Source organism: Manduca sexta, chromosome 21 (assembly GCF_014839805.1).
Source record: "Manduca sexta isolate Smith_Timp_Sample1 chromosome 21, JHU_Msex_v1.0, whole genome shotgun sequence".
Lineage (NCBI taxonomy): Eukaryota > Metazoa > Arthropoda > Insecta > Lepidoptera > Sphingidae > Manduca > Manduca sexta.
In genome coordinates, this window is record NC_051135.1 from 12,883,529 (window position 1) to 12,955,617 (window position 72,089).

Below are 72,089 nucleotides of genomic sequence, written 5' to 3' on the forward strand. Positions count from 1 at the left end.
TGCTTATCTACATTTGTAATTCAAAATAATAATTACAAATTAACATAGTTTTATTAGTTGAAAGTTAAAACATAGAAACAGGCAAAATTTCCATACATTATCTATACTATTATATAAAGCTGAAGAGTATGTTCGTTTGAACGCGCTGGTCTCAGGAACTTCCGGTTCGAATTGAAAAATTCTTGTAATGTTGGATAGCCCATTTATTGAGGATTGCTATTATATGTATATATAATAGCAATCCCACTATCATCACACTATGACCAATGGGACCAAAAACGGCTAAAATTGATTAATTTTGAGAGCTTCCGTTGCGTGCGCTGCATAAACGGTTAAAGTTATGCAACAATTATGTATAACGGAATTGTAATTTGTTCCATAACACTGGATAATGTGTACAGACTCCAATTATTATTATATGGCACCGAGTTCACTGCGTACTTCATACTAAAAACTAAATTCTTTAAAGATTTATTAATATATCATGAACAATGTTATTAAACTTCAGTGTCAAAATATGTTAGCAACCACATTACTCACGTTCCATTTTGAAACTAATTAAAAAGTTTGTATCTTAAATATGACATGTACTAATTATTAATTATTTCTTTTGAGGGCTAAAATACATAAAATATTTTTTATTACTCCAAGTCTTATTTTTCGCAATTAGGCAAATATTGAAACGAATAGTTTGTATGGAAAATATTTTTTAGAAAAAGTAATTACAAAAAGTATTTTTTTTACGAATGGAATATTCTGCATAAAGTGGAATGGTCAGGAGGGAACGCATCTGGAAAGGATTGCCAGCGATCTATCGTTGAAGGCAAGCAAGTATAGGCGAGTTAAGATATTGGCATGCCGATATGCGAGCAATCGAAAGATAGTCGGCAATCTAAGATAGGTTTCAGTCTTGGATAGTAGATACATTATTAATTTCGGGCATTAGTCCACCGCGCAGGCCTAGTGAGGATTGGTAGACTTTACATACCCGTAAAATTCCTATCGAGAACTTCTCAGGTATGCAGGTTTCCTCACCATGTTTCCTTTCACGAAAAAGTCAGAGATGAGTGCGTTTGGGGATTTGAACTTGCGGACATTTGTCTCGGCAGTCCGTTCCACACAAAACTGGGCTATCGTCGATGATTATGCAAGATAGATTTTATTTTTACTTTGATATAATGCTTACAAGGAATACCATGTACTTCTTTAGGATTTTTCATTTGTATACGTATGTTTTCATTTGTATATTATATTTTAATTCGTATGCACTATTCAGTCCGTTAGACAACCATGTTTTATTAAATAATTATGCTGAAAGGGAAAATAATACACAAAGTTCATACATATTGTTTCTAACTGTTTATTTCGTACATAACTTATTTCACAGTCATTACTACATACATTACTTGCTATATTGATGGTAAACTTATGTTATATTGTTCGGGAATGCATATCGATTAAACATCAAGAAAACTATTTTAAAGATTATTCAAAGAAATCGTCAGATTACCGAATTAACTATACAATATGCAATATAAATTAACATGCCAGCCTTTCATAATGAAACCTACATAACAATAACTACTAAATTCCGTAATTGACGAGATATTTATGTACCTACATAAAATATATTCGAAAATGTCTACTTAATTTTGCAGGTAATATAACAATAGAGATGTTACAGTAAGGAAATAGGTTTGAAATGTGAAGTTTTTGATAGGAATGAAGGAAAAAATTCGATTTTGTAAATATAACGAAACATTTTGATTGTGAATTAATCGAAAATTTGTCAATTATAAGTAAAACAACTCAAAAGCGTTTGAATTTAATGTCGAAAATTATTCAAAGTAACATCTCTAAATTATACAGAAATTAGAAATAATACTGTACAATTTAATTCTATTACATATCAACTTCAGAAATTTGCTACATATGTATAAATAAAACGTGTTTTAATCTAGACCGCCATGTTGGCTGTGATGCTTTCGTAGGTACTTCATAGAATGCGAATTATCTGTTATTTTACATCGTCTCAATGTAGTAGCCGTCGTCGCTGGCTTGCTGTGATCGCCTGTAGTTATCCATCTGTGGAAATAATATAATTAAATTAGCCAAATAAAAAATTACAGAACACATTTCGCCTTTATCGTCTAAGAGTTGCAATCAGGGCACAGTTTTCGCAAAGTTTTTTCCGCCCCATGATGTGATAGGAGGCGAACTTATCACCGTCTGAGACATAAACAAATTCCGGGCTGATAGTGGCTGATAGTGAGCGGAAAGGCAGTTTAACTACAGGATCATAGCCCGGAATCTCGAAATGTACCCAATAAGCTCATCGTCTATTATAATGAACCTAATATATCTGATGAAAAGTGTATGCGATAACTTTGCCTACCCCTGAAAAGGATAAACGTGATGCTTTTTTGTTCTTTATATCTGCTTCAACGTTAAAACAATACCGCAGCCTGTCTGACACAATACTCGCTTGAAGCTATAATCTCGATATAAGTTGCAATTTAACTGTCAATTCGCTGTCAACCCGATATAAATGCTTACAGTGAATTTCGGTATATATCACTAGAAATTTACGTACGTTAACATAATATATCGAAAGTAGCCAACTTCTATAAAGTTACACTGCCCATCCGCTCCTCCAAAATATGTTCGCAAAATGAAGTGTTTGAAAAACGCGGTACATGGGATGGAAAAAATTAAACTGAATTAATTCTGAAAAGTTTTGCAGACAATTAAAAAAACGTATTTTTAATTTTTTAAATGAAAATGTAAAGATATTTTTGCAACTAAAGACAAGCAAATCGTTCAGTACTGGTTACGACGAACATAATTTTATATCTATATTTAATACATATGTTGTAAATTCAATACATTGCTTTGCAGTGGCTAATCTCCCAACGAGTTTATAATTAATGATTATACAACAAGAGACAAGTAAATAATTCTCACCCAATGTTTGAAGATGTTCCGAAGTTTGAACTTCATTACCTCCCGAGCGGCGGTGTCATCACGCTCAAAAGCGCCTGGCCAACAAAAAGTAGAATTGAAACAATTAACTCGGTTGTAGCTTTACCACACTTTAATCTTGATTTATAGACTAATCGTCTGTTTTGCTTCTTCAGAGTTGACAGATAGCGTCAAATTTAATATTATAATAGCAAATATAAAAGTCACTCTTTCAGCTCATTTGCTATGCAAATAAATTAATGGTACTGAAATAGTTTCTGTCTTTACATTTAACCAATATTTTAGTTGGCAAATAACTTCTACTTCAACATTACGATTCATACCTATAAAAAACTCTTTTGGCATTTTGACGTATAAATATATTGTGTCTCATTTAAATTGCAGTCAATCAAAATTGTATCAATATAAAAACTAAATAAATTATGAAAAAAATTTCATTTATCATTTTCGTCTTTATTTACGGATCTTTGTTGAATTTAAACGCTAATGTCTCTCCATAGGTTTACATTGATCATGTACCCACTTATTTCCCTTCATACCCTTAAAATATTGTTACCAAAATTCTAGCTTCTGACGCAAAAGCCGATAAAACACAATTCAACTCTCCCTCAAACACAGCGCACGAGGTCCACTCTGCACACATTCCGACAAACTACGTTGTACGTCTTCTGGAAGCGTATAGACTAAAGAAAACATTGACTACCCTCACCTCCGTCCCTGATGGGTATGATATCGTCTCCGGGCTGCAGCACGTTGTACCCTGGGTGCGAATATTCTGGGTGGGGCGGGGTCTCCTCCTGTCCCATCTGGTGCCGCGCCACCAACTCCTGGTTTGACAGCTGCATTGTGAAAATATTAATTCAAAGGTAACCTGCTTAATATTATTCCACGTGTTTATTCCGAAAGGTAGAAGTAAAACATTTATATATAAGTAGTTAACAGTTAACTATATCATAGTCATGTGAGAAATAGCTAAATTAAAAAAAAATACGTATCCCTGAATATTGGCTTTCCCGCCTTACGCCCACCACTACACCTCCTGTAAGCCAGGATCAGCAGCAGCATTTTATGACACCGAGCGGTGAAGCTCGGTGAGTCTCAGGGAACACTAATTTGTCCTGATTCCGCAATAGAAAGATAGGGAGTTGGAAATATTAAATGATAGATCTTAGCATAAGTTCTAAATATAAAATAAAACATTTAATCCAAAAATATTTTTTAAGATTGGGCTCCCAATATATGTTGACACGGCTCCCCGTCGTGTAAAATAAACTAAATTATCCAAAACATGTTTGAATATTGACTTAAAGTCTATTTAACATTGTCTAAGTAAACGCTAAACATTTCATATATTATAGGACGACCAAATACAAACGTTAAACTCCCAATAAATAACAAACAAAAGAGTATTATATGCATTAAATATCTTACATATTATTTATCAGAATCAAGCTCCCAAATCAATAGGAAACAATGATACTTTATGCATTAATATCTTATATATTAACTGTTAGATAACATTGAATTATAATTTATATTTAATTTTTAATTTTATAAAATTTATTTTAATAAATTATATTTAATTTAAAGTCGAGGAACTACCGTAGATCTATAATAAATTTAATGATCGCACAATTTTTGGAACTGTTGATTTAAGTCGTTCTTTCACACCAAGCTGGAGTAGGTACAATTAAACATTCTCTGAGCTCATATCTTATATGGGCAAAGTAAAAATCCTTCGGGAACACCAAAACTTTCGAAACTCTCAGACAAAGTTACTTTTAATAACAACTTATGGAACGAGTTTGTGCAACGGTAAGCCGGGAGTAACTTCGAAGATGTGCATATAAATAGTAGACTAAGATACCTGTTACCAATAAGGCGCCGCGCAGATGTTATTTACTTGTTACATAAAGCACACGACGGCAAATGGGGACAAGCTATCAATATTTAATATAATAATAATATTAGCCAGGTATTACATACTGTCCCATTGCTGGATACGGGCCTTTTTTACTAATGAGAAGATTTAGGCCTCAGTCTATCACGCTGGGCTAGTGCGGATTAGTAGCCTTCACATACCCTCAAAATTGTCATAGAGAACTTTACATATATGCAGGTTTCCTCGCAATGTTTTTATTCACCGTTAAAACAAGCGATAACTCACAAAGAATACACATATAATTTTAGAAAAGTAAGAAATATGTGCCCTTAGATTTTAAAACTAGGAACATTCTTCTCGCCTAGGCTATCGCCGCTCCACCAATCTTTAGTTTTCAGGCAATAACTATGAAATAGTTAGTTGTTTCAACTAAATGCGTACACTAATCTACAGCTAACAATTGTTCAATCAGAATTAATTTATCAATCATTAGATAATAGTTGTTGGCAGGATGAAAATACTATAGCTTGTTCAAGAAAATAAAAATCTACATAAGGAGCAATACTTTTGCTTTATCGTTTAAAAGTTAAGGTTGACAGTACAAAAAATTTGTTCCATATGTTAGAGATATTTCATATTCCTGGTCATGCCGTAATGGGCACTATTATCTTGTAAAATATTATAATTTATTGACTTGTTTGCTACGCATAACATCTTCACTCTGCGCCACTCAATAACACAATGTTCTATCTACCCGCGGTTTTGCGTTGTGTATTCGAGACGACAGATGGAAATAATTATAAATATATCAATACACTAAAAATGGTATACCAATTAAATATTAAGCTAGTTGTAATGCCATAATTGTCAATCAATTGTGGCAGTATTTTATTCAGATATTATAATTTGATAAATACTTTAATTAGACTACCCTGAAATTAATCGCCGTTGGCTCGTTTACGCCTTTAACTACAACCCTACAACTATACTTATATAGAAAAAAACATTTATGTGTACAAAATAATCTTTAGAACTATCGAAATTCCTCTTATACATACACGACCTGTGTAATATAGATAGCTAATTATATTATAAACAAAATCGGTTCGACCCATCAACTCTACATCCCAAGAAGACTTAAGCATGCCCCGGAACGCGGATCTGTAATTGATAAGATATTTACACGACCTCTCAATATATTTGTATAGTTCGGGGTATCAAATATATACATCATTTTATTTCTTCTTCCCTGCCAGCCCGAGCTGGCCTCTTTGTTTACTAAGTATATTTTTCATTTATTTTATTTTCAATATAGATTGTCTTTATTTATATAAGTTAATCTAATTAAGTAATAATTAAATGTTCTCATGTACCTTGACTTATCATAAGTGCAACTATGTTCGCCTACGTGATGAATAAAGCATTTTTATTTATTTTTTTATTTTAAAAGCCACCATGGTGTTTCCTTAAAGATGAATTTAGATTTCACTAAAGGTATATAGGTACTTGTATTGTCCGATAGCATATTTTTTAGGTGCGTAGGTTTGGAATCGAATACACTTTAAGGCGCGGGCCATACGGAAGAGACGTGGGACGCAGACAAAGCACGGACGGGGCGCCGTTGTATTTTATTAAAACATAGAAAAGACGAAGCACGGACGTGACGCTCGACGCTGCGAGTGATGACGCTTTTCAGCTGTCCTATTTAGACATGTCTTCTTCCCAAAATGAAAATGTTTTAGCACTGGTTTATCTCACTAATATACAGAAGATGCTATAATCTGGTGTATTATAATTATAGGGAACTGGATGATTTTCAATTAAACTACAAAATTGAACGTCGAATTCACTACCTCACAATCCGCAGCAATAGATCCCATGGGACATGTCAACAGGAAACTGGAAACGACTATCACGAGCCGCAATCAAAAGTCTGAATTAAATAACATAGTAACCATAAACTAAAACTGGGCGAGAGCTTCTGAGGGCACTTCCGGTATCCAATTAAAGATAGGCAACATTAACCGAAATACGATGCTACAGATAATTTTTAAAAAGTGTAATATTTAATTTTAATTTTATTTAACGTTATTCTATAATACTCAAAAGATTTTAAAAATACGATAGTTTATGAAAATTATGAGATACGAGTATGTACTTGTGGTCATGAGATATGAATGGCCTAATTAAGGCTAATTAAACTAAATATTTTGGATTCAATCATGAATGACTCAACCCGAAATTAGGTACTATATTACAGTAGATATACTACAAGCCTGTATTTTTGTTTTACTGTAAACTTAACTATTACTTTTCCGAACGTTGGTGAAATTGATTGTAACATAAATCTCTTTTTACAATCCCATTTTTTTAGGGTAATGACTTATCTGAAGACATGGTAGAGCCTATAATTTAAAACGGGCCAGCATAACTTTATCAACTGATAATTAACGAGCGATAATTGTGTCTTGCCTGCACATTCTATCTAGTTACTATCAGCTTACCATCAGGTGCAGCGAAGAATCTTGATCTCTTTCGTCGTATTGTCGATATTACTAGCACTCGAATTCCAAATATATGGACAAGCAATTATAATCTTAAACCCAACATACATATAATCTATATCTTACATACACACATACAATCTTCTTCAGTAAGTTAAATAGCCCAACACGGCCATCTCCATCATAAGCAAATTTATTTACTACTGAAATACTGTCTTCAAAACTTTTAATGTCTTTATAACACCTACTTGTTTACGTAAATGGAATTTCGTACGTGACACGTGTGCCTAATGTCTCGTGCGTTTCTTGCATTGCGCCCTCAGGGATCTTTGGCTAATTTAATAAAATTCTTTATTAATATTGCAGTTGCTTGAAAAAGCGGCGATAGCCTAGTTGGTTGTGGATCGGTCCGCAGGTTCAAATCCCAAAGGCACAACACTTCTAAAAAATTATGTGTGTATTCTTTGTGAATTATCGCTTGCTTTAACGCTGAAGGAAAACATCGTGAGGAAACCTGCATACTTGAGAAGTTCTAGAAATATCGAGGGTGTGTGAAGACTACCAATCCGCACTAGGCCAGCGTGGTGGACTAAGGCCCAATCCCTCTCAGTGGTAGAGGAGGCCCGTGCCCAACAGGGGGACAGTATATGATACAGGGCTGATATTATATATTGCAGTTGCTAACGAAATGTAAGGTTAAAATGGTTGAAACCTGATAGGCGTTCATATGATGCTGGGGTTATACTAATAAATAATGGAATTAAATATTGCGCTAACAACAGCTCTGGAACTAGGGGGCAAGCCGGAGCCCATGTCCCAGGCGGCAAATTCAAACTTGGTAGACGAGTACCCAATTCATCATTAACGCAACTTCGACTACTAAGACGTCCTGTACATTAAACACATACGTTATCACGCGGAGTGCGAAAATGATGATGATGACAATGGTAATAGATAATAATATAGGTGATGATAATATAGGTAGGCGGAGGCGGCATTTCCCTGATATGCAATGACTCGAAAAATCAAAATCCAGAGCTGGCTAACAGGATTGATTATTCAAAAAGTATAAACAAATATGACAATACCCTCACAAATCAGACGACAAAATTGTTTAATTTTGATGTATGTGATTGATCGGAAAAAGAATACGTCAGTCCCTCAGTCACGTGTTAATCTCTTAATCAATAAAACAATACGGAGTCACGTTGTTTTTACTATATTCTAAGCAGACTTTTTACTGTCAAACTGTTATCAACATTGTTTTAATTGAAATAATATTCAAAATCCATTAACACAAGAATAATTAAAACAATTGCATTACATTGTTGGGCTAATTGATTTTAAATATTATTTCCATGAAGATAATATTAATAATAGCTTGAGAGAAAAAATCTCTGCACTGTGCTCCGCCTAATATGCGCCGGCCCTAAAAGCAGTAGACATGACATTAGAGCGTGCAATCAGAAACTCAATTTAAACAAATCCGATTAAAACAAGTATTTGTTATTCAAGCATAGTATGTCACGGTGGAATGTGGGTGCACCAGTTGTGCCTCTGCCTACCCTTTACGGATAAAGGCGTGATTGTGTATATGCGTTGTGCAATCGGTCTATTTACGACGATTTCTAGTTTTACGATTGCAAGCTCTAATGCCATATCTACTACTACCCCTTTAATAATAATATCATTGACTAACAGGAAACGAAACACGAATTTAATCATGACAATCGAAAATCGCCATAACTTGACGGCGTCATTTGTTTGGCATATGACATTTAATATTCGTAGTGACATTCTAAATTTGATTTTGATTTATCGTAGTATACCTACTACTCTTTAACCGCAAGTTTCAATAAATGATCCCAATCGCTTTTTTTGATCTATCTAAGAAATGGACCAATCAGAACAAAGTTTTTTGACATGCTTACAAATGAGTTGGTTTGATTGGTTCATTCTCGGAATCGGATTAAAGATTGAGATTGGGATCGTTTATTTAAGACGACTGTTTATGGTCGTTGGTATCTGTAGTTGAAAATAAATTTGTTACAACCCAACATAATAATTCCGACAAGAAAAATACTGAATAGTCAATGCAAGTTCACCTGCTACAGTATTTCAGTTGTTTTTGAATTAAAGGATGTTTATTGTACACAGCTTTTGAAATTATTCACAACTGACAAAAGGCTTTCATCCGCAATATAGCAAATGGAAAAACAAACAATACATCGGATAATTTATAGAATATCTGGTTATTACTTGAATGTTATTGCAACAGATACAGATTAAAATATGGCAACGCATAATATATGAAACCGCATTCCACTGCTAATTTTGTTTGTTGTCATATAAATGATTATTTGTACGGTAAAAATATCAATGCATATCGGGTTTTTCATTGTTTCAATTCAGTTTAAATATTTAATAACTACTCGTCCAGGCCTCCTTTATGAAATTTCCCTTAGGCAATGAATTTCCAAAAATCTTTTGGGATTTAGCTACCCTAAATACTTAATGACTTCCCAAAAAATCTTTAACGTGAGCTACAGCTGTCTGCTAACGAAAATAACCTATTCCAAAAAAAATGTTTTTATTTTTTTAATACTTACGTCCAAAGGCGCAGTGTCACCCGATCTCTTGCCGTGGCCGCCGAAGCAAGAATGACCGAAAGCAGAGCATCCGCCTGTCAAAACAATAACTAATGTCATAATCAAATTAAAAAATAGAATTAATTTGTTTTTCATTAATTCAAAAATAGAATGATATGTTTTTTTGCATTTCGGCCAGTATCAGCAACTTCAGACCGAACAATTCTTTACCTACGAGCATCATATTAGGTAGTAGAAACAAATTTTTGCTCGCAGCTCCAAACCTCATTTCTGAGAAGTCCCACATAATATTTTCCGAAACAAAAGAAGCGTACGTATTGATATATAATAACCTGTGAACTGTTTCAGTGAACCAAATTTCATCCACACAGATACTTATACTTCTAGAAATTAATACAAGGTAAATCTATAGTAGTAGAATTAAAATGTTTGATAAACCATTGCCACAAATACACAAAGCAAGTCGCTAATGGAAACAATAGATTTCAGTGTTGTGCACAATTGTGTCTAATGCTCATACAACCGCCGAATTTCACAAACGGTAGTTCTCAACAGAGCCTTGTTTTCAAAACGCATCCACTTGTATTGACTTTGGTCTACATTCGATAATTCGGCTTATTGGGTGTTTTCAATTGTATAATAGTATCAGCGTATGTATATAGGTTACCCCTTAGTGCATACACTTTTTCAAATATTTTTTTTGTAACATATTTTTGTATAAAGAAGTCATGTGTTTAATTAGTTATATTTCATTTTTTTAATGTAGAGGTATTGGTTTAGGCTATGTATTATCTATGCTAAAACTCCCTAAGAATGTAAACATAATAATAATTATAATTTAACTTTGTCTCGTTACTCTATTTAGGAAAATGTTTCATCTACAAAGTTTATGGGTTATATTCTCAGATCGAACAACGAATAACTATTTTCATAATTTTTAACTGTCATTAAAAATGAAGGGATTCTATGTCTGACTGTATGTATTTTTATATATTTCTCCATAAACTGTGTACCGTTTTTTAACTTTTTTTTGCATTGGACATTCATTAATAAATTTGTAAGCCGATAACTTATTTAAATTGCTACCTAAGCTCAATAAGTACTATCAAATATACAATAAGATTTGTTAAAAATATAAAACGACCTTCAAAAATCTTTAGAAACTATACTATATACTAGTAAAAAATAGTAACTCGTATATTATGTAAAAATATTTTTCCTTTTTTTAGGGTTTTCGAAGACGGTTTATTTGTCGTTAAAAAAACACATTTCAGTTGCGATAAGAATATGTATTTGATATTGCAATATGCTCACCCTTCGTCATATAAGACATAATATTATAAGCTCGGTTAAATTGTGCACGAGTCGCGCTTCTAGGCAGAAGGTAGGAAAGGTACATTTCTAGAAAAAAAAGGGGGCCTCGTCCTCCTCGAAAGTCAACACATTTATGCCGGCCTGTTGAAACCGTATATACACAGGCTGATACCGGAACGCGGCACTTACGTGGGCCACTATGGCGGATTTTAACACATTATCTACGGTGGTCGCTTTCCTGGCAGATATAAAATATGTCCTACCATCAGCAAATATAACACATAGGAACACATTTTCTATACAGTCAAACCGTTACTTCAATTCTGGCCCGTCTGCGTATTGGAAAATTTCTGCACAATAACGTCCAATTTAACTTTGTAAACTAATGACTTTGTAATAATGAACCAAAATTTGCAATTTCGAAAACAATAACATACTCTCACACGTTTCCTTTTAAAATCGTCCATGTAGTGAATAATGTATTATCTGAAACCCTCGGGAATACGGCGAAATCCAAATTATAATTTGTTGACAAATTGAGTTTAAATTTTCTGAAGTTTACGCGAACAACATGCATGGTTATTTTCGTTTATGGGTACTCGGGAATGGACGGCGTGCTTGCTTCTTGTCCTGGATAGAAATGCTTTGTCTATTTCTAGCGTTGAGCGACATTTAAGCACTATTGTCTTTTGCACTCCTTAATTTATTAGTCCGTTATCAGATCTAGTAGTGCTTATTTAATTTTCATGTAATTTATTAGTATTAGCAATTATGCGATGACATTCATATTAAATTTAGTTTATATAAAATTGATAAACGTTATTGTCCTAAACTCAATCACTTTTTATTCTTTTCTTTCTTAGCTCAAAAAATTTGAAGTCGGAAGCGACAAAACATTAATTTTACTGAATAAAACAATATTGTAAAAACACTGAAACCAGGTGAGAAATAAATTAAAAATGTAATGTCATATGCAGCTTTATTGCGTAAGCTAATAAAGTTTAATATTGCACAAGCCCATCACCCACAGCTTCAGTTGATAACATAAAGCCTTCGGGAACTTTTCGTGTTCTCTGAATCACAGTACAAGTCACATGGGATAAAAATTAAAGGGTAAAAAAGGATCTGAATTCAAATTCGCATTTTAAACAATATTTTTGGGAATTTATCTATGCATATTATAAAACAAAGTCAAAAGCTGTCTGTATCATTTAAACAATTTTCTCAAAATCTACTGAACGGATTTCGGTACAGTTTTTACTAAAAGATAGTGGAATTCTTGGGGAAGGTTTATGTTAATAGTACACTACGGTTTTATGTAAATTGACTGAAATACAACGATTACTATTGAATAAGGCGCATGGTTGTAAAAAATCTCATGGTCGGGATTTACAGCTAGTAAGAATTTATTTGAATTAATTATTAAGTTAAAATTATTTTCACTGTTTTCATTAATGAATATAGAATTGTAATTATCCGTATTGACACTCCATAATTAATGATTATCTGCGTCGACTAGGAAGGGGTTATTATTTCTGACAAGTCAACACTATCTGAACCCTACTTCACTTACCATAAGGGCCACTTTGCCATTAAACATCGACTATTATAATAGCTATACTTTACCTGCCACATGATTTAATTTAGTTTTAATGCCAATAATGTTGATAAATAAAATCCTTGCCATGAATTGTGAATTGAAAATTGATTCTTATTCTTTAAGTATTATGAGTCATGAATAAATTTACGCATGAAATTGTCTATGACGCAGCATAGTTTCAGAGAATTGTCATTCAAAAGAATAGTATTGTTGGTACACAAACGAATTCTTCGAAGGTTCGTGCTTATTCAATTGGTTATAAAGGTTATTAGATTCGCGCTTTATTCAACTTTGTTAAAAAAACTGTTTTGACCTATATTTTTGTATTGTTCTAATATCGATTTGTCTTTAAAATTTCCATAGCAACAATATTAATTATTAATAGACTTGTGGCGGAAAAGTTTTCCACGTGGATGAAGATGCTAGCGACATCTAGTTAATTAAAAGCTATGTAGGTATAGTTTCTGTAATGCTTTGTAAGGTGTAATATTCTGTAAGACTTTTCAATATAATATTAAAATTTATAGGATCAGTAAATCTACTGAAACTTTCTCTACTTCTCTGCCAAAGGGCCTCTGCTGAATATTCAGTTATCAAGAAAAATACTTACTGAAAATTACGGTTTAGAATCCTAATAATTCCAAGCATTTTAAAAAGTCTAAAAATTTTCCAATTAATTACTGAAAACGTATAATCAAACTAGTTCTTTAGATCTTAGCTATTAAAAAGCTTAAACAGCTCCCAATAGTCTTAAATTGTGTTTAAAACCTCAATTGCATACATATTAAACAGCGAATTAGTATTCCAGAGCTTAGTTTTACATTTGAGCAAATGAATATCGGTTGACGAAACGGCTAAATGACTCCCAAAGAGATCGTCCATGTAATGAATTCTCTTTTCAGTAACTAAATGTTAGTACAGTGAAGTTAGAAGTGCTTTTCGAAATCATCCTTATATTTTTAATGCAAATATTTATGAAGATTTTTCGATGTTAGATAATGACTGGTTCAGTGGTGTAGTTATTAATGATAAGTATGTTGTAACAAGTAAATAGATTTCAAATGAAAATTCAATTACTCTATGTACCAGTGTATTAACTACATTTTAAAATATTAGAGCGTCTGCGCCACGACTTAGTCACTTTTAATAACGTGAACGTCCGCCCCGTGACCACGAAGGCTGCAGTCTTCGAAACGTCAAGATAAAATTAATATAGTAAAATCTGAAAAATAGTTTTATTTGAACTTTTAATCGTGTCAACTTTGCATATCTTTACTGCACTTTTGTACCTTAAAATAAAATGTTCGGCGTGCTAACCAAAGGCTGGTCTTTTCTAAACAGTGCTTCGGGACGTTTCAAATGGCAATTTGTTTTGTTTGCACTCGTGGCTTCCAGGCCACTAAACTGGAGTCTAACGGGGAAGCGGAGATTTGTATAATTCACTGAGAAAATCAAACGGAGGAGCGTAGACTCATGTAATCCACTGATAAATATATGTATTTATATATATCAAAAACTACACTCTACCGTTTACTTAATGGATTATTGGATTTATTAAAATTGTATTAAACTAAATACCGTTATATTTCAACAAACTACATAATAAAAAGTAATGCAATAATTACTAACAGCTTTGATGTGAAAATACGCTTCTAAAATAAAAATATCGATCTGTGATATTCGTGTTTACTTCTAACAAACATCTATATTCCTTCACAAACTTTCATTTATAGCAACAGTAACATTGTAAATTTGCTAAGCCGCAAAGAGTAATTCATAATATAACAATATTATGAGCTCTGAATTACAATACTGACTCACGGACCTCCTCTGCGCCTGAGTGATTAGGCCTTAGTCCACCACACAAGCCTAATGCGGATTGGCAGACTTCACATACCTTCAAAATTCCTATAGAGAACTTCTCAGGTAAGCAGGTTTGCTCACAATGTTTTCCTTCGCCGTTAAAGCAAGCGATAATTCACAAAGAATACGTATCGTTAGTATTCTCCATATTACAATATAAATACAACACTTATTCAATTTTATTACCGTTACTCGCGTGCCTAATGGCCGCACACTTGCATGGTATTTCTGTACTTTTTGTATGATTGCTTGGTCTCGTTATACATGGATGTTTCTCAAAGCACTTTTGCAAATATTGATGCGCTTTGGATTCTGTTTGCCGAGTAATAAGATAAATTGGTTAATGTCTTTTTCTTCCTAGAATTGTGGTATTTAATTTCTTTATTTATAAGCTTACCAACTACATTGTAACAATAAAAACAATTTATACATTACAAGGCACAATGTCTTTTACACGTAAACGAAAAAGATTTTATTAAGTTATAGGAAAAAAAACTAATCTTATATCATTAAAAACAAAGGTCATAAAATCAAGCTGAAATTTCACATGTCTTTTAAATAATGTCAAATATGTTTCCTATTAATTATAATCGACTCCAACGTGTCGCTGCTAAACATTTTCATGTTTCCGAAATCATTTTCCTTACTTTATACTACCAGGCTGTCTGTAAACCTTCCCATGACCAGAGCAAGGTATTAAAGACCTATAAAAGTATTGCCCGAATATGGATCTGAACCCAGCCATATACTAATAATTATATGGCTTGATTCTGATCGACAAGAAATTACCTCTCATAATCATTAATATCTATTTAAAAAAAAACAGTTTCCACATGTATGTAAAAGCATCACTTGACAACGAGATATGAGTTTAATATGATATTTAGTAAGATTTTTACATGCTGATCGGAACGCGACACACTTACGTGAGCCACTAGGGCGGGTTTTAACACCTAGAGTACGGTGGTCGCTTTCAAGACAGATATAAAATATATCCTACCAGCAACGTTTGCTGACTATTCATTAATAAATTAGTTAATTAGTATGACGTAATAATCCCATTCATAATCTAGACAGGATTAGTGTTAGCTAACAGTGTTGTGTTGATAACTGACCGCAGGCGGATGCGGCGCTTGCCTAACGAACTACTCTTCTATCGAACTGTCTTACGCAACTATAGCATCTGGTGTTACATGTTAAATCATGGAATTATGTAATGGTCTTCATACTAGCGTGAGCGATTTGAGCCTTTGGGTGGATGCAATAAGAATCATGTGAAATAAGTATTCAGTGGATCTGTAGAAGTGGCATTAAGGAAAAGGTTGAGAATCTATGTTAATATTGTATCCGAAATATCTTTGCGTGTTGTGCTTTTACGGCAAAACTAGTGCATTGATTGTGATGGTATGGAATGCATTGGCTCCTTCTTCAATATTTATCTCAAACTGATTTCCGCCTTTTTTGTCGTGTTAAGACTTTGAAATTGATCCAAAGTTTTTGGAAGTTTTAAAACAATTATTTCTTCTTATTAATGTAATAGTTAACAATATTTTGTATTTTAAACAAGCTTTATACTTACAAGTACAGGAATGTCTTGAATTTTCGTACTGTGTACAAATAAATAATTAACTTTCGTATCTCCTTTGACTTCAATCAGAATACTTGACTCAGCAATTATTATACCCCAAGGAAATCTATAAAACGTGGATGTGGCACTAACCCCAGGTGACATAAGGTTACTAGCTTGCAACGCTTCATAATTATTGCATCAACTAATGTCAGAGACTTTATAGAATGCGTTGTCTATTTCTATCGCAAATCTATATTGTGCCGGTTTTTTATTTAAAAAAACATTTGCCTCCTTTTTAATTTTAATATGTCATAATTTATTACACCCATATTGTCCACATTGTTTTATCTCTGCATCACCCAAAAGGTTGACTGGTAAATAATGCCTTCGGCAATGAGTCTACTTTTATACATTGATGTATAAAAAGTATAAAATAAATAAATTGGAAAACAATTGTCCTCAAAGACAAACAGTTTTATATAAAAAATGATGCAATATTTATTTATTTTACTAATAAATTCGAAGGTACTTGAAGATGTTGCTAACACAGAAACCACCATCCACCATATCCATCTTCTGAATAACTAATAACTATGCTTTATTCTAGAAAGATATTCCGCGGAAGCGACGCCACGTAACACCTCGTTCACAATAAATAAAACGATAAATACGTGTGTAATCTTCATCATTATACTAGAGTTTTATGAACAATGCTTTGCCATTCATCCAAAGTTTGCAACTACTCGAATCAACAAAGACTCAACTGTTCCTTTGTGACAACTTTACACACTGGCATTATCTCCCATCTATGTTTACTGGTGGTAGGTCATTTAAATGTGGGAGTCCGCCTGAGTAGGTACCACCGCAATGTCTATTTCTGCCGCCGAGCAGCAGTGTGTAGTCACTGTTGTACTCCGGTTTGAAGAATATTTTGGTCAGTGTAACTACTAGACATAATAAAACGTGGGCGACTTGAGTTTTATGGGCGGTCGTATTGCTTACAATTAGGCGAACGACAAGCTCGTGTCGTCATTCAAAGCAATGCAATAAATATAACTAAAATTAGTTAATATGCTACCAACGATCCTGGTATTTTGGCAACATCGCTCGAACATAGCCAGATAACTTCGAGGAACTGCTAGTTGTAGGGAAAGTATACGGAAGAAGACCACATGGGCGATTGCCTGCCTGTAGGTCTGATCAAATAAAAACTATAACAGGACTTCATGTTACCACTGCCTCAAATAAAATCCAATATCGATTTAGTAGTTCAAACTCTTCAGCGTCTATATGAGTATAGATAAACGAAAATTTCTTTAGGTTTCAGTCTAAAAAGTGATAACTAGAAGACTCCAAATCATTACCTTCATAAAAGTTTCCCATTATTTTTACGTAAGAATTCCGTTCCTACGTACCTGATTCATTTTCTGTTTTACAAGCATGGCGTCGTATAAATTTAACGATCACATACCATAATGTAATGTACTATTACTTTTTATCTATATTTAATAAGCAATTGTATTTGCCGCTTTATAGCTGACGATATATACCTACCCCCATATTCATAGACGTTATTTGTCTAAGGTGAGAAACAGACTTGTTATAACAGCAATGCTCCGTCCTTAGATAAATAACATCTATGAATAAGGGGGATACTTATTAATTTATTCTTATATGGCCAGCATCCAATAGCCTTTATCAAAATGACGCTATTGTAGGCCACATTAAATATGCTATGGCTCGCCGCGTTAATTATTCGTTCGCGTTATTTATTATTTACGCACTTCCTAAATAAGAAGTAACTCAGGTTTCTATATGCCCAGCCGTGGGATAGTTTCGATATTATTATATGATATAAGCAATCATATGAACGCCTGTAATAAACCATGCGTCAAACTAAAATCTTCATGGCACAACCGAGGCGACATTTTACATTGAATCTTCCGTTTTTTTCATTGAATCACATTTTTATTGAATTTAAATATGACATGATAGGACAAAATATTATTAAAAATCTTTACTTAATCGTGTCACAGCGATTTTATTACAATTCTTAGTTTAAGTTGTAGTTGGAGATATTAGAAATGGCGGCCATTGGAACGAAATATACAAAAGATTCTCTTATACCCTTCCTTTTTCAGAAACACGTGTTATCGCCATTATAAATAGACTGTATACTGCGCATACAAGGAAGGGAGTTGCTCAAAAGGGAAAACAACGCTTAACTTTTATCAAGTTCTCGCAATATTTGGAAGAAGATTTACTAACTCATAACTTTCTAACATTAAAAACACCATAAATTGTGACTCTCTAAATGGACTTTAATTTGTTGAAAATTGAATCATAAAGGCTTAATAGAGATTCCCAAGTTTCCCCATGTGTATTACTTAAGGTAACAATTGTTCCGGAAAGTTCTTAGTTAAATATCTCGGTAAAAGTAAACGCAAACATTTAACTTACCACCGGTAATGCTGTGTATTTAATGTACTTGACGCATTTTGTATAACCTGAGATCAGTATGCCAATATAAACTCTAGGAACTTTACTCACTCTTGACAGAAGAAAACTAATATTGTTGGTGGCATATGAAAAATTGCTTTATAATAACCCAAATTTTATATTATTATCTTATATTTCATTATTCTGTCTATCACTGCATTAGTTGTTAAAAAAAACAATTGCTGACACTGCTGTCAAAACTCCCGCCAAAACAATGCGTGTAAAAAGGATTATTTTCTTAACACCAATACAAACTTTTTTGATCATTTTTCGTGTGGCCAGTCATTTTATAATTAAAACATTTTATTTGCGTGACGGAATAGTTGGTATACTACCTTTTTGTTTCAACTTCATTACAACTCTAGACTTTATACAAGTAATGTTTGTTGTGACGCGATCGAACATTAAATCGTAGTAATAAGTTTTCTGACTACATAAAGTTGCAAAAGAGTCTAATCTTACTACTGTTATAAATACGAGAATTTGAATGAAAGTTTGTTACCGAATCATTCCAGAACGACTGAACGCATCTGGTAGAAATTTGATACGAGAAAGATTATAGTCCGGAATAGCACATAGGTTACTTTTATCCCGGAAAAATACACTTTAAGACTTTTATTTTGGAAAAACTATTTCGCGCGCGCGGACATCATTATACTAATCATTGCTATATCTTTATACTCGTATTATACCAGTTTTCTTAAACATCATGAATTATATGTTTTTTATTAATTATAAACACTTCAATATTTTAAACTATATGCACAACAAATTATCTATTACCTTAAATTCAAAATAAAAGATTACTTTCAGCTAAAAGCTTTTCACAATCAGGTCAAAGGTGTAACATAAATACCAATGAAAAAAGAGTAACCAGTTATTTAAAAAGGTGTCTAATTAGCTTTAATTTCATACCCAGCGTTCTATTATTATATTTTTTAAAGTACAGTTCAGGCTAAACAATTTCCAAGCGACAACTGGACAATCGGGGTTTAATAAAAAATATCAGAATATGATTTAATTTTATATACAAATTGGTTCCGAGGGATACGTTCAATTGAACCGTTTGTATTTTTACGATGTTACCTTTTCGCTGGCTGAATAATAAAATGCTAAAATTAGTGTATACAAATATTTTACGGGATTATTTGGTAGAGTCCGACGGATGAGGGCGGCCCAGAACCGGTCCCTATAGTACTCAACGGGGAGGCCTATGTTCAGCAGTGGACGATTCCCGGCTGAAATGATGATTTGGAAGAGTTTTTACTTTTATATTTAAATGGATCTCTTTCCAGTGTGCATGTGGATGGTAAACACTTACGATCCTACATAAATTCCATGGCAGAGAAGTAATTGTTTCATTAAATCTTTCTAGAAAAAGTTGTTAAAATAACATAATAAACTGTCTCTGGATCTGGGACATTTACTGATCTCTCTCTTCAGTCGGCCCCTCATTACTGAGGATTGTGATCCCGCCCAAGGTCATTTAGTAGTCTCCTCCACGAGGCGCGATCTTCGGCTCGGTGCACTACTACGCTCATTGGCATATTCAGGGCGTCTACTGATTTAGAGTTTACTGATCTAATTGATCGCAAAACAATAACAAAGCTTTCTTTATGTTTTAGGCGAATAATATTATTATAATGATAGAAAATATAAATGGACTCACGTTTTGCTGTTACTCCGTGCGTCATCATTAGCACAGCTACAACGGTGAGCGCTAAACAGATCTGGGCCATTCTTGTTATCTGAAACAACATATAATTAATACATAACATGATAATGTCTATGTTGTCCCGAAAAAAGACGATTTTGCGAGTCATCTTTTTATCAAAATAGAGAATATAATAAATCATTAGCTAGTGGTATTCAAGGTACAATTATATGAATTACAATCTGATTCCAACAGAAATTCGAGACTACGATGCAATTTTAGTGGTTTTCGAAGAAGCTTGTGAGGTTTTTTTTGTACGTGCACGCCAATGTGACCCCACTGAATCCGATGGTAAGTAGAGTCGGTTCTAATATAATATCGACTGATGGGACACGATAACCCCTTGGCAGTTAACACAATTAAAATAGGATTGAAGTTACGACTCCATCAATCAGTCCATTCATCCATCAATCGTCATCAGTTTGGTCATCATTAGAAACATGTAATGAACCTCTTTAGTAAGTAAAAAACGCAAATACACCCTTCGTTATTGGGATATAAGTCTTTCACCTTTCAGTTCGTTCGTAAAACGGTAAATATTTCGAGAACTTAAACTTATTTTAGTTTGGTTATCCACTAATTTATTTAGAATTTCGAAAAATGGCTAAAAATCCTTCATAAGTTGACAAACTTTGAATTTTAAAGCAAATTGGTGCAACCCTTGAACGGAATTTAAAAGCGTTAGACGAATTGAAAATTCTAGCGGTCAAACCGAATCATGGCTGTGGTCTAACTTTTCCTTCTAATAAACTGAGACCCTATACAATGCTTTTTAAACCACAAAGAACTTAGTTCGAAGCAAAAAATTATATAGAGGTCAAACATTCGCCAAAACGATTTAGAAATCCACAAAATATATTTTCAACAATCAACTCAAACAAGTATTGTTTCAATAAAATAAATATGGCTTCCTTAAAAAGAATTTCAGTGATGTTTGTGTATCGTTTGTAATTTATAAGGGTATTAACGCGACTTCAAAGGAACATTATTTCATTATGTTTTAAACGTGAAACAATCGCTGTAAACATGGTTTGTTCTGGCTGATGTTTTTTTGTATCATAGGTACAAATTTTGTTTTATATATTTTTTTAAAACTTATTCAGGTATACTTTCCACGTAAAATTTATAAAAAAAGCTGTAAATCCGGCAATACATGTAACCGGTGCTAATAAAATTTTGAAATAATTCCAAATCCAAACTCTTACAGCCTGTTTCACAATTTCAACGTGAATTGTCTATGGAGGTTAGAGGCAATGACTACCATCTTTTATGAGCGACAAGTTGAATAAGTGTCTGGCGGTAACACCAAAATATAACTCAAAACCTACCGCAATAGCGCTAGCGTAATAAGAGGGTATGACATGAAGTTAGCAATTGTAAACGGAGTGAAGTGTGCCGAGGTGAAATTTTATATCTCTGGTAGCTATTGTCGTTGATGGACGAAGGTAAATGAAACTGTAATATATAAACCTCAACTATAACAAAGGAGAAAACTTTTTAGTTGTTTAATTCAATGTCCCACAAGAATACCTTTTGGCGCTATTTTTAAAATTTACTTACTTGCTACCGTGGCGCCACTATAATTTAGCGGCGGACAGTTTTCCATATATGAAATTTTTCTCCTTACCTCTACCCAGCATATATTCGTCACATTAATGTATAAGCTGATTAAATACAAAAATCAGACTCTAGACTATTCTCCCAAATAAATAATTTGAAATGAGTTATATCTATATGAACTGTTATAAAACTAGCAAACAAAATGTACTTGAAACATATGTAATAGCCCCTAATTTATTCTCACGGAATGTGAATTTTTTTTTGTTGAAAAAATATGAATTTCTTAAATAGGAAATATGGCCCAATAAACCGTTACTACCGTTACTACAAACTACGCAAAATTACCATGAAACACATTCGCAGAATGTAATCAATGTGTTACCAGCAGGGAAATAATTCAGTTACAGGTAACCGGACGTCTGGAGACACCTAAAGTGTCCAGTATAACTTGAGCTCCGATCGACATCTTACTTTCGTGACCTATGTTATATAAACTTTGACAATTGAGTTAAGTAGTTCAATTTCTTAATTTTTTTAGAGTTTAAAGTATAAAGAGTACCTATCTTGATTCGTGCAAGACAGGGGTCTTTGTAATATAAATATTTCGGATATGGAATTATCCTAACGTTTCTTTGAATAATTTGACATAATCAGTAATAATTGTCCCGATATAAATAAATCTGAGGGAATAATTAATTAAAGGACGCTAGTAACAATATTGATAAAATAAAAAAACACTAAATCGGATGGCAATCTACAATTTTCAAACATAGAACCATTTACTTTAAACATTGCTTAAATAAATGATATTTAATTTGTAATGACTATGTCCAAAAAAAGTACATATTTCATTAATTAAAGATTATCCTCTTTGGTTTTTATTATTTGTAGAATAATAGGTACAGTGAAACTCATGAAAAAGTATTACTCTAACCAACACGCGCTGTAATATTGTAAACTGTATTAAAAGTTCACCAACAAGTTTGTTTGCGATATTTTAGGGGCATTTGCCGCACCCCATCTTTTATTTTGCCTGTGATTTTTTTAATATTGATACGACTTTTGTCGTCTTTCGCAAAATAAGAAAACTAGTAGATAAATATGAAATTATGGTGCATGTACATTCATTATTCTAATGAAAAGGCATCATAAATTACATGTACGAGATTACAGAATTAAAATGACAAACAACAATTAAAACTTCTAACAATAGTTCAAATTTGGTTCACAATTTATACTTAGCAATTAAATCAATTCGAGCATAAAACAAACTTCAGCTCTACAATTAATACAACCAATACAATTTCTAGCATCTTGAGAAATTCGGAATGCAGGGGTCTTGCTTCACTGGTCTGTGCAGTCCGCCGGCGACAATCAGATTTGCGGCGCACCACTACTGCGGAACGCTTACCTATCACTAGCTTACCGATTTAGAGATGGGCAGCGTGTCGATGATTTAGTTGACTATACTATTTTAGAAACTAAATTTAATAACTATTTATATTTTTCTGATTATTTTTAGAAGTGCTACACTATAGATTGTACTATTTTGAATTTAATCAGGATTCATGGTTATTTAAAAGATTTTAATTATTATTTTTATTTATAGAGCTATGGTGCAGATTTATCCCGTAGCTTGCATGGGCTGGCTTGGCCGAAATAGTACCACTGCTGTCCAGAAAAAAGCCCTAAAGTACCAACTGCAATCTTGCCGGCAGTTCAATAAATTATGTAATCTTTTCCTATTGCTCATATTTGGTGGACCATGCTATAATTCCTCTGGGTTGATGACAAGCATTGGTGCGCTGGTCCGCTTGCCTACCTTAAATTAAATGCCAATGATATTTTTACTAGTAATCTTTATTTTCGTACCTGTGTCAAGCCTATATATGCGAAAAAAGTTTTAAAAACGAAATAAAACTTCTTTTATTCAGCCAAAAATGATTATTTTGTTGATTTCATTGCGATGTTATAAAAACTTGATAAAAACAAGATGTGTAATATCTAAAATAAATACAGAAGGGGAAAGCATTACCAATTAGGCCGAAGTAATTCTAAATTGTTTATGCTAGCCATGTGGCAAACCTTAGTTTATTCACTAGCCTTCTTAGAAAATTTAAACAAATATCTACTTGCAAATGAAATATTACATCTATTACAAAGCTAATTCCGCTTTACCCGACTGGAAGATCAAACCCTAGCCTCGGCAATCTCAAATGCAATAAGCTACAGTGCCAAAAATAGTCAGAGAAACACATAGGTCACAAAGATGCAAAAAAAAATTGAAAAGCGAAACGATTTTGTTTTTCGTAAAAAAAATTGATTAACTATAAGTTGAAGATAATCAAACCCATATTTAAAAAATAACAGCAACCCTTGGCATTTGTCAATTAAAACAAAATAAAACATTGAGTTTCTCTATTAGTGTGTTCTTACGATGTTCCACGCACACACGGTTTATAGTAAAAGTTTGTATTGTGTCGCGCGCAAAATGAATGCCATGTAGTTTGTCGAGGCATGAGTGCGTTTACATAGTTCTGTAATAATTTAAACAAGCATTAGAGGAAATGAGTCGATAGAATGTACCCTGATGTGTGGAATCCTACCATACTAGATACAAAATTCTAATTTAACGTAATCCATGTGTGTTGTGCCGAAAAAAATACTCTTAGTTTTTTTTAAATGTATATAGACCGACTTAGGAATTGAAACTTGAATCTCATCAAATTTGTAGTCTGAGTAGGCTATCATTAAGACTAATAAGAAGGTTAAATACGCAAGGGGTGCAGTTGAGCTTTTGCCTCCCCTATGGGGATAAAAGGCGTGTTGGCGTGTAAATACGCTGTACATAACATGTGCTTCGGTGGCGTAGTTATATTACGTGCGCTGTACGACAATGCTCTGAGATCCCGAGTCGATATTGGGTTTATCTACTCATTATCAGCTCGGGGTCTAGAATTTGTGTCCGATATGGCGATAGGCCCACCCCCTATCATACAGGATTTAACACACTTGACTAAAAGTGAGTGCCTTGGATGCATCTTTGCCTACCTCTTCGAGAATAAAGGATTAATGTGGGATTATAACTTTAACCTATTTACCAAATAAATATTTCCATACTAGCTTCCGCCCGCAGCTTCGCCCGCGTGGATTTCGGGTTTCAAAAATGGAGAAGGTGCTCAATTTGTCGGGATGTTTTTTTAATTTATGGTGGTATGCAGGTGGTCCGATTGTCCGGTCAGGGTCTGATGATGGGATCCTGGTGAAATCGAAGGAACTTTTAACCATTAAGGTTGCACACGAAATGACGGAAGCTTAAAAAATGGAGTAACTTCTCCCGTTTTCCCAACATTTTCCATCACTGCTATGCTCCTATTAATTGTAGCGTGATGAAAGTATACTATAACCAGCTCAGGAGTATGAAAAATAATTGTACCAAGTTAAGTTAAAATCCGTCGAGTAGTTTTTGTTTCTATAACGGTTATACAGACAGACAAAAATTTTACTAATTGCATTTTTGGCATCAGTATCGATCCCTAATCACCCCCAGTTATTTTGGAAATATATTTTATGTACAGAATTGACCTCTCTACAGATTTATTATAAGTATAGATATGCAAAAGTAGCTCAAAAATTGTCCATAACGAAAACATGCATTTTAAAGTAAAACAAAAGAAATAATATCGTGAAGCCAACCAAATAACTAATGATATATTAAATTTTGTGACTGTTCAATTTAGTCGGGTCCGCGATATCACTTTTGTTGAGTTTCAGAACGCGACATTACATTATTATATTCTGTGCTCCAACGCACACTGCTTTGATGTTAGGAACACACCTACATTGCTTAGACAACAGTGAACTTTATACAATAGCAATAAAGGTCAAATTGACTCTACGTATTAGTTAGAAAACGTTTGTATGGGAAATAGAAAAATGCTGTTTTGAGGATTTTCCCGCCAATTATTCGAATTTTTCTCACCTTTTAAATCTTCCCTAGACCTCCACGAATAATTCAAGACCAAGATAAGATAAATCCGTTCAGCCGTTCTCGAGTTTTAGCGAGACTAACGAACAGCAATTCATTTTTATATATATAGATTTGAATCACCCTCTTTATTGGCCTGTAATTTTTGGAATGTTTGCAAATTTTGTTTAATATTGAAATCGATTCAATTATTTTGTTTTAAAATTTGATTTTCCTGAATTTGCTGTCAATGATAAACATATAATGCGTTTACCATCTCTATATATACGACTGAAGCAACTTCAGACTGAATTAAAAGTCAAATCTTTACGACGTAATTACTGTATAATCTATAACTATACGTAAACTAGCAGACATATACGGACATAAAAGAGTTCTCATCTTACTATGACAGCTGACATGACGTCACTCGCAAATGACTTCACAAAGCCATAGTAAAGCTAATGAAAACTTACGTAGTCGTGTTAATGAAAAAAGACCTTTAATCAATCACATAACAGGTATTATAGTTTTTTTAATGCTTTCAAAGCATTTAAAAACACAATCCAACACCTTGAATTACAATGTAGATAATGTTTGGCATCCACTGCGCTCGCCATCCTGAGACATGAGATGTTAAGTCCTATTATGTCTAGAATTTACATTGGCTATAATTTTCTTCAAATAGTGGCTACACATTGCTGCTTGGCGGCAGAAATAGACTTTGCGATGATACCTACCCAGACAGACTCCCACATATGAGAGACCTATCATCAGTAAAAATATATTAACATCAATCGACTTGTCAAATGCAACATAAAAACGCTATCTGAGCTGTACGATAAACTAATTACTTCGACTTAATCGCTCCCAGCGTTCGCAACTTCGTTTGACACAATAAAAATCTGGATCGCTTGTATATTGTACTCCGGGGTAATTTTTAAGTTGCCCAAGTTGCATTACTGCACTTAAACTGTTGTTTTTATAGTAATTTTTAAAATTTATTATAATAAAATGTATCATGAAATGGTGGGCGACTCCAAAACTCTACAGTGGATATTTAAAATATTCCAGAAAAATTTAGAACGTGCCTTGGAAGGTGATGACGTCAATGAGGTGACGTGCATAGTTTTGAGTTTTCGTTCAAAGTTTAAATTGGAATAATAAAAATATATGTATAGTAATTTTTATTTTATTTATATATATAAATATATACAAATATTAATATTACATTATATAAATAATAATAATATTACAATATTATTATTATTTATATATTGTATTATTTGTCATTTGAACTTTTAAATTTTCAACCCTTCTTTCATGCACCTACCACGATTATCTCGGCACCACCCTAAGGTTGGCTGGTAGAGAATGCCTATGGCATTAAGTCCGCCTGTGCGAAGTGCTAAATAAATAAATAAATAAATAAAACTAAAAATCGTATTTATGCGGTCACAAAACATTGACTTTTCGTTCAAATTTATTTTAAACTGGATTAATAAAACTAAAAATCACATTTTTGCGGTCATAAAAATAACGTAAACACTATATTACACATATCATCATCATAAGCTGTAGGATGTTCACTGCTCAACTTGGGCCTCCTCCAAAGGAGGATATTCCCTCATCCTCGAAATTGGCCTTATATTCAACCTTTTATAGTGATTTTAATAAAAGGAAAACATATTATTGTTCGCTAAAAATAGCAGAGTGCTCACTATTGAATAACAGATTAATATTGTTACAACCTTATTCATAGACGTTTTTTATCTAAAGACAGAGTAAAGCTGTGATAACAAGTCTGTTTCTCACATTATTCTAATATTGTGATACAACAATATTAGCCAATCACAACGCTCCTATGTCTACGCACTGCGAAGGCTACCAGTCCGTCAGCACTGAGAAACAGACTTGTTATCACAGCTATACTCCGTCCATAGATAAAAAAACGTCTATTAATAAGGAGGTTAGAGTATTAATAGAAATAAAAAGATCAATTTTTTCTTTGTTTCAAAGCAAATGTTGCCAAACTTAAATGTAAATGTTCCTCACTCCTCCCTAATTTTATCCGGCCAATTAGACAATCCATACTCCCTGAAATAACAAAATGGAACTCTCTGGACATCCAAACATTCCGCAAAAAAAGGTTAAACCTAACAATCCTCTAAATCCGTAAACAGCAAAACCAATTGGTACGGAAACGTTCGGTTTAACGGTCATCCGAAAAACTAACTCTCAGCTTAACTGTTAAACCTTTTTATCAACACCTAAATTAGAATAATAGCTTGTAACAAAAATTAGGGAATATTTATAATATTGTAAAAATGTAAGTCAATTATGAAATATTTTAAAATATTTAGATACGTGATTTATGTTTAACATTTCATTTGCTTTGAAACATTTAATGTGTTGGCTGTGACAGTCTATATGTGCAGGTGTGAATATTGGAAGGCTTAATTCCTACAAAATAATCTTTCTCATGCACATAACAATATGTAAAAAAACCTATAAATAACATAATGTCAACACATGTCACGCCTTTATTGCTGAAGGAATTGACAGAGGTACATCCGAAGCATTTACTTTTCGCCTAGTTTGTTCCGTCCCATAATGTAATAATATGTGAGAGAAGGTGAGTCTGTTGCCATATCGGACACAAATTTACGACTCCGAAGTAATACGCCGCAATAAACCCAATATCGCTGTGCCCCACCCGAGATTTGAACCCAAGACCTCAGAGCGTTGGTCGTATCGCATACGCAAAACGCCAACCCACCTAAATCTAAAAAACATATATTTTGAAAATAGTATTTATACCTATCTGCCTAAATAAATCATGATTAATTAATTTCTTTTGTTACTCAAAATTGATTTAATTCCCCAAGAATCATTAACGAAAAGGACAACAGAATTTCTTGCTAACTTCTTTCTTGAAAGCAGCGTTTATTGAATCAATGAACAAGTTAGCAGGTTGTTAGTGGTAACAACTCGGTAATGGGATTACGGCGGTTAAAAGCCGGGCTTGTTGACCGTTTGGTACGCTGCCACTTCCTTGCAATACAATATAAATTAAATAAACTGATGTCTGTAATATATTTTGCACTCTTAATAAAATAATGACCCATTCCAAAATTGCCAAATTGTGAGAATCGTCAAACAATCAATTTCTGATTGCGACCTTTTATATTTTTCCCATTTTTTTCAATGCTATAGGTTTCACTATTTATCTATCTTTAATAAACTCAATTTTATAGCAACTTCAAAAAAAAAGGTAGCAAACAAAACATAGTTTTCTGACGACTGCCACAAATTAACAATTTCGAAATAGGTCATTATTTTATTAAGAGTGCGATTTGTCAAATTGTTAAACAATAGACTGCCATATTTGGTCACAGCGATAACATAGACACATTATAGTTGGGATACTGTTTTAGTCGGTAGGTACCTGCCTGGTTTAAGTAATACATATACATTCGCGCCTTTTAATCCCGAAAGGGTAGGCAGAGGCGTAACTAGTTCACCTAATTTACGCCGTGCGTGTTCCGTCCCAATATGTGATAGGCGGGAACCGATCGTACTATCGACCATAAATTTCAGACTGCGGGTGGATACTGAGTAGAAAAATCCAATATAAACTCATATAAACGTGTCAATTGAAAATTAAGTCATAACAGTTGTATTATACGGTTATAAAGGGGACAGAATTAATTTAATTCGCGGGTTAAACAGAATATGCACTGACTAAACGTTATACCACGGACCACTTAAACGTAGATTAACCGCTAGCTCTCACGAGTTAATGAGCGTATTTTTCGTCATTCAGTTTAACAGTTAAAAATTGACGCTTTTAATCAAAACTTTTTAGTGTTTGAATTTATTTTTTTGGATTAGGAATGACATAACAGCATTTACTTTTAAAAAAAGAACTAACCTAAGATATTTAAAAAAAATATTTCTTCAGTGTTAATAAAAAATTATAGTGATTTTGGCATTTGCTTAAATTCACTTTTTCGTATTTGATCGCTGATTTCCAACATAAGGAAACATTGTAGTACATTGTTGACAATACATAAAATTTATTATAACCTCTTTTCTCTACATTAACTTATAAGGCCAATGACCTTTAAGAGCTATTGGAAAAATTATTTCGCATATTCTATTAGTGTTGATAACACCACATAACATGTGATTGAACGTTGTTGTTCTTCCCGGGGTCTCAAATTATGTCTGTACCAAATTTCATCGAAATCTGAATTCTCGTTTTTGAGTAAATCACGTTCAAACATACAAACACAGCGTGAGACTTTGTTTTACAATAGGTAAGGTTAACATTACTCCAAGGAACTTGTGGGCTACTTATATATTATTTACATATTTACACAACTCATCACATATGTACACAATTCCTAACAACTAAATTAATATTTACATGCCCACATATTCACACACACACACACACACACAATCACACACACACACACATATACATATATATACGCACACCTATTCCACCTAAAATAATTATATTCACACGTCATCCTACACAAGTTAATGACGGATAAAATGTAGACGACGTACAATGGAACCGAGAACAAAAACCGGCTCTGTCGCTCGGACAATAGGTGACGTAGCAGTGGCCAGTCGGTGCGCCCGCGCACTATCGATGCTACGGGGCCCTCGCCTCCCGAACAGTCTCGAATCGAGAACTGTGCCGTGCGCTAACGTGACGTTCGCCGCTAGCTATTACTTTTGCTTGCGTGTCCTGCTTATTGTCTCGCTACTTCTAGTCTGTACTTTCTATACTGGACTGTTTCTTAGTGCTATTACTGACTATCTACTTTTTGTGACTTTTGTGCTGTGCTACGCTATAATTCTGTGCTTCTTGTAACTTAACTCTATTCTTCTCTTCTGTGCTTCGAACTTTCTACACTTATTCTTCTGTGCTTGTGCTTAACTCCTTCTAACAATAAAATATAGTTGTGTGTATTCAGTGGTACAATTATTTATCGACACCCGTTCCACACCTGGGACTCGAATCGACCACCATCCTACGCACCCTATAACTGGTGACCCCGTAAGAACACACTACATTATTATAAAATGAGTGAATCCAGCAGTGATTCGGCAAAAACGGTCGGTTCTAGAAGAGACGAACACGTCACGCGCCGTGCAAAACCAATGCGCGTTTCCACTGAACGGTCCGACAAAACGTCATACGGCAAAATAAAAAATTTGAAGGTGCCACAATTTTCCTCGGATGATCCGGAGCTATGGTTTGCTTTGCTGGAAGCCCAATTTGAAACTTTTGACATCACGGATGATCACACGAAATTTAGCCAAGTGATCAACAACTTGGACATCCAGCACGCAAGGTCAGTCAAAGATGTCATTACAAATCCACCGACAAAGCATCGTTATGAGAAAATCAAGGCAGAGGTAATTAAGAGATTTGCCGATTCTCACGAGCGACGGGTGAAGAAACTTCTCACCCACGAAGAGCTTGGTGACCGCAAACCCTCGGAATTTCTCCGTCACCTGCAAGACTTAGCTGGTCCTGCTGCTCCAGAGGATTTCATTAAATCTATATGGACCAATCGATTACCATCTGGCATCCAGGCGCTATTGGCATCCCAGCCCTCTCACTCATTGGATCAACTCGCAGATCTGGCTGATCGAATTCAAGAGCTGACTCAGCCTTGTGGTCCTGCTGTGGCTGCGGCTTCATCGTCGTCGTACGCTCCTCAAGCCCCAAGTAACGAGATTGCTGAGATTAAGCAGATGATTGGGAAGCTTGCAAGGAAGTTGGATGAGCACACCCGTAGTTCCCGATGCACCTCTCATGGCAGATCCAGGCCGCGTCAACGATCCGAATCACCCTCGCGTAATAGTAGGAGCAGATCGCAGTCAAGCTACCGACGGTACCCAATTTGTTGGTACCACTTCAAGTTTGGAGAAAACGCCAGGAGATGCGTGAGGCCATGTGACTACGGCAAGTCGGGAAACGCGACGGGCAATCGCTAATGGCGACGGACGACTGCCCAGCTACCCCAGGTCGCCTATTCGTGACAGACCGCAACACGAACATCCAATATTTGGTGGACACTGGCAGCGACATCTGTGTCTTCCCGCGAGCTGCGCTCCGAGATCGCCGTGACAAAACGGACTATCAGCTGTGCGCCGCCAATGGAACGCCTATAGAAACCTTCGGTTTCATAGACCTTAGTTTAGATTTTGGTTTAAGAAGAGCGTTCCAATGGAGACTTGTAGTGGCCAATGTTACTAAGGCGATCATTGGTATAGACTTTTTAAGCCATTTCAATTTGGTCGTAGATTGTAAAAATAAACGCCTCATTGATATTACAACCTCATTGTCCACTCAAGTCTCGGTCGCAAAAGTTAATGTTAGTTCTGTTAAGATATCAAGTGGTGAGACAAGGTATCATCGCATTTTAGATAAGTTCCCTGAAATCACACGCCCATCAGGCACACTATCTACACCGCGACACAATATCGTCCACCACATTAGGACAACACCCGGTCCTCCGGTATCCTGCACGCCTCGTAGATTAGCCCCAGATAAGCTGAAAATAGCCAAACAGGAGTTTCAGCTTATGTTAAATAATGGGATAGCACGTCCGTCTGAAAGTTCCTGGGCTTCGCCGTTACATCTCGCCCCCAAAAAAGATAACAGCTGGAGACCTTGTGGCGATTATAGAATGTTGAACGCCCGCACCATTCCTGACCGCTACCCCATTAGGCACATACAAGACTTTGCACACAGTATTGCAGGCTGTAAAGTTTTTAGTACTGTGGATTTAGAAAAGGCGTATCATCAGATTCCAGTCTACAACGATGACATAGCTAAGACCGCTATCACAACTCCGTTTGGCCTGTTCGAGTTCCCGTTTATGACTTTTGGTCTAAGGAACGCAGGCCAAACGTTCCAAAGGTTTGTGGACGAGTTGACTCGAGGTCTAGACTTCTGTTTTGCATACCTAGATGATTTTTTGGTATTTTCTCGAACAGAAGCCGAACATGAAGATCATCTTCAGCAACTCTTCACGCGTATGCAGGATTACGGAGTGCTGGTGAATACCTCGAAGTGCGTATTTGGTGCCAGTGAGGTAACTTTTCTGGGCTATCGCATTTCCGAAGCAGGTACAAAGCCACTGGAGTCCAAGGTAAATGCCATCAAAGAATTTCCCATGCCAAAGACCGTCAGACAGCTCAGGAGATTCCTTGGCATGATAAATTTTTACCGGCGATTTATACCCCAGGCCGCTAGGATCCAGGCACCACTTAATGCTTTGCTCAAGGGATCTGTTAAGCCATCCCACCCCATAGAACTCTCAGGCTCAACTCTTTCCGCATTCGAAGAATGCAAAGAAAGCCTTTCTAATGCTGCATTACTTGCCCACCCCGACTGCAAATCTCAGCTTGCTCTGGTAACAGATGCGTCTGATACAGCAATGGGAGCAGTTTTGCAGCAATTTACAGACGGACACTGGGAACCTTTGGCCTTTTTCTCAAAGAATTTGAGCCCTTCCCAAAGAAAATATTCTCCCTACGACCGCGAGCTTTTGGCAATCTACGAAGGTATCAAATACTTTCGTTTTATGTTGGAAGCTCGACACTTTGTGGTATTCACCGACCACAAACCCTTGTGTTTCGCATTTCGTAATCGGAGAGATACTTGTTCGCCTCGCCAATATCGTCATTTCGATTTCATATCGCAATTTACGACTGACATTCGACATATTGCAGGCAAGGACAATGTAGTGGCAGACACCCTATCTCGAGTTGATGAAATACACGCGCCTATAGACTTAGACCATCTCGCTGCATCTCAATCTGTAGACCCAGAACTTCAACAACTTCTTACTGGAGGTTCCTCGCTGCGTCTAGAGAAGTTGAGGATGCCTAATAGTCAGGCAGAGCTTTACTGTGACGTCAGCACTTCGTCAAGCAGGCCGTTCGTCACGAAAGCTTTGCGGAAGCAAGTGTTTGACTGTCTTCACAGTCTGAGCCATCCTGGACCGAATGCCTCAGCTAAATTAGTAGCTGCACGTTTCGTCTGGCCTGGCATGCGCAAAGATTGCCGAGAGTGGGCGCGAAAATGCTTAGCATGTCAGCGATGTAAAGTGCATCGACATGTTTCTTCCCCTTTAGGGACATTTGATTTACCCCGGGCAAGATTTTCATTTATTCATGTTGACATAATAGGCCCACTTCCCCCATCACAAGGCAATAAGTACTGCCTCACAATCGTGGACCGCTTTACACGCTGGCCTGAAGCTATCCCGATGGTAGATATGTCCGCTGAAACCGTAGGCAAATCATTGATTTCGTGGATATCCAGATTTGGATGCCCCACTGATGTCGTTACAGACCGCGGTCGACAATTCGAATCCACGCTCTTCCAATTTCTTGGAAGAACGGTGGGATTCAAACATCGACGGACTACCGCTTACCATCCTGCGTGTAATGGCCTTGTTGAGCGCTTCCACCGTCAACTCAAGGCGGCCATTATGTGTCACGTCGACCCGAACTGGGTGGACACATTACCCCTTATTTTGCTCGGGATAAGAAGTTCCTTTAAAGAGGATTTACAAGCTTCCTCGGCTGAATTAGTTTATGGTGAGCCATTGCGCTTACCGGGAGACTTCTTCCAAACCTCCCCCACTGATTTACCCGACATCTGTGACTTCACAAACCGACTGCGTCGCATTACTTCCCATCTGCAACCAACTCCTGCTTCACGTCACAGAAAGGATAAAATCTTTGTATTCAAAGACCTCTCTACTTCAACCCACGTATTTTTAAGGGACGACTCAGTACGAACATCCCTACAACCCCCTTATTCAGGCCCATATGAAGTGGTTGAAAGGGGAGACAAAAACTTTAAAATACAGATACGAGGAAAAGTCGTCAAAGTATCCATAGACCGTCTTAAACCGGCCTATATACTTGCCGACCAATCACCCTCTCCCGAAATTTCTTTTAAACCCATCCCCCCTGCCATTACCACACCTACTCCCATACAAAGCAACGGTGAAGATATCCCAAGGAAAACCCGTTCTGGTCGAGTAGTTCATTTCCCTAATTATTATCGACCGTAGCAACGGTCTAGGGGGGGAGTGATGTGGGCTACTTATATATTATTTACATATTTACACAACTCATCACATATGTACACAATTCCTAACAACTAAATTAATATTTACATGCCCACATATTCACACACACACACACACACACAATCACACACACACACACATATACATATATATACGCACACCTATTCCACCTAAAATAATTATATTCACACGTCATCCTACACAAGTTAATGACGGATAAAATGTAGACGACGTACAATGGAACCGAGAACAAAAACCGGCTCTGTCGCTCGGACAATAGGTGACGTAGCAGTGGCCAGTCGGTGCGCCCGCGCACTATCGATGCTACGGGGCCCTCGCCTCCCGAACAGTCTCGAATCGAGAACTGTGCCGTGCGCTAACGTGACGTTCGCCGCTAGCTATTACTTTTGCTTGCGTGTCCTGCTTATTGTCTCGCTACTTCTAGTCTGTACTTTCTATACTGGACTGTTTCTTAGTGCTATTACTGACTATCTACTTTTTGTGACTTTTGTGCTGTGCTACGCTATAATTCTGTGCTTCTTGTAACTTAACTCTATTCTTCTCTTCTGTGCTTCGAACTTTCTACACTTATTCTTCTGTGCTTGTGCTTAACTCCTTCTAACAATAAAATATAGTTGTGTGTATTCAGTGGTACAATTATTTATCGACACCCGTTCCACACCTGGGACTCGAATCGACCACCATCCTACGCACCCTATAAACTTAAGATTTTTATTACGTTAGAAATAAAAATTACCTTTCCTTTTATCATTCTCATTGTATTTCTGTTTATTAAAACGTTCTGCTCTATATTCATATCCAAAATAGGGCATGTAAATTTGAATACCAATAACTTTGTTTCCGATTCCCTTAAACAGCTTATTTCGTATTTATTTATGCAGGTCCAGGAATAGTGTTATAGCCGTTCTGAGGCTTAGGTAATAGATTTTTGTATTTTTCTTTCTAAAAATGTTCTTGAATATGTATATTGGAGTAAATGCTGTAATTTTATTTATTACTGTATTGTACATAGCATATTTACAATGCGTTACTAAATGATACGTTCTCATATTCTTAAATAACACTTTATAATAAATTATTCGATACGTAGATGTCAATGAAAAAAGGTTCCTCGCTTTTGTAAATTTGAAAAGACAATAATTCATAGTTACTATATATATTTCGGGATTATTGAAAATTTTCACTGATAGACTTAAAATGATGTGAAATTTATATTTAAGTTAATTGCACATAAAATACAACATAGAACCTTGCAATAGTAAGCCAGAGATATCACTGTAACACGGTAGCCCTCAAACAAAAAACCGATTTTGTTTATTTTTTTACAAATTCGTAGTCTTGCAATATCTGTATGAAGCTTGATTTTGAAGATCTCACAGCAGAGGCTGAATTTCATCTGGATATTAGCATGCATTTTGATTCGCATGTGGACATTGACAGATTGCTCGGTTGGTATTATTCAAGAGGCAGTGACCACCTCTGCACAATGATTATGCTATTGATTGATTACGGAATCAGAAGATGGTTCAATCGGATGACTAAACTTGTAAACAAGTTGATTTACCTTCTCTCTCTCTCTCAAGTCGATCCTTCATTATCTCTCTCCGGTCATGTCGGATTGCATTCTATAAGAGTGAAGGAACGAAGAGTGCACCTATTGTATTGCATACACACTTGTGCACTATATCTTCTGCATGCTTGGCTGATTTCCGTTAAGATCGGCCGCCGTTGCCAAAATTCGGTTAGGAATAAATCACCCATTATTGAGGTTTGTGACTGTCAATTATCTTCATAGTGATAGCTCTCCATAGGCTTCGGTCTTCTGCCTGATGAAGTGCTAGGTTAGGTTAAATATTAAGAGGACCTGTGCATGTTTTTTTTTTTATTTTTTTTTTTTACATATATTATATGATAATAATTTCTTATATTTACGCGAATGTTAGACATTGAAATTAAACTAATTGACAACTAATTAGTTTAATCGGCTAAACTAATCGGCTGCCAGACTTCAAGACACTGTGAGCTCATTCTGCGTAGATCGGACCACCAACAGCTAAAATTTTAAAAAAGTTGTATAATTGTAAAATGTAGGTAGATATTGTAACTTTGACTTTGCGGTTGAACAACACCTCAGTCCCCCCCGTGACCATGAAGGCTGCAAAGTCTTCGAAACGTCGGGAGAAAAATAAAAAACAAAAAACCGCGATAGAATCCGGAAAATTAGTTTAATTTCAATATATTATATGTATAAATAAATAAATAAGTATAATATATAATAGGTTATATGTTATATAACCTTTCTCAATTACTTAAAACTTGATACTTAATAATATATGTATTGCTGGACACGGCGCGCATTGTGAGGAGATTCCTCACTTTGAATCCCTAACCGCCGGTGGCCTGGGTCTAGCGCTTCGACATCGGAGGGTCATACATTTTTTATATTTTTATATGCATGTTTTTTTTTAAATGTATATGTAAAAATGTAAAAAAATACCTTTAAAATAAAGAGAATTGACCATATGTACTATAGATTGTTTCGAAAGGAAGGATGATTGACTAAATACATAGATGTAAACAAGTAGAATTTTCACTAAATATTCAAAGAAACCATAAGTAGGTACGTATTTTCACATTAAAAATGTTTCACATTTTAATTTGTTGTCTTCCTCTCTTTTGACAACATTTTGCATTGAAGTGTCAAAATCGAATGGTATTGTGAAACGCTTTTTGATTTCGACATGTCACAATCAACTTTGACAAAAACGTAAATAAAGAATTGTGTTTTTATGACGATAGTCAGTTTTATTTATGTTTTGTTGGGATTAATTGTACCAAATACGTTATAAATAAAGTAAAATTAAATTGAAATTGAACTCAAATGTTCAACCAAAATGCATACACGGCAGTATAGAGGTAGTCTTTAAAAATATTAGGCAGATTCGTGCACAAACTTGTTCAGTAATAGAAAACTACATAACTCCAGAATTGTCACGCGGGCGGAACCGCTAGCAAAAGCTAGTGTATTATAAATTTCGAGCAATTAGCTTGTAGAAATACGTTTAGCGCGGTTTTGCTTGGGCTAATGTCTCAAACAATTACACAAATAAAGGGAGTACCTATTATTCCGATCATAAAATTCTCAATATTATTCGTGTACACTCCACTTAATGGTATTGTTTTTCTTATCTTAAGAATACATTACCTGGGTACCCGTCTCAGATATTCCTATGGTAATGGTTTGTTTACAGATGAAATTCAAACTTATTGCCACATTAATGATTTTGTAGTGCTTCAGAATTGTGAAATTGAATAACTTAGGCTATTTGGATTGTTAAATTATATAATAGTTATAAAAATAAATCAGTTTGATGGTCCTCATTTTTTTTATTGCATTTTACCGATAACATGATACGTTAGTGAATTATTATATTTTATATTGGCAATACATTTAGAATTATTTGAATTAATATTACATTTTCAACGACCATATCCTCTCGAAAACCTAAGTCGGGTGAAACTACAGAAAATTCGGAGTCTCTAAACGAACGGTGGTCCTAGATAAGGCATTCACATTAAAATTGTACCCTATTTACGAGATATAAAGCCGATTTTGACAAAATAGTGTAGGACATGATATTCTAACAATTCTTTCTGGATACTTAATGTTCTATATAGAGTCCATTATACAAATTTAATATTACGTAAAGTCTACGAAATAAAAATAACAAACATATAAAAAATAGTCGAATTGAGAACCCCCTCCTTTTTTGAAGACGGATAAAATATAAACCTGAATTGGATATACAATAATTTAAATAACCAAACCCTACGTTTTAAATATGTAATTAAAATCTTACAAGTAATCTAGGCTTAATTTTAATTATCAAAACAGTTGTGTAAATATTGTTCTGACAACCATTATAATAATTATTATAACATACTATGATAATTTATCATAAAGTTTGACACAACTCAGAACTTAGTACGGTTAACAAAATAATTTGGGTTTACCTTCCAGTAGAAGGATATTGTTTTAATATTTACTACTGAAAATCAAGCAGTTTCGAACAGTTAATACACAACTTGTTTTAATGACCTTTATTGTATAGTAACATATTGTTAAAACTCCAATTGTTGTATAAATTTAAATTTATTCTAGAAATAAATACCTATTTACTTTACTGGTGGTAGGTATTTGTGAGAGTACGCGTGGGTAGGTACCACCGTAATGACTATTTCTGCCGCCAAACAACAGTGTGTAGTCACTGTTATGTTCCGGTTTGAAGAACATTACAACCAGTGTAACTACAGGACATGATAAGACTTAACATCTCATGTCTCAGGATGGCGAGCGCAGTGGAATACCAAACAATACTTTGTAATTCAAGGTATTGTGTGGTGTTTCTGTTATTTATGGGCGTATTGCTTACCATCAGGCAAATGGCAAGCTCGTCTCATTCAAAGAAATAAAAAATTAAAAAAATAAAAAATAAAATTGTTTACGTAAAAAATAAATGTACAATAATATCCAGTCCGTATTGATATACGAATTGTGTATATGAAACGACGTCGAAGCATCAATATTCAAACATCGAAACAATCATGTAAAACGATAAAAAATATTTTGGTGCACGAATCCGTGTGTGATTATGAATATTTTGTCAAATGTTTATTTTTAACAATAAACATGACATTTTCAGATGTGCCAGAAGTTTAATAAATATTGAATCCTTTCACAGTTCTTATTGCTTCAAAATCAAGGGAAAATCGTCTTTCGGGAAATCCCATAGATACCTCTTACCTGGTGTAATGAGGTCAATTTGCTGTATCCGGATAAAAAGATAATAGTCAATAGTTTCGATAGACTAATTGTAGATAGAATGGACTGCCACAGTACCCAGTTTCAAAAATTACCTTCAAATCAAAGTTATGTTTGTATTCCCAATAATCACTCGTAATGAAAGCGTGATTAAACATTCTCAAGAACTCTACATAAGAATTTTGTATGAAAGATGCAATGGCCCAAGCCCTCTTAATAACCAGGGTGCAGCTTCTCAACAATAGTACTGAATTGCATACAATGCTAGTTTTATTATTATTTTTGGTACAATGCAATCAAAACTAAGTTTATTGTTGGCAAATCTTACTTCAAATAGCCATCATAGCCTTACAACTAGATGTGATAATTCATGATGATTGGAAGCTTGCATAAGCCTGGAATCCCGTTCTACATTTAATTAAATCGGAACCCAGACTTCAAGACACTGTGAGCTCATTTTGTGTAGATCGGACCATCAAGAGCTAAAATTAAAAAACAATATTGTATAATTGTAGAATGTAGGTGGATATTGTAACTGACTTTTTGGAGAAACAACATCTTAGTCCGCCCCGTAACTATGAAGGTGGCAAAGTCTTCGGAACATCGGGAGAAAATTATGATAAAAAAATCGTGATAAAAACCGCAAATAGGTTTATTTTAATTCAAGTAGTCTCTTGTTACTTTTGTTTTATACTATTGAAGCCTTGTAAAGAATAAAAATTGTTTAACTAACAACTAAAGATGACTTGTACCGATATATCTTTGATCCTATTCTGGCAATTCCAAGCGGAAGACTGTGGGTTTGAATAGTTTGATTGTTAAATATTGGACCCGAGACCGATATGATCAAAGTTTTGCTTATTTACTGATCACAATAGTTCCTGTTGAGTGTAATTAAATGTTAATTTTAGATAATTTAATTTGATATAGTTACTATTTGAAGATTTTTCGGATGCGAAATGTATCAGTAGCAATGAATTAAAAGTAACTTACCAAATCATTAAACATTAAATGCATTAATTGCATCTCTACCTACCGTTCGGAGTTAATATACGAGTGAGCTTAACTGTGTTAATATTTATATAGAAATAACTGATGTTTCTATGTACAGTAAGCGGCATCATAATTTTCATTTTATCATATCAATAATCTGACAGTAAAGGTTTCCCGCGCAATCGGCTTTACTTTGATGACTACCCGCTACAACCGATACAATGCAACCGCAATGAATTGGCCTATTACATAAATTAACAATCTTAAAGTCATATGTGAAGTCAATAAAAAGTGTAATTATCTGACAAAACAACAAACAAGCATTAAAACTAAACTATTTTTCAGATTTTATCGCGTTTTTTATATTTTAATGTTCTCCCCACATTTCGAAGACTTTGCAGCCCTCACGGTCAAGGGAGGATTGAAGTATTAGTAATCCGCAAAGTGAAAGTTACAGTATGTAACTACATTTAACAATAATACAACATTTTAAATCTTTTGCTGTTGGTAGTGCGATCTACGCAATATGAGCTCACAGTGTCTTGAAGTCGTAAGGTGATTAGGCCTTAGTCAACCACGCTGGCCTAGTGCGGATTGGTAGACTTCACCCACCCTTCAAATTGCTACAGAGAACTCTTCAGGTATGCAGGTTTCCTTACGATGTTTTCCTTCTTCGTTAAAGCAAGCGATAATTCATAAAGAATACACCAATTATTTTATAACAGATAGAAGTGTGTGCTATTGGGTTTTAAACCTGCGGAGATTCGTCTCGGCAGTCCATTCCACACCCAAATAGGCTATCGCTGCAATGTCTTGATTTTATTAATGATAAATAATATCGAACCCCCTTACCTTATATGGAAGTACTACTGCACACTTCATATCTCTACATCGCTATCTCATCTCTAGAAGGCTGTAGTTTCTACAAACTATAACTTTATCGCCACTAGTATCTAACTTCTAAGTGGCCAATTCAAAGCGATCACACTATAATCGTAGGTTTACGCCTGTGTTCCTAAACGACTAGGCAGAGGGTTAATACATCAATTTTTTTTAGCTTACTTCGGAAGCTGATAAAGGGCGATAATATGGCTATGTCGATTACAAATTCTAATACATTTTTTTTTATAAAAAATACTATTTTTATTAATGATACTATTTTTATTGTGATTATAACAGATTTTATAAATAAACTATTTAAAATTAAATGTTTTACTGGAATAAGACGAAATGGTAATTTTCATAATTACACACATACGTACAAACAATCACAATATAAAACCTTTTTTATATCGGTTAAAAAGATAAGTTAAGTGTTTCAATAACTTTAAAATTAGTTGTTAAGTGGCCGGTATCATAAAAATAGCGAAAAGTGAGAGGCTTATAACACTCATAACACTATTATTGCGTCGGTTGGAAGTAAAAATATCTAGATATTTCATAAGCTTTCAAATTAGCTTAGTATTTGCTTGATACGCTGATCGCAAATTTCATTTGACTTAACATAGGTATTCTATTTTTTTTTTTTGGGAAAGGTAACTGAAGTCTTAAACGGAATTTCGAATTACTTCGAGTCCAAAATATTAAATTGTAAAAATCAAACGTAATTGATTTTAAAGTGACGTTTTGTTTTTGCGTTTATAAAATTATTAAGTGCATATTTTTTCTTAACTTCTGTGCAATAAAATAAGACTGAAAAATAAAACAAAAATTATAGCACAATGTCCCTTATTTATTAAAACATTAAAATTTTGGATGCGTAAACAATAAATAATTTAATATCAAAATGTTTTGAAAATTAATATATCCCATTATATTATTTTAGATTATTTTAAATATTTATATTTCATATAAACAATATAAAATGTCTCACACTATCTTCTATCGTAATTTTCTGTGTGAAATGTTGATTTGTAAAGGTTCAAAAGAATAAATCGAAACGTTAAATAAACAGTAGTAAAGAACAAACGCGTGTTACGTTATTTTCTAGTTCGTGTCCTTCGTTCTTTTTGCATTAGTGAAACTAAGCCATAGAACAAAATATTACAAAATAAAATAAAATGAAAATAAAGAAAAAACACATAATGTACAAATGTAGTGTATATTTTCAACCGTTGAAATCTTTATTATAATTGCACCATAATACCTATGAAATTGTTTTACAAAATGAAATGCATTAATTATCCACATTAATATCAAATATACTGAAAACCATATTAAAATAACTAAACAGTATTTCTCAAGACCTAAAGCAAAATTTAATTGTTTTTGGAAAATTGAGCATAATATACCAGTTTTCAATATTTCAGCGGCATCAATACTAAAAAATTAATTTGTTTTTGACCTCTAAAAATGCATAGCGATGTGTAGGGAACATAGAACACCCTAGTTATTGTATATAAGTTGTAAAAAAACTTTTCACTTTAATTCAACGAGGATTCAATCGCTGTTTAGTTTTCTAGAGTAATTTAATAATTTGTTTAATATTATATTTATAACACTGCCCCACTGTTAGATTTTGATGTTTTTTACTTATAATAAATTATTTATCATACATTTCTGCGACCTATGTTTATCAATTAAGAATTATTGAGTTTAAAACTTACACAATTCCACGTAGTCTATTTTCTAAATAACATTAAACAAAATTAGTTACTGTATACTTAATCGTATAATATTATTAAGCCCTAGAATCTTCGTTAAACTTTTTATGAGAATAATATATATCCGAAAAATGTTGAATGCACCTGAATAACTACTTAATGTTTCTCAAAATTTTTACAAATCTTTAAACTGCTCAAAAATCGAATATTCGTAATTTTTTTGACTTCGCAAAACTTCATTTAACTTTTTATTATTATTTAAATATAGAATTTCATCCTCAACACACAAAAAACCACGGCATCCTTAACTCAAACTTACCTTTACGAGATCCGGACGAAAGTTCACGGGTAGCGCGGTAGGCAGAAAGCTCGCCCACAAGTCTCGGCGATCGAGTGCGCTTTGGGCGGGCGGGCCGCAGCTTTTAAGCGCTTGCCATAGACAGAAGAAGCGACGCGTGGGACGACTGACGTAGCTACTGCAGGTAATTGGTAATATATTGGAAAAAATCAAAAGGTTTTGAAAGGGTTTAATATAAAGTTTTAAAGTAATGATGTAAAATGAGTTAGAATTGTTTTTCTTTATTGACGTACGACCACTGTCTTTATGGTGTATAGCAAGTCATCGTTACAATTATTTTCATAAACGAAAGGTCGAACATGTTTTATGTTAAAGTAAAGTTTCCTGTTTCGTGTAAATTGAATGATTGGTACGGATATTACGAATTTCCGATCTCATGAGTACTTATTTTGATCCCACACTAAAAATAAATCTAGTGACAGTGAGTAAAAGAGGTTTTCAATACCAAAACCTTCTGATCTAAATTAAATATTTTCGAATATCACAAATCTTGCTAGAAACTCGCTAAATTCATTCAATTTACTGTAACTATCATTACATTCATCAGCCCACTTCATGATAAGGCTATTTGGAAATAATGCCAACGTGTTACAACAGACACAGAATAAAAAATGATTGGGATGATGAACTAATTAGTTATTTATTATATAATATAATTACTGTTAAGCGGCGTTAGCCTAGTTGGGTGTAGAACGGACTACCAAGACGAATATCCGCAGGTTCAAATCCCAACGGCACACACCTCTGACTTTTCTAAAATCATATGTCAAATCTTTGTGAATTTATCGTTCACTTTAACGGTGAAGGAAAACATCGTGACGAAACCTGTACATCTGAGAAGTTCTCTATAGGAATTTCGGTGTGTGAAATCTACCAATCCGCACTAGGCCAGCGTGGTGGACTAAGGCCTAATCCCTCTCAGCAGTAGAGGACGCCCGTGCTCAGCAGTGGGCAAGTATATAATACAGGGCTGATATTATTATTATTATTACTGTTAAACTAACATAAATTGTTTCATCTATATTGTTTAGATTAGCCATTTTATGTAATTTGTTTACCTACACAAAGTTTATTTCCTCTAAATGAACTGAAAATTTTACATTGATAAGTATTAAAAATAAATTAATGGAATCCAAATTAAAGATAGTCTCGAAAAGAAGCAACAAGTAAATTAATCCGCCTCTACGCGTTCATAAGTCTACGCAGCCCGCCCTCTGCCCGCCGGCCAGTCGCAACACAGATTTGCGCGTACCGTGCCCCGCGCGACAGAGAGGCACATACGTGTACTCATACTAGGACTGCTATACGACCGGGTTTTCTCGGATTTGTCCTAATTTGTATATCTACTTTTGTTTGCTGTCTAAACCGTGTTTAAAGTTTGTTATAGTAATGGTAAACTAATGTCGATGTTTAAAATTGTAAAAAAAAAATATGAAAGCCTAAGGTTAAATAATACTATTGGGTGGCCAATCGATATAGATGATTAGACTTAAACTAAGTACTTACAAAAATTAAATAAATATTTTCGAAAGTTAAAGTACAGTCTTAAAATAATTCAATAAAAAAATATTTTGCCCCAGACTCACAATTAATTATTACTACACATTTTAAAGTTGCTTTAAATATCTCAAAACAGCTGATGTCTCGTCGGAGACAATTATTAAAAAACAACATGTTTTCTAATCATATATTAAGAAAATAAAAAAAAATCACAATACTTAGTCAATTTTAGAGTGATTACTAATACCAAAACTACTAAACACTCGGTGTCTCAGGAAACCATTAGTCCATTTAAATAACCGCGATTTTCCTGTATTATCCCCCGTTACCAGGATAAGCGGTGGCCCTACGCATGCCGAACTCATTCCGAACTTGAAGCACTCATATCAAGTTATTAAAGGTGCAATCAGTTGATTGTGGCGTTGTTTTTTACCACTTTATTGGTAGGAAGCACTTCGGGATTTAATTACAGATTGTTTTGTTACGTATACGTGCGTCTACGTGTGTGCGTGTGTGCGTATTTAAGTGTATGTTGATCTTCACTTTTAGTTTTACTATAAATTTTGATATTTTTTATTTAATGAATTTTAAAATTGTCAGTATAATATGTTATATGTACTTGTTTTAAAAATTATTGAAATAGTTAAGTAAAACAAATAAGAAAAATATAATAATAACATATAATATATAATATATAATATATAATATATGTTTAACAATGTTTATAACACATATAATATATGTTTATAATAAATGTATTTTACTGAAGTTACGGCTAACAGCCGATTTAAATTAAGTAAAATTCCATGACTTCCTTCGACGTCAACCAGTTTAAAAACACTATTGCGATGGTTTGAAATATCAACATTATTACGAAAGATTCTCAACCCTCATCTTCCGAAAAAAAAATTATACTCGTCACCTTTTAAGAAATAAAAATAATTGGTTAAAACGCTCTTTTACAATAAACATTATATTAGCAAAATAATTACAGAATACATTTTTAGATATTTTTTGTCAACGTCCAACCAGAGAGAATAATAGAATAGTCGCCGCGTTATATCCTCAGAACAATGACAAGCATAGAAGTTACACTATGACATTTGAGTGTACTGTGTCTTAGACAGCAAGAAATTTAATTGTGTTGCGATCCCTTCTGACATCTTATCGATATCGATAGATGCTTTATCTATCGGCTATGGTAAATTCACAGACCTGCTAAAATAAACACTTTTCGGTCAGTCAACTACAAACCGTTGCAAATAGGGGACCGGCCTGGGTTTCATTTTGTACATTATTCTATATGTAATGGTTAATAATACGAAAAAGAAACCCCCCTGCGAAAACTGCATTAAAATTGGTTAAAAAATGAGCCAGTAATTCATATTTCAAATATTACTATGTGCCGAAGTGGGCGCGAAGCGGGAATATCGCTTCATCTTTCTTTCGCACGCGTCGTAATGCCCGATGACGTCACACGTGGGTATTGCGCCTCTTTTCTGTTTCTTGTTACTTACCCCTTCTACCGAAATTGAAAGACTTATAACTTGGTGATTTTTTACCGGATTTAAATAATTCTTTCTGTGTTATAATTTATATAACGTAAATATTTGATAATAATAAAGAACAAAAATGAGTCCGGTCCCCTATTGCTATTTTAGTTAAAGGCTAAAAAAAGATATCAAAACCCTGATTTGGTATTCAAGTACCAAAAAAAGTCTGGGTATATAAAAGCACTCGGTAAAAAGCTGTTAAATTACAATAAACTATAGAACTACCGGCGTTCTTCGAGCTAAATTTTGTCCCATTTTCATTTACTATTTACAGCAGTTTCCATACCTTCCGAAACGTCATTTACTAAACACAAAAATGGTTTAGCATTTAGATTATTAAATTAAGAAACTGTTAGAAATTTCGGAAGGAATGGAAACCGCTGTAAGTAACAAACAAGAAATCGGCCGGAATTTCGTCTAAGAGAAAGCCAGTACGCCTTCTGTTCTTTTCTGACTTTCTTAGGCATTAAAAGATACTCAAGAGGTGGGATTTGACAGAAGCTACTAAAATGGGACAGTAAAATTAAAACACAGCGGTATCATTCATGTCACATATGTTTGATAACTTATTTCAATGTTAATAAAACATTGTCGAAATGCTTAGAGCAAACACGGTGCTGTTTTTTCCAATGCCAATTGGGACGAGCTATGGCAACGATCCATTTTTGCCTCATAGCATCATCTGTGGGGAATCTGCAATGAAACACGTTGTATGAAACACACTATGAAAATCAGATAGTTTCCTTAACCCCCAGCCTTCGCGCACGGTTTCCAAGTGGCTTTTACCACTACACCACCGTATATTGAAAGTAAAACGCAATTTATGCAAAATGGTAAACTACAATGTTAGTATACTAACATCTATGTTATCGACAGAATATGCAGAACAACACTATTGAACACGACTACGTAAATTGGTAAAAATGAAAAATACTTAATAATTACTGTATCGAATGGCCAACAGCAGATTATAATATGACTACAGCATAATAAAGATTAATTAATAATACTTTTTGCACTTATGTACAGGGCTTAAGCAAATATATTAGGTTTTTTGTTTACTCACCGATGGAAGCTGATGATTTTAGTTTCATTTTCTTTACGAGAAGAATGAGATTTGCACCCCACAATGACGCAGGCCATTGCTTGTTCGTAGGGCTATATTATACTTAAACAGCACTGTGTATTTATTAAAATTAACAACAAAAATATTACAAAACATGTAGCCACTTTTGAAAAGCACGCGCTGAAGTATAACGTAACTAAATTGTGTGGGCGCGTTTGTGACATTGTTTTGAGGTTGGCAAGTTGGAACATTTGACATTTTATTTGCTTTTTAATTCGGCATCATAAAGAGGACCAAAGGTAACCATTTGATAATTTTAAAGTGTACGCAAGCCGACCTTAGCAACATAATATTTGTCTCGTTCTTTTCAACGGTTTTGGCCTATTTGAAAAAAAAGGATAAGTATATGAGGGTAATTTAGATTCCTTCTATGCTTGTACTTGTTCTGAGGTTATATCTTCTCTTCTGCCAGCCTGACCGCACAGCCGAATAGTTCCGGAAACGCCCGATGTCATCGACTAGGATAGCGGCGCGTAACAAATTGTGTAAAATAAAATGTAATCAAAAAAATTACATTACAACTGACAAAAAAGTCAGAATCTTCAGTTATCTTTATGTAAGCTTAAATATAGAAAGACTTCCCACATACTTCATCCAGAAAATACAACGGTACATACAAAAAGTAGTCGAAATAATTAAACAGTTTGAACAGGTAACAATGTAACAACTTGGATCAGATAGTTCGTTTTTCAAGCTGTATTTTAGACCGGCTTTAGTTTTTACTTGAGACAAACAGTTTGCTCCCTTGATAGTAACCAGTTTGGTATTTAAGTGATAGATTTCACACACATCATCACGTATTAATCCCGGAAGGAGTATGCAGCGGCGCTACCGGAGAACCCACTTTTCGCCAAGTGTTTTCCGACCCATGTTATGATAATGGGCGGGCCTGTCACCATACCGGACACAAATTCCAAACTCCGAGCTGATATTGAGCAGAATAACCCAAATATCGCATTGCCTGACCAGAGATTCGAACCCAAGATATCAGATGGTTGCCGTAACATAATAATACATTTAATTATATACACTATTCATTTTATTATATATTATAATGATAATGATAACAATATAATTTTTTTTTTGTTGGAAAAGTTTCTCCTCTTCTTATATGCTGCCATGTCCTGCAGGTAAGTAATTTAGGTAAGTATCCACGATAAGTAATTTACCTAATTTGTAAAACCTATATTTTAACTATTATAGAGGGCAAACAATTAATTGATTGATAACAAAAACAATATTTTAATATAGCTACGCTGTATATATATTTGTATACAAAAAAATGTCGTCGCAGTGTTACAGCTAGCTCTTAGCCGATATGAAGGAACGACTGCTGTTGCGTTTCGAATGGTGGTTTTAGATTGAATGACCCATACATACTATATACAATCGGTCAAGTCAAGAGACCCGACTTCTATTTTTATTACAAATAAAATTTCGTATGCCATAATAAGTTCGTCATCCTATTAGATGTTAATTCTTAATGTTCTGTAGCACAAGTCTCATTTTAGCAAACGAACTTTGGAAAGTACTATGGCCAAAGACAAAGTGAACAGATCATAAAATCACAACGATCATATTCACGAATACTCAGATTCCTTATGCGGATATTCTCTACTTAATTTTCGACCTTATTACACTAGCGTCAGCTATGGTAACGGTTATTTCGAAGACCAACCAAAGACAAGTAAAACGAGAAGTTACGTAGAACTTGATTTAGAATTAATTGCGTTTTTATTTTTCTTCTAAACTTGCAGTGGCCAGTGACTTTCTAATTCATTTTTTAAAACTAGTCTAAAGAAACAATTAATGTAGACATTTATTTTGCTGGCCAGTCATATTTCATTACGTCACAGTTTACATAGACCATGACATAATTACAATATGAAAACTGTTCAATTCTTTTACAAACCGAATGACACCACATCATGTACCAAAAATACTGCAAACTGGAATCTGGACCTGAAATTCATTTTTATTTGTCAATACTTTCATTTTACACATCATAAATTATTCTTTAGTAAAGCTATTTGACATGTGATGAAGTTTTAAATATATTTTTTTAAAATAATATAGAAATCTGTACCGGAATCTATCCTCGCCAAAAAGGGACAGGGAGCTACTATACTCTACCGTAAGCCTCACCCCTTTTACAGGATTATTATATTTATTGCTTATTTTCAACAAAAAATAAATTATATAATACTGCCAGTAAGCATCGTTTCTAGTAAGTAAATCTATAAAAACCAACATCATATACTCATATGTTTATATTTTTCTAGAAATCAAGCATCAAAGATTTTTTGCGTATGCACTAAACCTTAACTATCCAATAAGTTTGACTATAAAATAAACTAAATCACTTTAATCTAACTCGATAGTACGCCAAGTCACAGTAAAGGAAAATGCCTGTATTTTAGTTTCTTTGCCAGTATCGTCGGAATTGAAAATATTTACATAAAGGATGCTAAGTAACCTTTCGCCTATACAATTTGGCAATTTCTAGGTAACCTGTTTGGGGTGACGTCATTTGAATCTTGGAAGGGTTATCGTCAATCGATTTATTTATGTTAATACAAACATCATATCGGTAAATATTGGTTATGGTCCTAGAAAAAAGACAACGTAGAAATTGTTAATTTGGAATATGAAACAATTAAAAAGCAACTTAAAAGAACCAAATAATTGTGATTTTTATAAATTTTCATATTAACATAAGTTTAACGTGCGTTAACTTCGTCTTAAAAACTATTTCTAGAATACAAATTTGAGAATGGAACGTCAGTTTGATGCATGGAAAGGTGAGTAAAGTGCGTGAGTGAGATAAAATAGGGGAGTGTGATTGACAGACGAAGATTAAAAACAACGGACAAAAGAGAATAGACGGAAGAATCATTAAAGAAGCAATATACTTAAAAAGTATATTATTTTGAATAAATTCCACACCAATATGATAATCAAATCAAATATAGCTTAAGTTACGCAGGGATCAGTGGAGTTCTTTATAAGTAAAAGGTGTTTTAAAATCGATTTACTAGTTTCAGAGAACTTTTGAATTTTACAATTTTCTCGTTAGCTGAACTGAATCGATTCCTTAGTCTAGTGGCAGCCCATACGGTCTATAGACAGAGAAGTCTTAAAGTTAGAACCCCAGGTTTGTTGATTCTTTTCTAACACGAATTGTCACCTGGTTCCTCCCGAATTTAACGTCAGACGAGTGGCGACCCAATACTAATCCAAAATTCAAAATAAAATGGAGAACAAATTGAAGAAGATTGACTAAAAAACCTAAAAAAACCTGCTCTCAAAATACTTACTACCCATACTTCCAATTTCCACTTACATTGGAAAACATTGTGGAACCAACAGAAAAGGCTTTCTAATTTCCTTATGTAGAAAAACAAAAACAACATGCTCAAACAATTGTTCTCGTGTAAAAGCATTGGCAGTTGTTATTTTAAGACCACGAAGCGATTCATTCACTGTAGTTTTTTTTACGATTTATCAGTTACAATGGCAAGGTGAAAGTTGGTTTGAAACTAACCAAATCCAGGGTTTGATCAGAACGAGAAAATGAAAACAAGGGTCTTTCGTTTTAAAACACTAGATTTTTTTTCAACCAGCTCTGCTGCTTTAAGGAACACAATTCAAATCCCGAAAGAAACTATCACCTGACCTCGTTTGTTCTTTAGCTTCATAAAAAAATGTTAACTGATGCCTATGTAACTACATAGGCTATTATGTCAAAACGTGGACTAAAGTATCAAGAAATCAATCAGCCATTTCCTAAACTGCTACTACTACACATTTCAGGACCGCCATTAGAAATAATAATATAAATAATGATATCGTGATAATAGTTATTAATGACGGAACGTGCTTCTGGCTCTGATTAAGATTTTTCCCATAATACTGAATAAATATCTACGTCAATAAAATGTTCAGTGCTGTGGAAACTAACGTAGCGTTATCGAAGACTTATAGATTTAAAATAGCCTTAAAATAATACTAGTTGTGTTGTTTATAAAATAATAGAGCAGTTTCCTATGATTGTGTACATTACTTTATAATATATGTTACCGAATTCTGAAGTAACAAATATTAAAATAATACACGGCGAATTGATGAACCTCCTTTTTTTAAGTCGATTTATCACAGAAAAATATATGGAAAAGAAATTATCTGTGTGTGTAAAGAAATAAAGCAGTTATGGATTAATTAAATATTGTTGAAAGCAAAAGTGGAGGTATGATAGGGTTAGGGTTATCTCGCTTTCTCTTTCTCACGCACGTAGCGTTATGGCCGGTGACGTCACAGTATATTACTATTTTTAAAGTTTTCTTTCTTTCTAGATTTTGGCACGCGGCTCCGAACGCGTTAAAAAAAAATTGGGAATAAAAGTTCCGCTTTATATTTTCCCGGAAAAAAGTAGCTTTTAGCACTCCGGAGTAACGTAGCTTCCTATTAGAGAAAACAAAAATCAAAATCGGTATAATAGTTCCTGAGAGTAGCGCGTTCAAACAAACAAACAAACTCTTCAGCATAATTATAATATATATTTATTATTGCCTGGGTTTTCAAAATTCTTTTGCATTGGATTTCGAAAGACACATTTCTGATAAAATGTGTTTAATTAAAGTAGTACTATTTTGTAACTTCATTGTCTACTGTAATCATGATATTTTACAACTATCTTCTTAAATATACTCTACTACTGTACTTAAACATAATTATTATCCACACAATCTACCCGCACAAAGAGAATGTAATTTCATGCGCACACACTCCAAAAAATGTGATATCCATTGCAAAATTTCATACGAAATTTGCATTTCTCCGCGTGAATACGATCCGGCGAGAGTTGGCGCAATTTTCGTATAATACATGATAATTGCCCACAGAAAAGTTGCTGCTACAACTGATTTTTCCCTCGGCACCGTAAACTTTTGTAATGTTTGGATTAAGTTCCTAACTTTTCGGATGAAATTCAAAAAATCTTTTTAAACACACCCAATTGTGCAATGAAAGTGATAAATATACATCATTCTGAAGTCATTTGAAGAGTTATAACTTAATGTAGGACATATTTTATATCCGCGGGGATAGCGACTACCCAGTGTTAAAACCCACTATAGTGGCTCACGTAAGTGTGTCGCGTTCCGGGATCAGCTTTTGTATATCCGGTTTCAAAAGGCCGGCATAATTCTGTCAACTGCCGAGGGATAATTATCCTCGTCAGTCGACATTATGTTGGACCCCACTCCACTTACCATCAGGTGCAGTGCACGTATAACAAAAAGGTAAAATTAGAGAATGTATGTATGTAGATTTAAATAGAAATTTGTGATAATTTAATATTAGAAAAGTTCAAAAATATGTACGTTTTAATTCTCGGTTGTTCCTTTGATTTATTATTAGCATTTAACATATTCTGCAATTGTTTTTTTTTGTTACAATTTTATAATTTCAGAATTATGAAGCAAAAACCCAACAAAATAACACTGTTCAATACCATTTCTCCCGATAAAAATATTTACTTATACAAACATTAATTACTCGATGTCAATAATCATCTTCACTATCAGAAACTTCAGACTTAACATTCTTCGCAACAGGACTTCTACCATTTATCATATCCATTAAATCCACCTTCTGCATCGTGACCCTCACGAGGTCTTTCAAAATCTTCCTTATATCGTCGTCTTGGGATATTAGGCTTTTAATTTTCTCCTTCGTGAATCCGAAATCTCTTCGGCCTCCAATCGGCGGGATCTTTGGCTGTGGTTTTATCCTCTTTTTCTTTCCTTTCTGTGGCACCGGTTGCACTGATATTAGCGGCTGTCTTGGTGGTGATGGGATTGGCTTTAAGAAATTTTGTGGTAAAGGCTCCATATTTCTTCCCGAAAATGGTGGAGAACCACACTCGTTTCCACAACTCAAAGCGCAACACATTCTTGGGAATGGGCAATCTGGTTCCCTGTTTCTTGGGATATCAGGAGCTCGGAGGACTGTTGGAGTAACTGTTGCAGGCTCCTCTTTCTTTTTGTGCTGACAGTCTTTGTAGTAGAGCAAGTTCTCTATACTCTCGTCGGAGGAAGACGCGTATTTTCTCGAATTGATTTTTATTATTTGCAAAGTGATTAATATCTAAAAAATATAAGAGAATAATTTTAAATATTTTATATTCTACTTCCGAAATAAGAAGAAGAGTTAAATTACGGTCGCTAATAAAAAAATATTTTAATTTATAAACTTATTTAAATGTTTTTTATGGCATCAAAATTATGTATAAAACGTAATAATATAAATTAACTTACAAACAATAATAAATCCATAAGTTTACCACTTGCGTCAACATGCGTCCGACTTCACCAATAACTCCATTATCATTAACGAGTTTTGTTTTTGTGGGATATTTACAAAACACCGCCATTATTCTAGCAGTGATTTCAACTGTTCTATTTCTTGCTCCGGTGTTACATTCATTGTAATTTTGCCACAAATGTGTTTAGATATTTCAACAATAGGTTTCAAGCAAAATGGATGCGAAGTTTCTTTTGATCTCGATAATATATCTCAAATAGACACAATAGATATAAAAACTGGACAAGTTCGAGTTGGACCCACGCGCCGAGGGTTCCTAGCTTTTTTTTATTAAATGACATGTTTATGGTTTTCAGATTTTTTTGCTTTACATGTTCTGCAAGACATTACTTCTTGCCTAATTTCATGATTTAGATCAACGTGAAGTACCCCATAGGTTTTGATTCCCTTTTTGCAATCCAAAAATATGAGAAAATGTACCATATAAACATATATTTTGATTTGGTTTTAACATATATTTGGTCATATGTTTTGATCACGTTTACATTGATTTGAATTTTCATCGATTCGACTTACAAGCTTGATTGTTTCACAGCTGAAAGTTCCTCGCTAGACTCAAGCAAACAATTCCGTATGAAAAACTGAATAAAAGGTAACTCTGTCAGAAATCTAAAAAAGCTGTTGCTTATTCTACATTCGTTTTGAGAGTGTGAAGTAATCAAATTAAATAATCCAAACAACGTACGCTCGCTAACAAAAGTGTATTATTAATGATGAAGTACAATAAATTTTGTGTGGGCTAAAAAATGATAAAACTGAATTTTATAGAACTCATTAGATCCAATCACTATAGTAATGTCATACAAAATGATACGTGCCGAACATACACAAATGTAGTAAAATAATTATCTCTATTGTTTTTTGTCTGCGGTGTTACCCTCTGCAATATATAAATAAAATGAAATGAATATTTTATCTGCGCAAAAGTTATTACAGTATAAATCTTAAATATTGGTTTCTAATCAGCCCTTATTCACTCACTGCTGCGTACAAGCCTACTCTTTGTCAAGTCATTCTTCTAATAAATAAACTTTTGAAAAATTTATTGACATGCAAATTTTTAAATGTGTATATTATGCATATTGATACCTCATCACAATAACAATTACCAAATTATAGGAAGACTTCGGTTTTCTCCTTCAGCTTCGAAGAAATTAAAGAAAACTTGAAAAAAATAGCAAAAATGCTGCTACGACTGCTTTTAAGTAGAGAAATTTACATTACATTGGGATTTGTGGGCTTGAACAATGAGATTTTATAAAATTTTATAAACAAAACATATCCATAACAACTAAAAGCAAAAAACCATCCATTTTTATAATGAAATATAATTACAGGCCCAATTTTCTAAACCAAGTCCTGTTAGAACTATTGCCAAATAACATATTTCCAAAGTGAAAATTCTTTAGAATCGTTGTGATTTGAAGCTCGATAAACCGAAAATGCTTCACGATATTTGAAAACGGAACAGCGTTCAACCAGCCCGTATGCTACATTTTGCATACATTTTTTTTTTCATTTATGTAAATATTTTAATCACACAAACAAATTCATTTTGCTAATATGTATTAGTATTATGCATAAATTCATATCTTCATATATATCCATCTCTTTCTCTCATAACCAATTTTTGAGAAGTTTCACTATTGCCGTCTGTGTATTACATACAAACATTTTTTTCTTTACGAGACTATTAAACTCATAGTAACACTCATAGTAATATTGTGGTATACTGAAAGCGATAACTTTATCAGTTCTGAAGTGGGTACTAGGCTCAAGTGTTTTGCACCGATGTTCTCACGATAACACGCGCTGTTAGTACAACTGTCAGTCAAATACACTCGACGAACTGTACTTAAATACTAAAGTAGGTAGGGATAATAGGTTATGGCTATAGGCTTGCCTGTCGCCACCTATCACACCATGGGACGGAATACATATAGAGAGAATTGAGTGCATTAGTTTCGCTTTTGCCTACCCCTTGGAGAATAAAAGAGCGTGAGGATGTATGCAAATAGTCAATGCAAATGACAGTGTTTGCGTTACTAAAATTGAGAGGTTAGTCTATAAGGATTTTAATTGTTTTAGTGACCGAAAGTGTTTATTACCATTCATTTATATTATCAATAGCCATTGTACAGCGACATACTGGAAATTGGTCTTTGAAAGGCTGAATCAAATGAACTGCATTTAGTAAGATGGTTACAGAAGGCTATTCAATTAGAACTATTGTAACGGCAGAGGACAAAAACTTGCAAATCAAATAATTCGCTAACAGTATCCACAGGCGCCAGGCACTGATTTTTTTGATTTACCAATTATTAAACAGCCACTATTGTTTATTTTTAAATATATATAAAAACAAATCAAGAAGTGTTTTAATAAATGTTTTTTATTTTGAGTTTCTATACTTACAGTCTAAAATATTCCGTTACATTTAACTTATTCTGCTTTTCTCTAATATAATATTGTACAAAATTTATCATTGCTGTTATCGACTGTACCAATATGTAATGTGAAGGAAAGTGGCAGTGAAATCGTCAAATCTCTCAAATTAATTGCAAGAATTCTGTATAAAAGACTTTACTGAAACCACATTAGGTACATTTCAGTAAAGTTAATGTTATTAGGTAATAGCTTACAATTTGTCCTATATTTAAGACGAATAAATATAAAATTCACAATCATCACCATCATCATCATCAGCCTATATCTTTGTCCACTGCTGGACATAGGCCTCCTCCAATATACGCCATTTTACCCTGTCTTCGGCCTGTCGCATCCAGTTCTTACCAGCGACCTTTCGCAGATCGTCACTCCACCTAGCTGGAGGGCGTCCTACACTACGTTTGCCGAGCCGTGGTCTCCACTCAAGAACTCGTTTACCCCATCGGTTATCGGTTCTTCGACAGATATGCCCTGCCCACTGCCACTTCAGTTTGCTAATCCTGTGTGCTATGTCGGTGACATTGGTTCTCTGACGAATGACCTCGTTACGAAGTTTATCCTTCAGAGAAACTCCGAGCATAGCACGTTCCATAGCTCGCTGAGCGACTTTGAGCTGGTGGACCAGCCGTACTGTGAGCGTCCACGTTTCGGCACCGTAGGTCATGACAGGTAGGACGCACTGGTTGAAAACCTTCGTTTTCAGACATTGTGGTAGAAGTGACGAGAAAACCCGACGCAGTTTGCCAAATGCGGCCCAGCCCAGCTGGATTCTCTTTTAACCTCCCTCTCAAGGCTGTTTCTTCCTAATTGCAGAATCTGCCCAAGGTAGGTGTATTCCGAAACAGCTTCGAGAAGGTGGCCATTGACAACGATAGGTCTTGGATCTAGGTGGTCATTGATCATAAGTTTTGTCTTATCCAGATTCATTGTTAGACCTATTCGCTGTGAGGCCGAAGCAAGGCTGTTTAGCATCTGTTGTAGTTCCTCCAGTGTTTCTGCCATTATCACTATGTCGTCTGCGAAACGCAAATGCGAGATGTACTCACCATTTATGTTAATGCCCATACCTTTCCAGTCCAGAGTCTTGAACAAATCCTCCAGTGCGCTTGTGAACAGTTTTGGGGAAATAACATCCCCCTGTCTCACCCCTCTGCGCAGCTGAATGGGTCCCCGAATGCTGGTTCTGTACTTGGACACACATAGTGGCAGATTCATATAGACATCTCAGCACTTCGACATAGCGATAATCTACTTGACAACGCTGTAAGGATTCCAGGACAGCCCAGGTTTCGACAGAGTCGAAGGCCTTCTCATAGTCCACAAATGCCAAACACAGGGGCCGATTATACTCCTCGGATTTCTGTATAATCTGCCTCACTGTGTGTATGTGGTCTATGGTACTGTATCCTCCGCGAAACCCAGCCTGCTCCGGGGGCTGAAACTCGTCGAGTCTCCTAGCGAGGCGATTCGTGATAACCCTGGAGAACAACTTATAGACGTGGCTCAGGAGTGAGATGGGCCTATAATTCTTTAGAAGGGTTTTATCCCCCCTCTTAAAAAAAAAGAACCACCAGACTCCTACTCCACGCATTTGGAGTTCTCCCACAGTGTAGAACGGTGTTAAACAGCTTTTGTAGCTCCTGTATGACAGGAAGGCCACCTGTCTGCAGGAGCTCCGAAGTAACTCCGTCCTCACCGGGGGCTTTTCCATTTTTAAGTTGTCTCAGAGCCAACACGATCTCGCCTTGGTCGATTTCTGGCAGATCGTCGCTGTAGTGGCGCGTCAGGGTGGCTCTGGGATCATGGTCGACATGCCGTGGATAAGGAGCATGTGCAGCGTATAATCGACCATAAAAGTCCTCAATCTCGGCAAAAATCTCCGACTGTGACGAAACGGTTTTGCCCTTTTGTGTCGTTAACTTCGTCAGGTGGCTCCTTCTAAGCTGCTGAGCAAATACCTTAGACCCTCGGTTTCGCTCTATCGCTTCTTCAATGAGGCGTGTATTGAAGCTCCGAAGGTCTCGGCGTATCATTTTTATCGTAAAATTCACAATGTCAATTGTCAATTGTTGTCATAAATAAATAGGAATAAAATGAGTGCTTAATATCTAGAAAATTAAGAGAACTATACCTAGATTTAGTTTAGCTCGCAGAGCTGAGATATTTTATCATAAAAACATAGTACAGTTTACATAGTTTGCGGACTACACACAAATATGAAAAAATATCTCTACCCTTCCAATTAAGCTAAACAAATATAGCTTAATTCTTGGTGTGCAACCTCGTTAACTGTCCAGTAAGTTAACTAAAGGATATCGTTTATTATTAGTGTATATAATAATATCTTCACAAGGTATTGTGTAGGAAGAAGGGCAATGAAGCTCACGTAATACGAAACTGATTTTTATTAGGACGGTAGATAGAGAACAGGCCGGGTCGCACTACTCTCTCCTTTATAAATATTACTTACTTTACTACATTATAAATTATAGGCACATATATACCCATTATAATATTGTAAAATAATAACATAGTTAGCGGTCCACTCACAAGTATGGAAAAATATATCATTTTTTTTAGAAGGGCACGGCAAATCGACCGCACTGCACCTGGTAGTGAGTAGAGTGGAGCCAATAGAATGTCGACTGACGAGCGATGATTACCCTCGGCAGTCGACACAATTATGCCGGCCTGTTGGAACCGGATATACACAGGCTGATCCCGGAACGCGACACACGCGTGTCACTATGGCGGGTTTCAACACCTTGTGCACGGTGGTCGCTATCCGGGCGGATAAAATATCCTACCACCCGCAAAATCCAGTATACATGTTATTACACTAGCATTTGAAGATCCCTATGCGTATTATCCTTTGCCATCTTCTTCTTATAAGTGTTAACAGCGTCCAAAATATGTTTGAACATGGCCAAATGAGTACTCTTATTATAACCCCTCTCTTTCTTCTCCTTTAGATTTTGACAGTAATGATACCACCACGGCAATACCATATACTGATTCTCCGGGCCCAAATCCATTTGGGAACAAAATCTCTGGTTTGGTATTCGTAAATTAGTCATGATCTTTTGTCCTTTTTCCCTTACTTGTGGTGGAAGTTGGGGAGGTGGTTTAAATTTTGGGGGATGTGGTCTTCTTCGTGGTAATAGGCCGCAGTGCACTATTCCCAATAATATTATTAATATTAGACCCTGCAAAAAATAGGAAGGTTTAATCTTCTTGTTGCCCGCGTGAAGTTTTCCGGGATAAAAGTCCCGCTATATATTTTCCCGGGATGGAAAGTAGCCTATAACTTTCCCAGGGACTTCAACTTTCTCCGTACTGAATTTCATAAAAATCCGTTGAGCAGATTTTGAGAAAATCGATTACACAGACAATCAGAAAAGGGGATTTTTTTTATAAAATATATAGATAGTTTTTAATTACCACATACATATTTGAAATATTAATCTATATTTTCAATTAAAATGCTAGTAATTATAAAATTACTTACCTGAATATTTTCATTAAACATATTAAATTTACTAAATATGCGCACCGATGCGTTATTCATGCATTAAGTGAAGTGTGTGGTATAACGAATAACAAGCTAATTAATACTACATGTGCAAAACGTGAAAATTAATTACAATTTCACACTTACTTATTTCAATTTTAATAAAAAATCAATTACTTATAGCTGTATGCTTAGTTTATAGTGTTAAATTAATATACTTCTAATGCAAAGATATTAAACAATATGTTAGTTATAGACGGGACGACAAGACCAAATTTGTACTCTTAAAGTTATTACCAATTGGTAATAAGTCGTCTTATTTGAAATGTCCGTGTGATAAGATGTCACAACGTCCTTAGACATTAATAAAAAAATATGCTGAACATGCTAAGCATGAGCATCAAAAACAAACAAATCACGATATGTAAAAAATTAAGTATTTTACATTGGTGTTTTGCTATTTTAATGGTAGATTGAGTAACTATCACATTAGCGCAAAAATTTTGTATCACAATCTTCCCCATGTCAGCTCTATATAATGTCAGAACTCTTTGTTATAATGAAATAGAACAAACAGTTCTAGAATTTCAATGACATTTCATGACCAGGCGTGTGTAACCTTTAATTCATATTGTATTGTAATAGAAAAATAGTTATGTGTGTACATACCTATGCTTTGAGTACTGATTTGAAGAAGAAAATTGTTTTATCAAATACTGTTACCAGAAAATCAGACTATTTAAACTGATTGTCATACATATAGACAGGTTTTTAAGGAAGTATCCATTGCTAAACTCAAAATACACACACATAATCTATACTGTTTAATGTGTTTGCACATATTAGTTGTTAAGTCATTACTAAAATATCAATTTTTAAATTATTTCTTCATACATAACTTAACCAATAACATCCAAACAATTCGGTCTGTTTAGATTTAGATTTTAGGACTTTGATTGCCGCATAGCCATATTGTCCCTCGAGCACATTCCTTTCTCGTCAAAGGACGGTAACGCACTCGCGATCCTCAGTTGTCTGGTATTTCAGGATTTTATTGGCGTCCATTACAGTTAGTATACAATACAGAATTTACTAAGATTCGTTTCTTGACGTTTGTTAAACTTCTTATGTTTCTACTTAAGTTCCTGTAGCAAATATATGAGCAAAAAAATCATCGAGAAATTTTGCAATCAAACTAATTATATAATGAGTAGCAGAATGAAATTTCAAATTTATTACGAGACTATGTTCTCCTCATACCCATACTGCACCTCCTGGAAGCCAGGATTGGCAGTGGCGCGCAGTTTATGACACCGCGATGAAGCGCCGCGAGTATCAGGAGCACTAATTTCACTAATTATTCAAATAGAAAAACAGAGAGGAGTTGTAAATTACGCATAATTGGTGGCGAATTAAATTTTGGGTAAAGTTACGGAACAAAAATCCACGCCTTTAGTGGTACGAGTAAGGATACAATCCATTAGAGTAACTAGTGACCAGATTCAGTTATATTTATATCCACTAGTTATTACTTACATAGTATTTACCAATTCACCAAAATTAGCGGTAGACTTCATTCTTATCGGGAAACTGCAATCCCAATTAATTCATCATACAAATTGAGTCACTAAGCTTGTAACGGAACCCAATAACATTAGCTTCACCACTTACCACTAAACCATTGGGCAATTTCGTATATATTTTTATAAATACAAAGTCGGAGAACTAGTGCATGATGGCCGACTAAAAGCGCATGCAGTCAAGTTAGCACCATTGTTTATAATGCGGCCATTATTGTGATGAGACGCGAATCAAACTGAGACCTTTGTTTTCCTGGATTTAAAACTCATCTTGTAATGTATAAGGCATCTGAAATCTGCTAATTTAAACTGAAACTTTGCCGTATTTATGTCAAAAATAAATACATGAATACTGGCCTAAATCTGTTTATTATTCCGACTCTGCTAAGTGATTACGTATTAATAATACAGCTCTCGTATTCAAGGGGCTATCTGGGTAGGTCCCATCGCAATGTCTATTTCTACCGCCAAACAGTACATACCAAGTTGTGTTCCAGTTTAAAGGGTATTGTATCCCATGTTATTACTGAGCATTATGGGGCTTAACTTTTTAAAAATGTCTCAAGGTAACTTACTCAGTGGAGTGCCACGCAGCACTACGTTATACAAAGTTCTGTATAATGTTGCTACTATTCGTGGGCCGATACCATCAATTACGCTTACCTGATCGCATAAACCTCTAGTCATTCAATTGGAAGAAAATAACGAAAAAACACATCGATGCAGCTCGAGAATCCGTGCATGAGAGAAATAAAGTATGAAGGGTAAGTAGTAGATTAAAATCTTGCAGTGTCTATCGATAGTCTTTACCTACACCTGTGAAAAACAAGCGTGATTTTGTTTATCGGTACAATTCTTCCTTCTTCTCATCCATTATTTATTTATAGAAGCTTTACTACCTTATCGAAAATTTAAAATATTATTATAATATACCAACAGTTGTAGATTTATTTAATTTAATTATTCCTAACAAAATTCCTATATCTAACAATGTCTTCTAGAACATTCTTATAATACGGATGTACGGTGCTAGTCGTGGTCTTCCTTGTAGGATCTGGTCGCATATTCGTAATCCATTGGCAATAGAAGTACCACCATGGTAGCGGTAACCATAGGTACAACGGTTTCGACAGCTTGTCCTTGCAGATCTCTTTTGATGGTATGTCCAAACACATGGACTCATCGGTACATTCGTGGTCAATGTTTTTGTATCCTGGTGTGAAAGGATGGAATACTGGACCCCAGTCTCTTTGGAATACTTGGATGTGAATCATAGTTAACATTGTGCAGTATATTCTGGAATAAATACACACACTCACATCTTCCATTTGCGAAGGTGTAGGCAGAAGCGCAACTGGTGTACCCACTTTGCGACGGAATACACGGCCCCATGATGTGATAAAGAGCGAGCCTATCGTCATACGGGGCATAAAATACGGACTCTAATCCTATTCCAGGAATCAAACCCGAGACCTCAGAAAATGTGGGTGGGAGGGCCGAATAATGTAAAAGCGACAACGAATTAATTAGCCTATACTAATATTATAAAGGAGAAAGTTTGTTGTCTAAGCTCTGGAACTACTGAACTGATTTCGAAAATTATTTCACTAAAGGTACCTACATTAGTCATTAGTTCTGAGTGCTATACACTTCTTTTTATCCAAGCGAAATATTTACCCCGAAAAAGTTTTTCACGGGCCGAGCCCCGGGCAAACGTTAAAAGATATATCTTACCTAACCCAAAACATATATAGTAGGTAATGTATAAATCGGTCGGTGGTAATACACTGGGTAGTAGACTGGATACGTAAACACCTGTGGCAGCTTCAGCTTCTTGAGCTCACTGTATATCTGGTTAAAATGGTTATGTATCCTTTGCTTTATTTCATTATTGTTTCCCGACGATTCTAGAATTAACATTGCGAACAGTATTGCTATTCCTTTTGGATGCATGGTTGCTGAAAAATAGAATAATATTAAATTAATTTCGCTCTGTAAGCGAATAAATAAACAGGATATTCTCGAGCTAGCCCTTTTTTATTTTAACACGGGGAAATAGGCAGTGATAGGTCGTGAGCCTTTTGCCATATCGGGCGAAGATTCCAGACTCCGGACTTATACTGAGTGGAAAAACCTAATATCACAGCCTTATCTGGTGATTGAACCAGAGACTCCAACACTGCAGTCGTGCCGAAATAGAAGTACTCCTTCGCGATAGACAAATATTCTATGACTAGAAAATCTATAGCCTGGTTGAATACCTGTTAATATAGTAGGTATTATCGAAAAGGCAAAACTAAGCATGGATTAAAATTATCGAACCAAAAATATGGGTCTGAAAAGCATCTAGTCAAAATCTAATATCTGTAATACAATAATGATAATTATTGAGTTTCCTGCGCTGCCCATAAAACCATGACGTAATCCGCTTAGTGATGCCGCTTTTAGTAAAATTGTACTACTACTTATATTTAGAATTACTTTATAATATTTTAAAATTGTTCGTTATATCATAAATTAATGTTTTCTTTTCCCTTTGTGGTGGAAACAAATAATAAAACCTACTTTCTATCTAAGCTGAATCAGACTTCTAGTATATCATCATCATCATCATCAGCCGCAAGATGTCCACTGCTGAACATCCTCCATCATATATGTAAATATATTTTCCAAGTTCCAGAGTATAGTCCACTGCTGAACATGGGCCTCCATCATTTATGTAAATATCTTCCACAATATATAAATTTGTATTTTAATGTAATAAAAATAGTGTAACTCACATACCGTTGCATTTTAAAACGTTCTGTACAACAAAATTATACAGAAATTATGAACAAAACGTAGTCAACGCAATCTCCATGTTTTATCGACCGCTGTTCTTTACGAGTGCTTTGTAAACAATGTTTTATTGAATGTAATAAAATCGTTTACTGAGTTACATGTTAGGTAATATCGTAGATTTCATAACGAGCTGACACAGCTGCTTATTTTGTTTATGAATGTGCTGAATAAAATCTTGTTAGCTATAATAGTTTAATTAGGTCTTCTTACGCGACAACTCCTTAGGCGATCGGCAACTGATGTCACCAGAACAGTTTATTGTTTAAAATAATCAAGTAATTGTAATAAAATATGACGCCATGAAGGCTGCAAAGTCTTGAAAACATCGGGAAAATTATAATCTAAAAAACCGTGATAAAATCCGTAAAATAGGTTTATTTCGAAGTCCAACATTCGCGTAAACATAAGAAATCAGAATTAACTTTTCTACAACATTCTTTACTGGAGACATAATGAATTAGTGATGTAACGAATATTCGCATTCGCATTCGCATTCGCGAATATTCGCATATTTTTGGATATTCGCATTCGCATTCGCATTCGCAAAATTTCTGCGAATGTTTTGCGAATGTCAATATCAGAAAAAAAAATATTTGAAGATAATAGTAGACTGCCTCGGTGGCATAGTTCTACTGCATGTGCGGTACGGCAGCGCTCTAAGGTCCTGGGTTCGAATCCCGGATCGGGCAAAGTGATATTTGGGTTTTTCTGTTCAGTATCAGCCCGGAGTGTGCCCGGAACTCAATTGGCGAAAAGTGGGTGCCCTGGTTGCGCCTCTTCATACCCCTTCCGAGATAATATTCGTAATACTGTGTGTGTGTAATAGTAGGTTAATAAAATCAAAATCTAAACTAAAACAATATTCTTCTACAATAGGGGACCGGACAGGTATTACCAAAAAATCTGAAATTTAGTTTAAAGTAAAGTTTGTAATATTAAAAATATTATCTCATATTTGTTTTTGTAAAAGAGTTGTGATTTGTATTTTTAAATCAATAAATAAAATACAATAATTATAATATTTTTAGTCTATTCTTTACGGCAAATGAAACACCAATCACGGCGCATGACGTCACACGTGGGTAAAATGTAAGCAAACAGACGTCATCTGGATGTCATACCGCGTTGTGTTATTTTAATGCTTTAAAGGTTGACACAGAACTGCTCTAATAATTAATATTAATTTATACGGGACGTTGTTACTATCTTCCAGCTTAACGTTTACAGATTGTTTAATCGTTAATCATAATGGACCGCAAAAAATATCGTTGGTGCGTCGTACCTGAATGTAACAATACTTCTATATCTTCACCAAACAAATTATTTATTGATGTACCACGAAAAGCAGATATACGAATAAAGTGGTTGCAGTTAGTAAGACGAACCTACGACGGAATGTCTGCAGACTCACCGATTTAGTTCTGTGAGGATCACTTTGATGTAAGTAAATAAAAAATTGTGTTTCGGTTTAAAATAAATCGATGAATATTTCAATTAATTAAATCATTTGTACACCCAGGGAGGTTATGGTTATGAGATGTATTTATTTATGTTTTAGCTGCCACATGATATGGAAAAGAATATTTATTTATATAGAATTCTGGTTGTTACACAGTAACCTGAGATTGCCTGAGATTAACACGGTCTATGCAGTGTTGCCAGATCATAATTTCTCTTTACCCCAGGATTATTTGGAATTTAAAATTTTACCCTCACACGAGACGAAATGACATAATGTAGCATTTGCGCGGGAATTATAGCTATTTAACATTTAGGCATGGTTTTATGTACTTTTTAAGCTTTATTTGTGCAAAATACTATTTTTCTTGGCTATTTATATCCGCAATGATCAATTTAAAACACCTTCTGAAAATTTGTCCGGTCCCCTATTAATTATAAATATAGTCTAAACAAACAAACAAAAAATTATAGACCCTCAAAGAAAAATACCTCTCTGTCTTAAAACATACCAATTAATTAACTATTTTTACCATGTTTTTAAGTTAGTAATTAAACTTGAGTAGAGGAATATTAATCTTTAAAAATAAACAAAATTATTTCGTTTACTTTAACAAAGCTTAAAAATGTAATTCTCATTAGAACTTGTAACACAATAGCAACTAAGAAATTAAAAGCAATAGAAAGAAACTAAAACAAATTCTTCTATAATTTTTTTATCAGTCTTTACATAACTTTTTAATGTTTAGATAATTATCATCTTAGATAATAATAAAATTTAAATAATCATCATAGAAAATTGGCGCCAAATTTGAACAAAAACTAAACATTCGCATTCGCATTCGCATTCGCGAATGTCGGTAGCAGATATTCGCATTCGCATTCGCATTCGCATTCGCGAATGTTCAAAAAATGACATTCGTTACATCACTATAATGAATGCGTTTAATATTTTTAGGTATTATTATTACATTCCAATAGCCTTGATACGGTAACAGTGGCATCGTCAGGTTGGCCGAGTGGTCTAAGGCGCCAGATTTAAGCTCTGGTTCCCGAGAGGGAGCGTGGGTTCGAACCCCACACCTGACATTTTGCTACAATTTCAAAACAGTATAAATACATAGTTTATTTATTTAGGTTAGTCGTTTATACGTCTCATAACAAACTTAATTTTTCTTAATTTATATGTGCAACAACCACTTAAAAGCTAATACAGCATGCACCACTTATATAATTACTAATTATTCTCACGTTACATGACGAATAATAAAAAATATTTTGTTTCTCTTTATGTAATTTTTCCTTCCATTTCCTTGTTTTACAAACTACATAGTAGCTTTAAGAAAATCGTGATTCGTGAATTGTGATGAAAAATTCATCTTTATCTTTGCTCCTTGATAAGGAGGCCAATTCAAACAACATTCATAATAAAACATAAACAAAACTAATATGTGTTGAGACATACTAATTGATGTTTTGACCCAATCAGTTTTAGACATTTTTTTGAGAAATCAAAATGTCAACTAAATAAATATAGATTATAATTTGCCGCAACTTTCGTCTTACAATGATGAAACAAAAATTACAAGATTTGATTCCGTACAAGGTTATCGGAGCGTCTAAGTTAGAATTAGAAAAAAATGTACGCTGAAAAGAAGTTTTCTCTTTATTTATGGTTTGTTTTTTAATCTCCCTTTAATATAATTTGTGTTTGTCGAAGTCTATTATCCATTCTTATTACATTGCTTTCAGAATAACTGTTTTATAAATTAATATTTAATATAATTATCGAGCAATGCTTAGTACCTACCCAGGACTTTTATTACTTCTAAGCTTGCCGAATTCTCTTTTTTTATATTCGATTCGACCAATAGTCCTCGATCTTTCTATATCGCTTTTCATAAATCTATGCGTAAATTAAGTTATCCCTTAACATCCAATGTACATTTTATGATGCGAAACATGCCGCCTGATTTTTGCTTGTATTAGTTTCGGGCTTTCCTTTGAAATAATAAACATTACAATTTTTATGATGAAAATAAACTAAAAAAGTATTTTTATATACAAACAATATGTGATATACCTACATTCTACATTATGTAACCTTAAATACTTTTCCAATGCACAACCGAGCATCTTACTTCCGCCCAATTTTACTTATGCAGAGCGGAAAATTGCTCACGATCGCATTAAACTCACTTGAATGAAGGCTGTATAGCGAGAGGTCCGTGCTCATTGAAAAAAAATGTGGCTCATTTTACGCACATCGCGCATGCTCGCCGCGCGCGTTCCCGCGTTTTCTCATGGCGCCAATTTCAAAATAATTCTCCGTTTAAAAATATGATCGCCCACATTTTCAAATTCGGAATCTGTTAATATTGAGTAAAAACTTTTTGTGAACAAAAATAACAAAAGATAGTGAATTATGAAACTATAAAGAGACATTAATTTATTACTGAGAGCAAAATGGTTTATCGAAGTTTTATCGGTGGTGCGGGTCGAAAATTAACGATTTCGAAGGCATTAGTGTATGCGGGCCTGTTAGTGTTTTTAGTGCCATCTGTCTTCTGTCAGCTGAGTAAGCCAGGTATAGTTTATAACAACTTTTCATTAACTATTTACATCATTATTATTGTGTCCAATGTGATATAAAGATTAATATCGTTTCATTCATGCACTGCTCGCATTATAATATCGTTAGATACGTATATCGCCTATGGCCGTAGCATTGGCTCAGTACCAAGACATATTTTATCCCTTTAAGCTAGTACAATAGTCTGCCTATTTCCGATCGTCTGTTGTCTTAAAAGGGTCCATTATTTTACTAAGATGAAGTTTTAATCTGGCCGCAGGTGAGTTAATAAATGAAATCACAAATCGGTAACATTATTATAAACAAACATATTAGGTATGTTATTTTTTTTTCGTTCATGATTTGTAGGAAACAGAGGTATAATACAATAGGATTGAAATAATTTAATAATTCTTGAATTATTGTTTAATAAGGCAAAGCAATTAAGTAAAATGCTTAAGGTATGTCCTATGGCTTGGAAAAACTTCCTGATACAAACTATGGGCTGCAAACTGTGTCATAGGCACGGTACGCCGATTTCGATAATCGATGCAACTATTATCTCGATTACACCATGCCTACTATTCGACTACCTGCCTCACGATCCTCTTTGACTATCGTTAAATTTAAACAATTCCGTATCAGCTCTTTAACAAATCTTATAATTAAAGGTATTGTAGAACGGCCATGAAAGGTGAGATTCTTGATTAAAATCAAGCCCGACATATTTTATGTGTTTTTTTCAATTCGAATTACATTATAATGTTTCTTTTTCACGACAAAGTGACCCCACTACTCCTGGTGGTAAGTGGAGTGGGATCCAATAGAATGCTGACTGACGAGAGATGATTACCCCTTGGCAAAAGACACAATTATTCCGGCCTGTTGGAACCGATTATACAAATTACACAGACTGATCCAGGAACGTGACACACTTACGTGGGTCACTTTGGCGAGACTTTAACATCTTGTGTACGGTGGTCGCAATCCGGGCTGATATAAAATATATCCTACAACTACCATGTATGATATTACCTTAGACTCACACTTAAAAGTTAAAAGCATTGTTGCATCTGAAATTCAATGCATTACTTTGGTAGATTAAATAGAATGACCTTTAGTTTTACTAGAATAAATATCATAAACGCAAAGGCAATAACATAATGACCAATTATATTCGCATTTGTAAAGACAAAAACATCTGACATTTCCATATAAAAAGGCAACCTAGGTGCCAAAGGACACGTCTAATGACTGTGGAAGTCTTGTACAATGCACATACCTACAACATAATATACATTTATTCATACATGTGACCGTTTAAGTTCCTCAGATATAACGTACTTATCCCCTTTTGCATGTAAATGTGAGGTTTAACATCTAATAAGAGTTGTGAATCACAATTTTAACCTTTTCTTTGTTGCTACAGTTCCTTTGTGATACGTTTTAACTTGTAGAAAAACATGAGTTAGAAATACAGTAACTGTTTAATATAAACCAAGAAGAGTTTTGCAATAGTAATTATTAAACAAAACGATACAAACTATAAAAGTATTGTTACAAATTAAATTAAAGTGGAAATCTATAATATCTTTGCTCTATCTCATTAATAGGCGATTCCTAAAGGATCGTAACTGCTACCGCCTAGTTCATGGCGAAAATGTACCAATCAGAATTATTATGCTTATTGTGATAGATAATACTTACCATTAACGCGTAATTAGTGGTCAGGATTTTATTCGCCATTTTTATCTTTTTAAGCATCGATTCAAAGAACGGAATGCGAATGTTTCTTAGAAATATTTTTTTTTATATTTGTATCTAAACTTATTTGTTTTCTCTATACCATATATCTATACATAATAATGAATATTACGGAGTTAAAATCTAATAAATGTGCCCTTTGACCTAGCATCATACCCAAGGAGTTTAGAAGACTCTACTTTGGCCACTTTTATCTTTAAGGCAACAAACCACACACAAGTAGCCCATAACAGTTGGATTCCATGGTCTACCCTTGACTTTAAAGATCAATATAACATGCAGAATACAACAGCGATGATTTAAACTCTAATGGTGCGCGCGCAACGTGTGTACAAACACCCCGATTATTAAGAAATACCATCGGAACCGATGTGGTTACACAGAGTGTTTTATTTTTATTCATTTGGGTTAAAATGGCAATAACTTGCTGGCAAGCCTTCTCCCAAGCTTCAAGCTTCCTTTGCATGTATTTTTAATATGTATATAATATAATAATATCAGCCTGTATTATATACTGACCCACTATTGGGCACGGGCCTCCTCTACTACTGAGAGGGATTAGGCTTTAGTCCACCACGCTGACCTAGTGCGGATTCCTAGACTTCACACACCTTCGAAATTCCTATAGAGAACTTCTCAGGTGTACAGATTTCCTCACGATGTTTTCCTTCACCGTTAAATCAAACGATAATTCACAAAGAATACACACATAATTTTAGAAAAGTCAGAGGTGTGTGCCCTTGGGGTTCGAACCTGCGGACATTCGTCTCGGCAGTCCGTTCTATAAGCAACTAGGCTATCGCCGCTTGGCCTATCGTGTAGTGTAAACATTCTATCATGTAGAAAATTATTTTGTTAATTTTTCTCGAATTTTGGGATTGGATTCTTCGGAGGAGTGTGACGTCAGGCAGACAGTTATTTAATGCAAATCGTTTCTGCAAGATATGTGCTGGTATATTGCGCCGATAACATGTTAATGTGGGATAAAAGTAAGTAAAAGACTTACTCCTCCAAACAATTCAGGTAACTTTACCTCGCACCACGTTTAAAAGTGAGATATTTCCATGAAAAGTATCTATAGAATATTGTTACATCAAAGGTTAGAGTCTTACCATAAACATTTTCTGACAAAGATTCAAGCAATATCTTTGACTCGAGAATTACTTGATGTAAAGACTAAAATAACAAAGCAGTAAGTAATTAAGCCCCCTCCCCCCCCCCCTAGCAAAACGGCGCGCTAACCCTATTTTTAGAAGCTATCTTATCTAAATTAATAATACATAGAGAAAAAAATATCATCATTTTTCTACAATATTATCTTTAAATTAGTTGTTTAATATTTTTAACAATG

General features: G+C 34.5%; 4 protein-coding genes, 1 long non-coding RNA gene and 1 other non-coding gene across 6 annotated transcripts in view; 3 read left to right on the plus strand and 3 right to left on the minus strand.

Moving 5' to 3' along the window:
• Positions 1–1,336: 1,336 nt before the first annotated feature.
• LOC115447598 (neuropeptide CCHamide-2) lies at positions 1,337–44,093 on the minus strand. The gene is made up of 6 exons (XM_030174739.2): positions 43,963–44,093; positions 20,493–20,571; positions 9,978–10,051; positions 3,692–3,821; positions 2,965–3,038; positions 1,337–2,085 (listed from the first exon to the last, which is right to left on the minus strand). Exons 2-6 carry the CDS (start codon positions 20,560–20,562, stop codon positions 2,023–2,025), a joined length of 411 nt encoding a protein of 136 aa, XP_030030599.1. The 5' UTR covers positions 20,563–20,571; positions 43,963–44,093; the 3' UTR covers positions 1,337–2,022.
• LOC115441795 lies at positions 31,168–32,088 on the plus strand. Its single transcript, XM_030166700.2, has one exon. The coding sequence runs from the start codon at positions 31,168–31,170 to the stop codon at positions 32,086–32,088; it is 921 nt and encodes a 306-aa protein (XP_030022560.2).
• A 9,527-nt stretch (positions 44,094–53,620) lies between the features above and the next one.
• On the minus strand, positions 53,621–54,735 carry LOC115447775. Its single transcript, XM_030175008.2, has 2 exons — positions 54,498–54,735; positions 53,621–54,327 (listed from the first exon to the last, which is right to left on the minus strand). The coding sequence occupies exons 1-2, from the start codon at positions 54,513–54,515 to the stop codon at positions 53,743–53,745; spliced, it is 603 nt and encodes a 200-aa protein (XP_030030868.2). The 5' UTR covers positions 54,516–54,735; the 3' UTR covers positions 53,621–53,742.
• Positions 54,736–63,025: 8,290 nt separating this feature from the next.
• On the minus strand, positions 63,026–65,088 carry LOC115447704. Its single transcript, XR_003939035.2, has 3 exons — positions 64,888–65,088; positions 63,838–64,061; positions 63,026–63,399 (listed from the first exon to the last, which is right to left on the minus strand). It is a non-coding gene; the product is annotated as an uncharacterized LOC115447704 (long non-coding RNA).
• A 2,319-nt stretch (positions 65,089–67,407) lies between these two features.
• Positions 67,408–67,491, plus strand: Trnal-uaa. The gene has a single exon. It is a non-coding gene; the product is annotated as a tRNA-Leu (tRNA).
• Positions 67,492–68,618: 1,127 nt separating this feature from the next.
• The window catches only part of LOC115447473, a 21,410-nt gene continuing 17,939 nt past the window's right edge, over positions 68,619–72,089 (plus strand). The window contains exon 1 of the mRNA XM_030174518.2: positions 68,619–68,989. Coding sequence (XP_030030378.2) covers positions 68,869–68,989 — 121 coding nt within the window. The 5' untranslated portion in view covers positions 68,619–68,868. The remainder of the gene's footprint in view (positions 68,990–72,089) is intronic.

What these genes read in the sequence shown, in the direction of transcription:
- LOC115447598 (XM_030174739.2), bottom strand. Translation starts at nt 20,562, where the DNA reads ATGGCCCAGATCTGTTTAGCGCTCACCGTTGTAGCTGTGCTAATGATG. An exon ending in GCACGGAGTAACAGCAAAAC is followed by an intron (nt 10,052 to 20,492) that starts GTGAGTCCATTT and finishes TTGTTTTGACAG; the next exon opens with GCGGATGCTCTGCTTTCGGT. An exon ending in GTGACACTGCGCCTTTGGAC is followed by an intron (nt 3,822 to 9,977) that starts GTAAGTATTAAA and finishes TTCACAATGCAG; the next exon opens with CTGTCAAACCAGGAGTTGGT.
- LOC115441795 (XM_030166700.2), top strand. Translation starts at nt 31,168, where the DNA reads ATGAGTGAATCCAGCAGTGATTCGGCAAAAACGGTCGGTTCTAGAAGA.